General features: G+C 44.4%; 2 protein-coding genes and 2 non-coding genes across 5 annotated transcripts; all 4 read left to right on the top strand.

Moving 5' to 3' along the window:
* The first annotated feature begins 29169 nt into the window (after positions 1-29169).
* Positions 29170-53600, top strand: LOC123161633 (uncharacterized). Its single transcript, XM_044579446.1, has 18 exons — positions 29170-29610; positions 29715-29955; positions 30046-30345; positions 43113-43359; positions 43472-43535; positions 43748-43788; positions 46074-46546; positions 46655-46685; positions 46768-46808; positions 49421-49477; positions 49562-49644; positions 50415-50457; positions 50773-50832; positions 50964-51041; positions 51873-51973; positions 53021-53143; positions 53224-53279; positions 53563-53600. The coding sequence occupies exons 1-15, from the start codon at positions 29170-29172 to the stop codon at positions 51938-51940; spliced, it is 2268 nt and encodes a 755-aa protein (XP_044435381.1). The 3' UTR covers positions 51941-51973; positions 53021-53143; positions 53224-53279; positions 53563-53600.
* Positions 35881-35952, top strand: TRNAT-GGU (transfer RNA threonine (anticodon GGU)). Its single transcript has one exon. It is a non-coding gene; the product is annotated as a tRNA-Thr (tRNA).
* TRNAY-GUA (transfer RNA tyrosine (anticodon GUA)) lies at positions 36460-36541 on the top strand. Its single transcript has one exon. It is a non-coding gene; the product is annotated as a tRNA-Tyr (tRNA).
* On the top strand, positions 53286-58578 carry LOC123183402 (uncharacterized exonuclease domain-containing protein At3g15140-like). 2 transcript variants are annotated; one of them, XM_044596209.1, is made up of 6 exons: positions 53286-53602; positions 54703-54792; positions 54865-54947; positions 56654-56723; positions 57238-57451; positions 57541-58578. In XM_044596209.1, exons 1-6 carry the CDS (start codon positions 53407-53409, stop codon positions 58253-58255), a joined length of 1368 nt encoding a protein of 455 aa, XP_044452144.1. In that variant the 5' UTR covers positions 53286-53406; the 3' UTR covers positions 58256-58578. The 2 variants fall into 2 exon arrangements, with proteins under 2 accessions (XP_044452144.1, XP_044452143.1); XM_044596208.1 differs by having other exon boundaries at positions 53286-53614.
* The last annotated feature ends 13511 nt before the right edge of the window (positions 58579-72089 follow it).

Here is a 72089-nt window from a genome sequence, read left to right as displayed (position 1 = left end):
AATGTGATGATTTACTTTGGAATTCATTCGTTCATTCTTGTTCGAATGTTAAGGCTATATGTTGCAATTTCAATCCTTTGATTCATCTTGAATATTTGTGTTTCAAGATGCTAACGGATGTCACCCTCTTCAGGATGGCTCCGCCAAGGCGTCAGAATCCGCAAAACAATGATGGGAGTCAGGCGAACCCTCCGCCTCCTCCTCCGCCTCTAGAGGCATGGCAAGCTTTGATGACTGCCACCAATGCCAATGCTCAGATACTGATTCAGCTCATGCAAGAACGCAACCAAGGCCAAGGCAATCAAGGGAATGAAGGTCAAGGGCAGTTTAACCATCAGCCTCAGTTTGCTACCCTCAACCAGTTCCTTGCTAATCAGCCAAAGTCTTTCAGCTACTGTGCCGAGGCCACAGACGTCGATGATTGGCTCGTGGACATCAACAAGCATTTTGAATGTAGCAATGTCAGGCCTGAGGACTATGTCAAGTTTGCTTCTTTTCAACTCAAGGACCAAGCTGCGGATTGGTATCAACAATACAAAGATTCCAGAGGAGGTCGTGTGATTACCTGGGCTGATTTCTGTCGGGACTTCAAAGCTCACCACATTCCTCAAAGTGTTGTTGAGAGCAAGCGTGAGGAGTTCCGCAATCTCAAGCAAGGCAACATGTCTGTGTATCAATACAACATCCAGTTTCAGAAACTTGCTCGCTTCGCTAAACAAGACGTCCCTGATGAAAAGAGTATGATCTATCAATTCAGAGGTGGTCTTAGAGAAGATCTGCAGTTAGCTCTCGTTCTTGTTGAGCCTACTCAGTTTGATCAGTTCTATAACATGGCCCTTAAGCAAGAAGCTGCCCAGCTCAAGTGTGAGGCTTCCAAGAAGAGAATCAGGGATGCAGTTCAGTCTACTTCTTCCTCGCAAGTGGCAACTAAGCAACAGAAATTCTGGCTTCCTCCTCCTCCGTTCTGTCAGCCTTACCAGCAGAAGAACAAAGGTGGCCATGGATCTTCCCACCCACCCAACCCTGGCTATCAGAAAAAGTCTCAGAATCAAGCTCCAAGGTCTAATGCTCCTTATCATCGTCCGCTCTCAGAGGTGACTTGCAACAAGTGTCATCAGAAGGGTCACTATGCTAATAAATGCTTCAACCAAAGGCGCCTTCCGCCTCCTCCTCCTGTGAGATCTTCAAGCAATGCAGTGGTCAAGCATAATTCCAAGTCTGCAAAGGTGAATATGATGAATGCAGCTCGAGCGGAGGAATCTACTGAAGTGATAATGGGTAATCTCTCAGTTAATGGTATTCCTGCAAAAGTCTTATTTGATACTGGTGCATCACATTCTTTCATTTCAAGACCTTTTGTGGCTATGCATGATTTGGTTACTCAAGTATTGCCGAGACCATTGTCTAGTGTTTCCCTGGCTCGGCAAATGACTTCTCGAGTATTCGTACGGGATTCCGTTATCAAGATGGGTAACTATAAATTTCTGTCTTCTCCAATTGTTCTTGGTGACTCGGATATTGATCTAATTCTCGGGATGGACTGGCTTTCTAAGCACAAGGATCAGCTTGATTGTGCTGCCAGGGAGATTCAATTGACGCACTCTTCCGAGGATGTGATCATTTATGCCGCTCGTGATGAAACCATTCGGTTGTTTTCTCTCAATGAGAAGGGCGAGTTGGATGCTATTTCTCAAATTCCAGTTGTTTGTGAGTACCAAGATGTTTTTCCAGAAGAGCTTCCGGGTATGCCTCCTCACCGGCCAGTTGAGTTCGTTATCGATCTTGAACCTGGCACTGAACCCGTTTGCAAGTGTCCATACAAGCTTGGACCATTAGAGCTGAAGGAATTGAAGAAACAGCTCGATGAACAAGAGCGTCTGGGTCTGATCAGACCGAGTTCCTCTCCATGGGGTTGTGGAGTTCTTTTTGTCCAGAAGAAGGATGGCACGGACCGACTTTGCGTTGATTACCGTCCATTGAATAAGAAGACAATCAAGAACAAGTACCCACTTCCCAACATCAATGAGCTATTTGAGCAACTTAAAGGTGCAAAGGTGTTCTCCAAGCTTGACCTTCATATGGGTTATCATCAGATTCGCATTCGTGAGCAAGATATTCCCAAGACAGCATTCAGAACTAGCTCCGGTTCCTATGAATACACTGTCATGTCTTTCGGTCTTGTCAATGCTCCTCCAACGTTCTCTCGCATGATGAATTTCATCTTCAACCCCTACACAAATGAATTCGTCCTGGTGTATCTTGATGATATCTTGGTCTTCTCCAAGAATAAGAAGGACCATGCCAAACATTTGCGATTGGTGCTCGACAAGCTCAGAGAGTATCAATTCTATGCGATGTTTTCCAAATGTGATTTCTGGCTTGCTGAAGTTCTTTACCTTGGTCATATCATCTCCGCCAAGGGCATTGCTGTTAATCCAGAGAAGGTTGCTTCAATTGTGAATTGGGAACCTCCTCAGAATGTTAAGCAACACCGCAGTTTCCTTGGACTTGCAAGCTATTGCCGAAGATTCGTTGAGAATTTCTCTAAGATTGCAAAGCCTCTTTCCAACCTCCTCCAGAAGCATGTGAAGTATGTCTGGACTCCTGAGTGTGACGTTGCTTTCAACACTCTCAAAGAGAAACTTGTCACAACTCCTGTCTTAACTCCTCCTGACGAATCCAAGCCATTCGAAGTTTTCTGCGATGCTTCTCTTCAAGGTCTCGGTGCTGTATTAATGCAAGAGAAGAAGGTTGTGGCCAATACCTCTCGTCAGTTGAAGCCCAACGAAAAGAACTACCCCACTCACGATCTTGAGTTGGCGGCATTTGTCCATGCATTAATAACATGGAGACATCTCTTGTTGGGAAGGAAAGTGGACATTTTCACCGATCACAAGAGTCTCCAGTATATCTTCACTCAACCCAACCTCAACCTCAGGCAAACTCGTTGGGTCGAAATGATTCAAGAGTACAATCCAAGTATTGAATATACTCCTGGCAAGGCGAATGTGATTGCAGATGCTTTGAGCAGAAAGGCTTATTGCAACAGCTTAATTCTCAAGCCCTTCCAACCGGATCTTTGTGAAGCTTTCCGCAAGCTGAATCTCCAAGTTGTTCCTCAAGATTTTCTTGCCAACCTCGTAGTCTCTCCAACCTTGAAAGATCAAATTCGTGAGGCACAACTCCTGGATACCATGGTGAAGAAGGTAAAACGTGGTATTGACAAGGGTCTCTCCAAATACAAGTGCTATCGCATTGATGACAGAGACACTTTATTCTTCGAGGACCGGATTGTGGTTCCTAAAGGTGATCTAAGGAAGGTCATAATGAACGAAGCGCACAATTCTCTTCTATCCATTCATCCTGGAAGTACGAAGATGTATCATGACCTCAAGCAGTCGTATTGGTGGACTCGAATGAAGCGAGAAATTGCTCAATTCGTGAATGAATGTGACGTCTGCAGAAGGGTGAAAGCAGAACACCAACAACCAGCTGGTCTCCTCCAACCTCTTGCTATTCTAGAATGGAAGTTTGACCATATCGAAATGGACTTCGTTACTGGTTTTCCCAAGTCCAAGCGTGGGAATGATGCTATCTTCGTTGTCATTGACAAGCTTACAAAAGTGGCTCATTTCCTTCCTATCAAAGAATCTATCTCAGCAGCTCAGTTGGCAGAGCTATACACCTCCAGAATTGTCTCCTTGCACGGTATTCCGCAATTGATTTCTTCAGATCATGGAAGCATCTTCACTTCTAAGTTCTGGGACTCCTTCCAGATGGCCATGGGCACCAACATTCGCTTCAGCACAGCTTTCCATCCTCAAACAAGTGGCCAAGTCGAGCGAGTCAATCAAATCCTTGAAGATATGCTCAGGGCTTGTGTCATCTCTTTCGGTATGAAGTGGGAAGATTGCCTCCCATATGCCGAGTTCTCCTACAACAACAGTTTCCAAGCGAGTTCGGGCAAGGCCCCATTTGAAATTCTCTATGGCAGAAAGTGTGGTACTCCTCTCAATTGGTCTGAGATAGGTGAACACCAACTTCTTGGCAACGACTTGATCATAGAAGCCGAAGAAATGTGCCAAGTCATTCGTGAGAATCTCAAAGCCGCGCAATCGCACCAGAAGAGCTATTATGATGACAAGCACCGTAATGTGGCTTTTGAAATCGGAGACCATGTCTATCTCCGCGTCTCTCCAATGAAAGGCACTCGTCGCTTCGGTATCAAAGGGAAGCTTGCCCCTAGATACGTGGGTCCTTTTAAGATCATTGGCAAAAGAGGCGATCTCGCCTATCAACTTGAGCTTCCGTCCAACTTTGCAAATGTGCACGATGTGTTTCACGTGTCACAGCTTCGCAAGTGCTTCAAAGTGCCCGAGCGCACTATCAACTTCGAAGAGATTGACCTCCAAGAAGATTTGTCTTATCATGAGCATCCCGTTGCTATTCTTGAAGAAACTGAGCGCAAGACTCGCAACAAGTCTATTAAAGTCCTGAAAGTGAAGTGGTCACACCATTCCGACCGAGAAGCTACCTGGGAACGCGAGGATCACCTCTGTTCCGAATATCCGGAGTTCTTTTAGTCCTAGATCTCGGGACGAGATCCTCTCGTAGTGGTGGAGTGTTGTAACACCCCGGATATAACTTCCCATATTTGTAACTCCAACTCTTGCCATTTTCGTCTATGTGCTATGAGATTCCCTTCGTGGTTGGGTTTTGTCTTCGTTTTTGCATTTCGTTCATGTCATGCATTTCATATCATGTCATCATGTGCATCGCATTTGCATACGTGTTCGTTTCATGCATCCGAGCATTTTTCCCGTTATCCGTTTTGCAATCCGGCACTCCTACGTCCTCCGGCATCCTCGTTTGTCTCTTTTCCATGTGCGTGTGTTAAACGTTCTCGGAATGGACCGAGATTTGCCAAGCGGCCTTGGTACACCACCGGTAGACCGCCTGTCAAGTTTCCTGCCATTTGGAGGTCGTTTGATGCTCCAACGGTTAACCGTGTAACCGTAAAGGCCTCTTTTGTGTGCAGCCCAAAACAGCCCAATAACCCATCCAGACCAGATCCATGCTCTTGGTCGTTCGATCACGATCGTGTGGGCGAAAACCGCACCTCATTTGGACTCTCCTAGCTCCTCCTAGCTATAAATATGTGCCTCCCCCCGAAATCCCGCAGTCCAAACCCTAAAAAAAATCCTCTCCGCGCGCCGGACACGTCCGCCCGGCGTGGGACACGTCCGCCCCGCGCCGTCCGCCGCGCCGCCGTCCACCGCAGCCGGCCCGGCGAGGCCCGGATCGGGCCCCCCCGAGCCCATCGCGCCGCCGCCGCCCCGCGCGCCCGCCGCCGCCGCGCTCGCCACCGCGCTCGCCGCCGCCCGCGCCTCCTCACGCCGGCCGCCGCCGCCTCCCGCCGGCCGCCGCACGCCGCTCCGCCGCCTCCGCAGCTCGCCACCGCCACCGTGCCAGCCGCCGTCGGCAGCCTCCCCGCGTCCGCCGGCCCGAGCCCGCCGCCGGCCGAGCCGATCCAGATCTGGACGAACCGCGGTTGACTTTTCCCCCCTCGATTTTCACCGTCCCCGAAATTCTTGCCTTTTATTGCTCTGTTCAACATGCCATAACTCTGCATCCGTAGCTCCGTTTCGTGCGTGTAATATATCGAAATGTTCATCATGAGATGCTCCTTATTTTGTTCCATTGTGCCATGTTTGTTGGAGGCCATTTTGATGCCCAAATAATAGTTGCAAAAGTGCTATATGATGTTAACTGCTGTCTGTTAACAGAACTTGATGATGTCTTTTTTGTTACATTTTGTGTGTGCATCCTACGAGCATGATGTATACATGTGTTTTGTTATATGCCATGCCATATTTACATTGGTGCAATCCTTGTATTTTTATATGCTCTGTAGTGAGTGCATCAATCTTGCAAAGTGGGCTACTTAATGTTGCTGTTTTCAGAGACCGTTCTGCTGTTATTTTTATGCCATGTAAACTTGTTGCTACAGTGAGATCCATGCATATTTAGAGGTAGTTCAGTAAGAGTGTTTTGTAGATATGGTTATGATCTATCCATTCCTGCCTCTGTTTTCAATTATAGAGTAATTTAGCATGTCTTAATCTTGCTCTACTTTTGCTATAAAATGTTCCTGGCAGATTGTTTACATGTTATTCAATTTTGCCACGATTGTTGCTATTGATCCATGCATGCTATGAACTTTCTCTTGCTATGATTGTCTAAATAAACATGTCATCTTGCTGGTAGTATGCTTGTATTGTCATGAAAGGCCTTGTGATGAGTGATTCGAGCTCACAAAGTTGCCATCATGTTGCTGTTTATGCCATGCTCTTTAATGCTGAATCTGTAAAGAAACTTGCTATGTTTACATGGGTGCCATTATATCTTCTGTGCCTTTTTGGCTCATGATCCCTAAAGGACTTTTGTTATATGCTTTTAGTGTATTCATGCCATGCCTTTGTTTTCTATGATATATTCCTGTAGCATGTTGTTTTCTAGCTCTAAACATGGCTTCCTGATGTTAATTTCTGATGTGTTAGTATTTTCACTAAATCTGTGAAGCTGATATCTTTTGCACTTTTGCCATGCTTGTTTGAACCGGTTCTATTGTAATTTAGCCGTAGATCATTTGTCATGTTTTGTCAAGCATCTTGAGTACATCACTGTCATGTTCTTTGTTTTTATGTTGGAGTGCAGTAGCTTAGTTTTTTGTTGCCTTCTAGATTGCATCATGCTGTTAATCGCAGATTCGTGTCATTCTTGTTTTGCTTGCCATTTGCAAACCGTGCGTCCGTTTCCGGTGATCTTTATATCGATTTCAACCGAAATCATCTCATCTTTCCAGCGGCATACTTGGTTTGACAAGTTGATGCCTTGTTCATCCTTTTTTCGTCCGGAGCACGCATATGCATTGCATATTACATCTCGCATATCATGCCAGGTTTTTGCATCATGTTGCTTGAGCATTGCACCGTTTTGATTGTTGTTCTAGTGCTTGTGTTCTTGCTTTCGGTAGAGCCGGGAGACGAGTTCGTGAACAAGGAACCTGTTGAGAACGCTATCGAGGATCAAGCTTTCGACAACGCTGAGAGCTTTGCAGGCAAGATGACCACACCCTCGAAATCACTTCTATCTTTGCTTGCTAGTTGTTCGCTCTATTGCTATGCCGCGCCACCTACCACTTGCTATATCATGCCTCCCAAATTGCCATGAACCTCTAACCTTGTCACCCTTCCTAGCAAACCGTTGTTTGGCTATGTTACCGCTTTGCTCAGCCCCTCTTATAGCGTTGCTAGTTGCACGTGAAGTTGAAGTTGGTTCCATGTTGGAACATGGATATTTTGGGATATCACAAATACCTTTTATTTAAATTAATGCATCTATATACTTGGTAAAGGGTGGAAGGCTCAGCCTTATGCCTGGTGTTTTGTTTCACTCTTGCCGCCCTAGTTTTCCGTCATACCGGTGTTATGTTCCTTGATTATTGCGTCCCTTACACGGTTGGGTGATTTATGGGACCCCCTTGATAGTTCGTCTTGAATAAAACTCCTCCAGCAAGGCCCAACCTTGGTTTTACATTTGCCAGCCTATACCTTTCCCTTGGGTTTTCGCGAGCCCGAGGGTCATCTTTATTTACCCCCCCGGGCCAGTGCTCCTCTGAGTGTTGGTCCGAACTAGAGCCCTTTGCAGCGCCACCTCGGGGAAACTTGATTCATGGTTTTAGTTGTACGGATTGCTCATCCGGATGTGCCCTGAGAACGAGATATGTGCAGCTCCTATCGGGATTTGTCGGCACGTTCGGGCGGCTTTGCTGGTCTTGTTTTAACTTGTCGACATGTCTTGTAACCGGGATTCCGAGACTGATCGGGTCTTCCCGAGAGAAGGAATATCCTTCGTTGACCGTGAGAGCTTATGATGGGCTAAGTTGGGACAGCCCTGCAGGGTATAAACTTTCGAAAGCCGTGCCCGCGGTTATGTGGCAGATGGGAATTTGTTAATGTCCGGTTGTAGAGAACTTGACACTTGACCTCATTAAAATGCACCAACCGAGTGTGTAGCCGTGATGGTCTCTTTTCGGCGGAGTCCGGGAAGAGAACACGGCCTTGTGTTATGCTTGAACGTAAGTAGTTTCAGGATCACTTCTTGGTCACTTCTAGCTTCGCGACCTTGCGCTGCTTCTCTTCTCGCTCTCATTTGCGTATGTTAGCCACCATATATGCTTAGTGCTTGCTGCAGCTCCACCTCATTACCCTATCCTACCCATAAGCTTAAATAGTCTTGATCTCGCGGGTGTGAGATTGCTGAGTCCCCGTGACTCACAGATTCTACCAAAACAGTTTCAGGTGCCGACGATGCCAGTGCAGGTGACGCAACCGAGCTCAAGTGGGAGTTCGATGAAGAACTTGGTCGTTACTATGTTTCGTTTCCTGATGATCAGTAGTGGTGCCCAGTTGGCACGATCGGGGATCTAGCATTTGGGGTTATCTTCTTTTTCTTTTGTATTCGTCCGTAGTCGGACCTATGTGTGTACTCTGGATGATGTATGTTTAATTCATGTATTGTGTGAAGTGGCGATTGTAAGCCAACCCTTTATCCCATTCTTGTTCATTACATGGGATTGTGTGAAGATGACCCTTCTTGTGACAAAACCTACAATGCGGTTATGCCTCTAAGTCGTGCCTCGACACGTGGGAGATATAGCCGCATCGTGGGTGTTACAATCAGGGACTCCCGGGAAGATATCACAACACAACTCTAAAAATAAAATAAGTCATACAAGCATCATATTACAAGCCAGGGGCCTCGAGGGCTCGAATACAAGAGCTCGATCATAAAAGATTCAGCGGAAGCAACAATATCTGAGTACAGACATAAGTTAAACAAATTTGCCTTAAGAAGGCTAGCACAAACTGGGATACAGTTAGAAAGAGGCGTAGGCCTCCTGCCTGGGATCCTCCTAAACTACTCCTGGTCGTCGCCAACGGCCTGCAAGTAGTAGTAGGCACCTCCGGTGTAGTAGGAGTCATCGTCGATGGTGGCGTCTGGCTCCTGGGCTCCCACATCTGGTTGTGACAACCAGGAAGAATGGAAAGGGGGAAAAGAGGAAGAAAGCAACCGTGAGTACTCATCCAAAGTACTCACAAGCAAGGATCTACACTACATATGCATGGGTATATGGGTAAAGGGGCTATATCAGTGGACGGAACTGCAGAATGCCAGAATAAGAGGGGGATAGCTAATCCTGTCGAAGACTACGCTTCTAGCAGCCTCCATCTTGCAGCATGTAGAAGAGAGTAGATTGAAGTCCTCCAAGTAGCATCGTATAGCATGAACCCTACCCGGCGATCCTCCCCTCGTCACCCTGTGGGAAAGCGATCACCAGGTTGTATCTGGCACTTGGAAGGGTGTGTTTTATTAAGTATCCGGTTCTAGTTGTCGTAAGGTCAAGGTACAACTCCAAGTCGTCCTATTACCGAAGATCACGGCTATTCGAATAGATTAACTTCCCTGCAGGGGTGCACCACATTACCCAACACACTCGATCCCCTTTGGCCGGACACACTTTCCTGGGTCATGCCCGGCCTCGGAAGATCAACACGTCGCAGCCCTACCTAGGCACAATAGAGAGGTCAGCACGCCGGTCTAAATCCTATGGCGTAGGGGTCTAGGCCCATCGCCCATTGCACACCTGCACGTTGCGTGGGCGGCCGAAAGCAGACCTAGCCCCCTTAATACAAGGGCAGGCTTACGGTCCAATCCGGCGCGCGCCGCTTAGTCGCTGACGTCAAGAAGGCTTCGGCTGATACCACGATGTCGAGTGCCCATAACTGTTCCCGCGTAGCTGGTTAGAGCGTAAAGGCCAGTGGCCAGACTCAGATCAAATACCAAGGTCTCGTTATGCGTGTTATTTTGAAGCAACCGCGGACGCCGACTAGGGCCAGGCCCACCTCTCTCTTAGGTAGTCTCAACCTGCCCTGTCGCTCCGCCACAAAGATCCACACAGAGGGCCGTCGGGAAAGTATGTCCATTCAGCCCCCCAATCTTTAAATCACTCGCGGGTACTCTTCGAGCCGACCCGTCTTTAGTCACCATATGTATCATGTAATTGTATATAAGTATATACCCGCGATCACCTCCCAAGTGATCACGGCCCGGTAGTATAGCATGGCAGACGGACAAGAATGTACGTCCACAGATGATAAACTAGCATCCTATACTAAGCATTAGGATTGCAGGTAAAGGTAACAACAGATGATAAACTAACATCCTATACTAATGCAAGAAGTAGAGAGAAGAGTAGGAGATATCTGGTGATCAAAGGGGGGGGCTTGCCTGGTTGCTCTGGCAAGGAGGGGTCGTCAACACCGTAGTCGAACGGGGCACCAGCAGCGGCGTCGGTCTCGTAGTCTACCGGAGAGAAGAGGGGGAAGAAACAATGAATACAATGCAAACAGATGCATAACGATGCATGACAAAGCAAACAACGGTGTTAGGTGTGCCCTAACGCGGTAAGAGGTGATACCAGCGAAGGGGGGAAACATCCGGGAAAGTATCCTCGGGCAGAGGTACCGGAGGTGGAATGTTGCACGCTTGTTATGCTAGGGACGTGCGGCAGACGAACGGACTACGTATTCAGATTCGTCTCGTTTTTTGATCATTTTTCATGTATAAATTATTTTCATCCGAGTTACGGATTATTTTATATTAATTTTCAAAATTTTAAATCATTTTCTAAATTGTTTTAATTCAAAAATTAAATGTTAAATTGCTATGGGTACACAGAATTGTACCCAACAGAATGTATGTTTGGCTGGCAGGTGGGGTCAAGGGGGGTCCAGTCAGCATTTGACCAGTCAACTGTTGACTGGTCAACAGGGTCAAACAGGACCCACCTGTCATGGACTGGGTCAACCCAGTCAACAGTCTGACTGGTCAAACTGGACAGGGGGCCCACATGTCATTGACTGACAACTAATTAACCTAGTTAATTGGTTTAATTAATAGATTAATTAGGTTAAGTTAATTAGGTTAATCTAATCAAGATTAATTAAGTTAATTAATTCTTTCATTAATTAATTAATTAATATTTTAATTATTTACTTATTTATTTATTTAATTCTTTTTTAAAAATCGTTCTGGGCGTGGGCCCCGTTTGTCATTGGGCCAGAGCCTTAGCGGGCACGGGGGCGCTAGCCACGACGGCGGATCGAAGCAGGGCGGCGCTGGCTGGAGGGGGGGCTGGCGCGGCCGGGCCGGTGTGGAACCGCACGGCGATGCGGTGGCGGAATGGCGCGGACGCGCGGCGAGCAGCGCCTGCAGCGGAGCAGCAGCAGCAGCAGGGTTGCACGGCGGAGGGTGAGCGGCGGCAAGGCGCGCGGGGCGCCGAGGTGCGCGCCGGCGCACACGCGCGTGTGGCGGGCGGTGGAGCGGGGCCAGGGGAGGCGTCGACCGCGGCGAGCAGCAACGCAGCAGGTAGTAGCGGGCAACAGCGGTTGAGGAAGCGGGCACGCGCGGCCGCGCTGGAGCAGGCAGGCGCGGCCGTGGGCACGAGGGAGCGCGGCCAGGCACGCGCTGGGCGCAGTAGGGAGAGGAAGCGGCGGGCGCGGGCGTTGCAGAGGCAAGGGCCGGGAGCGGCCCCGAGCGGCGAGCGGAGGAGGGGGCGAGCACAGGCGAGGGAGAGAGAGGAGGGTCGCGGCTCACGGCGTGGTGTAGAGTTCAGGGCAGTGGTGGTCGGGGTGGATGGAGAGGCGAGGACGGAGGAGCAAGGCGTCGAGGCGACGATCGACGACGGCGCTCGGGTCGGGGGAGACGGGATTGGGGCGGCGAGCACTGGGGCGCGTCGGGGAGGAGGCGAGGCGGTGAAGCGGCGGGGCGGCGCCAACGGGGACCAGGTCGGCGACGGCGATGGGGAGCACCGATGGGGTTGGGCGGCGGCGGCGATTCCCCCTGATCCAGATTGGGGGAGGCAGAGGAGGGGCGAGGGGTACGTGGGAGAGTGGGGGAAGTGGGGTGACCGGGGGGTAGGGTTTTGGGACGGGGAGGATAAGGTGAGTGGGGGGGCGGCCTGGGCTAGTGGGCTGGCCGGCTGGGCCGTCTGGCCCGGTTGGCCAGGGGGGGGGGGCTTTTTCCTTTTATTTTGTTTTCTGGTTTTCTTTTCTTTTTATTCTTTTTTCCCTTTCTGTTTTATTTTAGTTATACTTTATTTTTAGTTTACTAAAATATGACAATAGCTCCAAAAATAGTGTTTCAAAATGACCTACTACCCTATAAAGTTTTACCTCAAAATAAAATAGTTTATGATTTTATAAAATATCGAAGGCACTTATTTAATCGTTTCAACTACTGTTTTAATCATTTTAGAGTATTAAAAAAATATAAAAGTGGGGTTTCTTCACCACAATTAACTTTGCATTACTTGGCACCACCCGGACATTTCAGTTTGAAAGTTTGACAACTTTTGTTGGTTGCCTTTAATTGAATTTTGAATTTGAATCGGTTTTGAACTAACCCGAGATTAACTACAGTGACAGAGGTGATGTGGCATCATTAGCAGGGAATTACTGTGGTCTAATTATCCAGGCGTCACACCGTTGCTTTGGATGTAAATAATCGTATGCATGAATCTATAGATAATTATGATTCCGATCATTTGATTAAAATATCCCTTGATGAACATGATGCTTGCTATTCTTGTGGCCATGATGCCAATATTTATGAAGACGAATTTGCTATAGTTCCTTATGTTAAAAATGAGATCGTTGCTATTGCACCCATACTTGATAGTTCCTTCGATGAAAAGCATGATTGCAATGATTTTAATATAAATTCTCTTGATGTCAATTGTGCTAATAATATGCAAAACCATAAGCTTGGGGATGCTAGTTTTGCTATGTTTACTATTTGTTGCAATGATCATGATTGGGGTGATTCTTCTTATGGTCTTGAAAATTTATTTAAGCCACATGATGAATATGAGATTGATAATAGTGTTATTATTGAAAGTGGGTTTGGAAGAGTGTCAACTTTAGATCACACATATTTGGAGAATGTTCAATCTTATGAAATTTTTGATAAAAGTGGGTTTGGGGAGGTCACGACTTTAGTTAATATTAATCCCACCATTTTGGAAGAGTGTCAACTTCGCATGCATGTGGATCGTATGGAAACTATTTTATGTGATAGCTATTTTGTTGAATTTGCTTATGATTCCACATGTAATTATTATGGAAGAGGAAAATACGGTTGTGGAAATTTTCATGTTATTAAATTACCCCTCGTTATGTTGAGATTGCTATTGTTTCTTTCCGCTTCCTTGCATATGCTAGTTTTTGCTTGCTATGATAATTTGTTTGCCTATAAGATGCCTATGCATAGGAAGTATGTTAGAATTAGATGTGTTCTTCACATACTAGATGATGCTCTTTTTGTGTTTCAATTATTATCCTTCATGTGAGCATCATTGAAATCTCAATGCCTAGCTAGGGGCGTTAAACAATAGCCCTTGTTGGGAGGCAACCCAATTTGATTTTTGTTCCTGTTTAGTAATAAATAATTCATCTAGCCTCTGGTTAGATGTGGTTTTATGTTTTAATTAGTGTTTGTGCCAAGTAGAACCTTTGGGAAGACTTGGGTGAAATCTTTGCGATCTTGCTGTAAAAAACAGAAACTTTTGCGCTCACGAGATTAGATGTCATGTTTTACTGGAGAGTGCTTATGGGTTGATTATTTTTGCAGATGGTTAATAGAAAAATTCCTCACGTCCACAAATTTATTTCAGAATTGTTGGAGTTACAGAAGTATTCGGAAGTTACAGATTACTACAGACTGTTCTGTTTTTGACAGATTCTGTTAATCGTGTGTTGTTTGCTTATTTTGATGAACCTATGAGTAGTATCGGGGGTATGAATCATAGAAAAGTTGGAATACAGTAAGTTTAACACCAATATAAATAAAGAATGAGTTCAATACAGTACCTTAAAGTGGTGGTTTGCTTTCTTATACTAACGGAGCTCATGAGATTTTCTGTTTGAGTTTTGTGTTGTGAAGTTTTCAAGTTTTGGGTAAAAGATTTGATGGATTTTGGAATAAGGAGTGGCCTAAGCTTGGGGATTCCCAAGGCACCCCAAGGTAAAATTCAAGGACAACCAAAAGCCTAAGCTTGGGGATGCCCCGGAAGGCATCCCCTCTTTCGTCCTCGTCTATCGGTAACTTTACTTGAGGCTATATTTTTATTCACCACATGATATGTGTTTTGCTTGGAGCGTCTTGTATGATTTGAGTCTTTGCATTTTAATTTACCACAATCATTCATGCTGAATACACCTTTTGGAGAGACACACATGAATCGGAATTTACTCGAATACTCTATGTGCTTCACTTATATCTTTTGAGCTAGATAATTTTTGCTCTAGTGCTTCACTTATATCTTTTTAGAGCACGGTGGTGGTTTTATTTTATAGAAATTATTGATCTCTCATCCTTCACTTATATTATTTTGAGAGTCTTTTAGAACAGCATGGTAATTTTCTTTTGGCTATAAACTTAGTCCTAATATGATAGGCATCCAAGATGGGTATAATAAAAACTTTCATATAAAGTGCATTGAATACATTGAGAAGTTTGATACTTGATGATTGTTTTGAGATATGAAGATGGTGATCTTAGAATCATGCTAGTTGAGTAATTATGAAATTGAGAAATACTTGTGTTGAGGTTTGCAAGTCCCGTAGCATGCACGTATGGTAACCGTTGTGTAACAAATTTGAAGCATGAGGTGCTTTTTGATTGTCTTCCTTATGAGTGGCGGTCGGGGACGAGCGATGGTCTTTTCCTACCAATATATCCCCCTAGGAGCATGCGCGTAGTGCTTGGTTTTGATGACTTGTAGATTTTTGCAATAAGTATGTGAGTTCTTTATGACTAATGTTGAGTCCATGGATTATACGCACTTTCACCCTTCCACCATTGCTAGCCTCTCTTGTACCGCGCAACTTTCGCCGGTACCATACAACCATCATTTACCTTCCTCAAAACAGCCACCATACCTACATATTATGGCATTTCCATAGCCATTCCGACATATATTGCCATGCAACTTTCCACCGTTCTGTTTATTATGACACGTTTCATCATTGTCATATTGCTATGCACGATCATGTAGTTGACATCGTATTTGTGGCAAAGCCACCATTCATAATTCTTTCATACATGTCACTCTTGATTCATTGCACATCCCGGTACACCGCCGGAGGCATTCACATAGAGTCATATTTTGTTCTAGCATCGAGTTGTAATTCTTGAGTTGTAAGTAAATAAAAGTGTGATGATTTTCGTTATTAGAGCATTGTCCCATGTGAGGAAAAAAAGAGAAAAAGAAAAAAAGGAGAGGCCAAAGAAGCCAAATAAAAAAAGAGAGAAAAGAAAAAAAGAAAAAAAAGAGCGAGAAAAAGAAAGAAGGGACAATGCTACTATCTTTTTACCACATTTGTGCTTCAAAGTAGCACCCTGATCTTCATGATAGAGAGTCTCTTATTTTGTCACTTTCATATACTAGTGGGAATTTTTCGTTATAGAACTTGGCTTGTATATTCCAACAATGGGCTTCCTCAAATGCCCTAGGTCTTCGTGAGCAAGCAAGTTGGATGCACACCCACTTAGTTCCTTTTGTTGACCTTTCATACATTTATAGCTCTAGTGCATCCGTTGCATGGCAATCCCTACTCACTCACATCGATATCTATTGATGGGCATCTCCATAGACCGTTGATACGCCTAGTTGATGTGAGACTATCTCTGTCAGGACCCCGATTCCAAGTCACATCGATCTAGCCGGTAACACCTCATATCACTTTGCAGCCTCACGCACGGTATTCCCACGGGTGTCGCCTTACCATGGCCTGGGACCGTTTGCGCCTTTTGGCTCACGTATATGACAGTGTCGCTAGCATCCATATGACAGAGAACCCGGGCCGACATGGCTAGTCGTGAACCCAAAGCGGCACTAACCTATGGGGACAGGCATACATGAATCAACTTCGAGCATGTCGGTTAGTAGCGTGTGAATCCTGCCTGTAGCACTGGGCTAACAGGACTCCGGGAACCCGGGCTATAGCAGGCTAGGCAGGACTCCGGATGTCACCGCGTGACATTTCCCCGAAGGGACAGACACAGGAACGAAGTGAAACACATGCCGGCCAGTCAAGTGTTCAGAGCAGTAGTGCTGGGCTAGCAGGACTCCGGTGAACCGGGCTGTAGCGGACTACTATCGCTCTCGGAAGCACTTAGACTACATTTCCCCATAAGAGAGGCTGCCAAGGATAAACAACTAGATTGTCGGATCCCACGCATACCAAGCATTTCAATCATACACACAATATGCTCGATATGCGCAAATACAACATGGCATCACAACAAGACTCTACGACTCAGAGTATTTATTCATTAGGCTCCGAAGAGCCAGATATTACAAACATGGGTCTCATGACCCCAGCATACAGAGCATACAAGCAACAAGCACATGCGGAAGCTTAACTTGTCTGAGTACAGACAACTACAAATGAAAAAGGTTGAGAAGCCTGACTATCTACAAGACCCTGCCGAGGGCACAAGATCGTAGCTGAGGTAACAAGCTAAACATCGAAGTCCACGCGGAACTACTAGTGAGACTGAAGTCTCTCTGCAAAACATAAAATAAGCAAACGTGAGCACAAATGTACTCAGCAAGACTTACATCAGAACTATCTACATATGCATCAGTATCAAAAGGGGGTGGTGCAGTTTGACTGCAGCAAGCCAGCTTTGACTCAGTGGCTAACCTGAACTACGACTGCAAATAACTCTTTTGAGGTGGCGCACACGAGTCCACATATTCACCATACAATACACCACTATGGATTCGCTCCCGTCTCCTCACGAGAACGCCATCCATAGCACTCACGCTTATCTTGCGAGTTTTAGAGTATCCACTTTCACTTGTCTATGAACTGTACAGGCAACCCAGAAGTCCTTCACCGCGGACACGGCTATTCGAATAGATGATGTTAACCCTGCAGGGGTGTACTTCTTCACACACGCTCCGGACACTTACCACCATGTACACGCCGTGTACCTCGGCAACCTTCAAGCGGAAGCCTGGCAAGGGAGTCGGCCACGACCTGACTAACCACACAAGTCTCTAGTCCAGGTTTATCGCCTATTCGGGTTCCATCCGCGAGGAGATCCGGCCGGGGTTTCGCTCACAGCCCCAAACGATGTGTGCAGGGTTCCCGAGACACCAAACGGGCGCTCGGTACACCAGGCCACGGTGTATCTACCGCAACATAGCCCACCCCTAGGGTCAGCGCTACGCACGGCCGCCAACACATATCCTACAAACACCAGAAACTAGTTGCAACTCCTGGACAGAGGACGAGGGCAGTTAATAAGTCGAGAGAGTCAATTAAGGATCCCAATGTGTGGTAGTAGCTGTTCATGGATCACAAACACAAAACTCAGTTCCTAAGGACGGTTTCGATGAGACAACCCACCATGTACTCCTACATGGCCTCTCACCAATACCTTTACCAAATCATGTTCACACACTTAGCTCACACAAAGTAGAACATGTTCATCACCATACCAATTCATCCCCGATGAATCAGACCCGACTCAACTCTAAGCAGTAGCAGGCATGACAACAAGCATGAATGAGTAGGCACATCAGGGCTCAAACAACTCCTACTCATACTAGTGGGTTTCATCTATTTACTGTGGCAATGACAGGTCATGCAGAGGAAAGGGGTTCAACTACCGCAGCATGTAACAGTTGAATCGTTGTTGTCCTAATGCAGTAAAAGAGAGCAGAAGCGAGAGAGTGGGATTGTATCGGAATGAACAAGGGGGTTTGCTTGCCTGTCACTTCTGAAGATAACATTCAGTCTTCATCGGTGTCAACGATCACAACGTCGGAACAACGTCTACCGGGGGGGGACAACAACGGCAAACAGAGAAGAAACACGATCAATGCAATGCACAATATGATGCATGATAATGACGTGGCAATATGCTGTTATTTGACTTAATGCAGCTAGTAACAGAAAGGTTTGGGTTGATTTGAACTCAAGGTTCAAATTCAAATTCAAACTATGAATTTATAAAGTGCATTATCACGTTTTGATGTAAACAGCAAGTTTAGGTTGCTTAAACATACATGGAACTGCCATAAACAGATTCCTTGGATTTTTCTAATCATTTTTCATATATAACTTGTTTCATTTGGAGTTATAGATTATTTTCTATGATTTTTCAAAGTTTTGGATATTTTCTGAAATAAATAAATCATTTCTGATTTATTTAAAATCCCAGAAAATGTTTACTGCGTCAGCACTACGTCATGCTGACCTCAGCAGGTCAACAGGAGCGGTCCAGGTAAAACCTGACCAGTGGGGACCACTGGTCAGTGACCCAGTGCTGTACAGTGTCAATGACAGGTGGGTCTGGTCAACTGCCACGTCAGCGAGGCAACGCCGACGCGTGGGGCCACTGTAATTAGACCAAACTTAATTATTTCTGTTAGCTGGTTAGTTAGGAAGTGGGGCCCGCATGTCAGTGATACTGGAGGGGTTAATTAGTGGGTCATTAGCCACTAATGACGGTGCCACGTCAGCTCGCCGGGGTTTCGCCGGCGACGGCCAGGAACGCGGCGGAGACGCACTGGGGTGGCTCGGGTTTCGCCTACAGGGCACCGTTTAGGGCGCGGTTGGGTTCTAAGGCGAGCTGGAGGTGCGCCGCATCTGTTGGAGCGAACGGGAGGAGCTAAGGGGGCCTAAGCTCGTCGGAATCGAGCTCGAGGCGGCGGCCGGAGTTCGGGCACGGACGGTGTCGATGCTACGGTGCATTAGAGGAAAAACCGAAAAGTGCTAGGTGCTCCTAGGAGTGTGCTGAGCGCGCTGATGGGCTCGTACGCGAGCAACAAGAGTTGTGGCCGCGGCAGCGCCATGTACGGCGGCAACGAGCTTCGGCTTTGGCCAAAACGGCGGCTACGGTGATCGAGAGGCATGTGGAGGAGGGGCAAACGACGGCGGAGCTCGCAGAGGTCTCGCAGAGAAGCCCAGCGTGGTCGGGGAAGCGTCGGAGGCGGCGAATCGACGGGCGGTGATCGTCGGGGCAGAGGATGGTGATGAGCTCAATGGCGACGTTTCCGGCAACCCGTGAGCGCGTGCTTCGTCTTGGGGATCCACGGCGTCGAGGCGGGCTCGTTGCACAAAGCAGAGGGGCGAGGGGAGCTCGGTGGACGTTGTGGCAGTGAATCGGCGGCGACGGGCGCGCTCGGGTGTGGGCGAGAGAGAGAACAGAGGAGGGGGATGAGCTCGAGGGAGTGAGAGAGAGGGACCAGGGGGCTGCGTGGCGACGACCTGGGCGTCGAGGTAGCGGCGGGAAGCAGGAGGTGGCCAGGCATGTGGGCGCGCGCGGCGGCCACACGCTCGGCGTCCGACTGGCGCGGTGGAGACGACAGTGGCGGGCCGCGTGGGTGGGTCGAATCCTCTGGTGGGCTGCACCAGGTGAGCACTCTCTCTCTCTCTCTGTCTTTCCTATTTCCTTTTGTTTTCTAATTTTCTGAAGTTTGTTTTGATCTGATTAAGATATCAAACCATTTTGGTACCTTCTGAAAAGACTTATGTGGCTAGATATAATTATTCAGAGCCACTCACCATTTTTTTCAGAATTATTGGATTCATAAACTAGTTATTATGAATATAAATCCAATTCAAATAATTATTGGATTAATTCAAAGGCCCAAAAATAATTGTTTCTGAGATTCTAAAATATTGGTTTGAATTTTATCCCTTGCCAATATTTCCAGAGATTAACAGGAACATTTTCTTGGACCAATTTGAAGCAATTTTTAATGTTGATCATTTTTAGAAATGATCTCTGAGGCTTTCCACTTTCCCCAATTCACATTCATTTAAAAATTAAACATGATGCACACATGACTAGCTAGTCTAGGTCATACCAGAACTAGGGATGTGACAATCTCCCTCTTTTTGTCCTCTCACAACCACCATTCTATTCCACCTATAGTGTTATGTCCACGACTCGCGCTCATATATTGTGTGAAAGTTGAAAAAGTTTGAGAATACTAAAGCATGAAACAATTGCTTGGCTTGTCATCGGGGTTGTGCGTGATTTGAGCATTTTGTGTGACGGAGATGGAGCATAACCAAACTATATGATTTTGTAGGGATGAGCTTTCTTTGGACATGTTATTTTGAGAGGACATAGTTGCTTTGTTAGTATGCTTGAAGTATTATTATTTTTATGTCAATATTGAACTTTTATCTTGAATCTTACGGATCTGAACATTCATGCCACAATAAAGAGAATTACATTGAAAATTATGTTAGGTAGCATTCCACATCAAAAATTCTGTTTTTATCGTTTACCTACTCAAGGACGAGCAGGAATTAAGCTTGGGGATGCTTGATACGTCTCCAACGTATCTATAATTTTTGATTGTTCCATGCTATTATATTATCTATTTTGGATGGTTAATGGGCTTTAACATGCTCTTTTATATTATTTTTGGGACTAACCTATTAACCGGAGGCCCAGGGACAGTTTCTGTTTTTTTGCCTATTTTATCGTTTTGCAGATAAGGAAATCAAACGGAGTCCAAACGGAATGAAACCTTCGCGATGATCTTTCTTAGACCATAAGCAATCCAGAAGACTTGGAGTTGAAATCTAGAACTCCATGAGGCGACCACAAGGGTAGGAGGGCACGCCCAAGGGGGTAGGCGCGCCCCCCACCCTCGTGGGCCCTACGGAGCTCCACCGACGTACTTCTTCAGCCTATATATACCCTTATGACCTAAAAACCTCAGGGGGAGCCACGAAACCAATTTTCCACCGCCGCAACTCTCTGTACATGTGAGATCCCATCTTGGGGCCTTTTCCGACGCTCCGCCGGAGGGCGAATCGATCACGGAGGGCTTCTACAACACCATAGCCTCTCCGATGAAGCATGAGTAGTTTACCAAAGACCTTCGAGTCCATAGTTATTAGATAGATGGCTTCTTCTCGCTCTTTGATTCTCAATACAAAGTTCTCCTCGATGTTCTTGGAGATCCATTTGATGTAATACTCTTTTGCGATGTATTTGCCGAGATCCGATGAATTGTGGATTTATGAACAAGTTTATCTATGAATATTATTCGGTTCTTCTCTGAATTATTATATGCATGATTTGATATCTTTGCAAGTATCTTCGAATTATCGGTTTAGTTTGGCCTACTAGATTGATCTTTCTTGCAATGGGAGAACTGCTTAGCTTTGGGTTCAATCTTGCGGTGTCCTTTCCCAGTGACAGCAGGGGCAGCGAGGCACGTATTGTATTGTTGCCATCGAGGATAAAAAGATGGGGTTTATAGCATATTGCTTGAGTTTATCCCTCTACATCATGTCATCTTGCTTAATGCGTTACTCCGTTCTTATGAACTTAATACTCTAGATGCATGCTGGATAGCGGTCGATGTGTGGAGTAATAGTAGTAGATGCAGAATCATTTCGGTCCACTTGACACGGATGTGATGCCTATGTTCATGATCATTTCCTTAGATAACTTCATAATTATGCGCTTTTCTATCAATTGCTCGGCAGTAATTTGTTTACCCACCGTAATACATCCTATCTTGAGAGAAGCCACTAGTGAAACCTATGGCCCCCGGGTCTCTTTCTTATTATATTGCATCTCTTTTATTTACATCGCATCTCGTTTACTATTTTGTTATCTTTACTTTCCAATCTATACAACAAAAATACCAAAAATATTTATCTTACTATCTTTATCAGATCTCACTATTGTGATTGGCCGTGAAGGGATTGACAAACCCTTTATCGCATTGGTTGCAAGGTTCTTGATTGTTTGTGCAGGTACTAGGTGACTTGTGCGTAGTCTCCTACTAGATTGATACCTTGGTTCTCAAAATATGAGAGAAATACTTATGCTACTTTGCAGCATCACCCTTTCCTCTTCAAGGGAAAACCAACGCAGCTCAAGAGGTAGCAATACGTAGTTTGCCGAGTGTGTGGCCAGCCACTCGGCAAATAGTTGAGTTGATGCGTCTCACTCATGGACTTCCGTCTTTGCCGAGTACCTATCTCAAGTACTCAGTAAAGTTTCTGCCTATGAGCCACACTTTCAGAGAAGGACACGTGGCTTTTTCGCTAAGTTGTGTTCTTGGCAAACTGCTTTTACCGAGTAGCGTACTCAGCAAAGATGAAGTCATATTTCCTTTGTTATTTGTTTCTGCATCAACGCTGAAACAAAAGACATATAAACAGCCAAATTTTGTCTGCAGACAGTACCACATCATAGGAAATGCATAAGAATCATAAAAAGTCCAATATTCTTCATCAAATTAACTAAAACATCATACCAAGTCTAAACCTCTTCATCAAACTAACTAAAGTGTCATTATAAGTCTCAAAAGACACTAAAACCTCGGTGTGACCCATTTGTCTTACATGGACCACACAAGCATCAAACTAATAAATATCACAAGTAGGACAAACAGATACTTCATCCACTTTCACCAGGTATGATTTCTCCCTACACTAGTAGAAAACAGGGCATTACTCCCGGTTTCAGAGGGCCTTTAGTCCCGGTTCTGAAACTGGGACAAAACAAACGGGACTAATGCCCAAAACCTTTAGTCCCGGTTGTCTTATTAACCGGGACCAATGGAAGTTCACGTGGCCGCTGTGGTGCGCCCAGGGAGGAGGACCTTTGGTCTCGGTTGGTAACACCACCCGGGACTAAAGGGCAGCCACGCGTCAGCAGCTCGCAGGAGCTGGGGTTTTTGTTTTGTTTTTGGAAAGGGGGGGGGTTATTGGGGTTTTGGATGGTTCAATTAGGGATTTCATATATATATAGAGAAGTGACCTCTCTTTCTCCGTGCTTGGTCGACGCTAGCTACTACATATAGAGAGAACTTAACGCTAGTAAGCAAATGAAGGAACCATTAATTACACAAGATCGTCATGAACATATACAGAGAGAAGTGACCTCTCTTTCTCTGAGATTGGTTGAACAACAAGTTTTCGTATTTCTATCTGACGCTACTACATATATACAATATAACATCTCTTACGATCCCTGACATCATCTACCGAAAATCAACTTGAATTTCCACATGGCATTCTCCGTCTTTATGTATGACATGGTCAAGAAAGAATCCCGCCAATTGCTCTTGAATTGCTCGTATGCGATTATGTGGTAGGAGTTCTTCCCGCATCTCTCACGTCTAATTTAAAGAAGGGGGTCAATACATATACATGAATGAAACTCAACACAATTGATGGTAATAAAATAAAATTGTGAATATTGTTTATGTACTTCAAATTGTTTGTCAGAGTAGCCCCGCTCAGAGGTCGACTGGCGCATCAACTCGCAAACGTAATATCCACATAAATGATTTCCGGGTGCCTGCCACAAGCACTTTACGAGAAATAGAGTTAAATCAAACTGATAATCAAGCATGATAAATGGTATTGATGAAACTAGAATAATCAATGAGAGATGCGCGGAACTAGCTAGTACTACTTACTTTGGGGTGTGTAAATCGCAGCTCGTTCTGCAGACCCGGAACCATTCCGGTGAAGTTTTTCCAAACCCTGCCAGGCAAAGAAAATGATTAATTGATATCAGGAAATTAATGAACGGAAGTTGCCAATATGCATGGTGCGATAATGATTAAACTTACTTCTGGAGCATTGCAGTCATGTCCGCATACTCCTGGGGATATTTGCGTCTCGAGTCCAAGACAATTACTACTCCCCCGTCAAGCTTAATGGATAGCAGAATAAAGTGGAACCTGCGCACGCATAACTCATCAATTACATTACTTAACCTCGAGTAAGCGAAACCGAATATACACAAGATAGTAACACTCACTTGAAGTTGTAAGGAAACAGTATTGTCCCTTTGTTTTGATGTCGAAGGGACGATTTTAGCAAGTTTTCCTCAGTATCTTCGGCTCTCTCTTGTTCCGACCATTCATTTATGGTATTTGGGCTAATGAACCCAATGCCATAGACTTGTCCTTTTTTGCATTCGACCATATTCAATCTGCATAATATAGTGAGGATAATTATATATACATGCAAGGAACGAGCTGAGCTAGAGACTTAATTACAGAAGTAATACTTACAGACAGTAGCAAGTCATGAGTTGTTTGTCGAGGGCCTCTTGATTGAATAACTGAAATAATCCCACAAATTCAACATGCATCAGGTCAACTCCAATGAGGTCGTGCTCTTCTTTAATTCTTAGCATCAAACTATCGGTCCCAGACTTCCTGCAGGTATCCATGTACCATTCATGCAATCTTCGCATCATCATTGTTACAGGAGGATGATCAGGTTTGACAAGAGGCTTTCCGTGCTCGTATCTGAAGATCTCTACTACCTCTAACATTTCGAACTATACATCATCGCCCACATAATCACCAAGATTTGTACCGGGTTGTAGCCCCGGATGATTAGCGACGATATCGCTAGACACCTTGAGCGGGGGGCACGATTGCTTGGCCTGTTCGCTGAGCTGGAGAATTCTTTTCCCACTTCTTCGTTTTGCTAATCTTGCATCACTAGAAGTACTTTCCGACCGCTCTGCTTCATCATATGTGTTTTTAATACATCGCTCATAGTTGGATTGCAGCGGAGGCGGCGGTGGTCGCTTAAGGGCATGCAGAGTGCGCTTCGCTTTCACCGGATCTATTATTTCCTTCGGAGGTGGAGGTTTCCGTGCAAAATGGGCCTGCACTTCGGCATCACTGATGTCCGCGTTTTCCTCGTCGATCCTCTCATATGGTAACTATTCCGGAGCCCTGAGGCTTGGACCGTATTTGAATTTCTTCCTGCCTCTGCTTGTACTGCTAGCCGCCAGAGCGGCAGCGTCTCTCTTCCGCCCTTGCTGAGGCGTCGGAGTCCGCTGACACGCCGGAGGAGGCGGAGGAGGAGGCGGAGTGCCCTCACGCACCAGAGGAGGCGGAGGAGGAGGCGGAGTGCCCTGATGCGTCGGAGGAGGCGGAGTGCCCTGACTCGCCGGAGGAGGCGGAGGAGGAGGCTGGTGTCCTCACGCGCCGGAGGAGGAGGAGGAGGAGGAGGAGGCGTCCAGTTTGGAAGCTTGATGTACTCCTTTCTCCATAGATAGGTACTCTTCAAAGCATTTTCCAGATGAATCTCCCCTTCACCTGTAGGGTAGTCAAGCTCCAGCTCCTCAAATCCCTCCATTATTTCATCCACCGTCACAATAGCTTAACCATGTGGAATCATACGGCAATGAAAAGCTCCCTCAGCTTGAGAAGGTACAACAGAGCTGACCGCTGCCTTCAAGGTCAGGTTCTGGCATTTCGTCATTAGAAAACAATGTTCAGCCTCCGTGATATTATCCACAGGGTAGCGAGGAGCCATGAAATCAGGTTGAACGAGCTCCGTGGAAGCCATGCTACTTCTTCGCTGAGATGGTGGGGTAGCTTCTCGGGCAGCGTCGAAGCAAGGATCTTCGTGCCGTTGAGATGGTTGGCCGGTAGCTCGCTGGCTCTCAAGTTCCTCTAGTTTTGCTAATCTTGTACTGAGCCTCTGCATTTCGATTGCTTCCTCTTTCCTCTTTCTCTCTCGGCTTCTATAACCACCGCTGTCGGGAAACCCATACACCCACGGAACGGAGCCTGATGTGTCTCGTGTTCGTCCAGGGTGTTCAGGATCCCCGAGGGCCTCTGTCAGCTCATCCTTCTCTCTGTCGGGAATGAACGTCCCTTCCTGCGCTGCCTTTATTGCTTTCTGAAGCTTCCGGATGGGTATTGCAAGTTGCTCAACCAAGCATGGAGAAAGAGAGGTCACTTCTCTCTATAGATGTTCATGACGATCTTGTGTAATGGTTCCTTCATTGCTATATGTAGTAGCTAGCGTCAAGTTAAATGGAAAACATTAAATAAAAATGAAACCCTAAATGTAGAAGAATTGAAGGGTAAACACAAAAATAAAAGGGGGAAACACAATATGAGAACCCCTAAACCCTCCAAAACCCCAAAACCCCTCCTTTCAAGACAAAAACAAAAACCCCAACGCCTGGCAGCTGCTAACGCGTGGCTGCCTTTTAGTCCCGGTCGTGTTACCAACAAGGACTAAAGGTCCTCCTGCCTGGGCGCCCCACAGCGGCTACATGGAGCTCCTTTAGTCCCGATTCGTAAGCCAACTGGGACTAAAAGTAATCGGCATTAGTCCCGATTGTTTTGTCCCGGTTGCAGAACCGGGACTAAAGGCCCTCTGGCACCGGGACTAATGCCCTGTTTTCTACTAGTGACAATTTGAAGTACGTAAACAATATTCATAATTTTTTTTTATTACCATCAATTATGTTGAGTTTCATTCATATATATGTATTGACCCCCATCTTTAAATTAGATCTGGGAGAAGCGGAACGAACTCCTACCAAATGATCGCATAAGAGCAATTCAAAAGGAATTGGCCAGATTCTTTGTTGAGCACGTCATACCTGGAGATGGAGAATACCATCGGAAATTGCAATGTGATTTTGGTAGATGTTATGGATCTTAAGAGATATTATATTGTTCGACCAAGCACGTAAATATAGTAGCGTCGGATAGATATACGAAAACTTGTTGTTCGACCAAGCACGTAGAAAGAGAGATCACTTCTCTCTATATATGTTCATGACAATGTTGTGTAATGGTTCCTTCATTTGCTATACGTAGTAGCTAGCGTCGAGTTGAATGGAAAAACATAAAATAAAAATGAAACCCTAAATGTAAAAAAACTGAAGGGTTAACACAAAAATAAAAGAGGAAAACACAATATGAAAACCCCTAAACCCTCCAAAACCTAAACCTCTCCTTAGAAAAACAAAAAGCCCATCGCGTGCAGCTGCTAACACGTGGCTGCCTTTTTAGTCCCGATCGGTGTTACAAATCGGGACTAAAGGTCCTCATGCCTGGGCATCCCACGGTGGCGACGTGGAGCCCCTTTAGTCCCGCTTCGTAACACGACCGGAACTAAAAGTGTGGGCATTAGTCCCGGTTGCAGAACCAGGACTAAAGGCCCGCTGAAACCGAGACTGATGCCCTGTTTTCTACTAGTGTTATGTAGAGATCTGCAAGTGTGATTATCAGACCATCTTAATTAGGCTTAACCAGTACAGAGCTAGTAGTAGGTAGGAGAAGTAGATTGAAAGGAGCTAGAGCGGTGCGAAGTTACTTGGAAGGAAGGAAGGATGCTGCTCTTGAGCGGGCGCCGGTGCATGCAGCAATGAGAACAACGAGCTCGAGTTGGAGTCCGATGTTATTGAGATGATACTGTACTACAAGTAGCCAGTACTATACCACATTAAATTATACAAAGTGGTGTAGTACTCGTACACACTTGTCTTGTAAAGGCGCGGTGCCGTGGATACCGTCCTAGATTACACAAAGTAATCAACTTTTGAACTCACATGAGCCCATGAACCTTTATCACTAAACAAGTAGAGCAGTAGTACGGTTTTGCAATGGATCTCGTGAAACCACGTGCCAGCTGCTAGTGATGCGTTTGGTTGTCTTGGGACACTTTACATACTTGTCCGAGTAATGCATGTCTGAGCAGGCAAAAAGTTAACATGTGCATGTAATTTGGTTGCCTGCCTTTAGGCTAGCTGCTTCATGAAAGCAATTTTTAGCACAGTGTTTGGTTGTCTGGGTCATGCTTGTTAGACAAACTACACGTCGTTTGGTTATGAGCGACATAAGGTGTGACCATCACTTCTCACTAGTGGTGACCTTACCGCACACGGTTTCAACATCATCTTGGTCCTAGTTAGGGAAAAATGACAGTTCAACCTAACTACTAACAAATGACAGTACTAATTAAGAGTCATATAGCTAAATATTAGACAATTCATAGATGCTAACTAGGTGGAAGTCTCTTGGTCCTCTTCTTCTTCTGTTCTTGTGTTGTAGCCTCTTCTTCTTATCCTTCTCCTTCTTCTCCAGAACCTTGTCTAACCTCTATTATACCATATCACTTAAGCACATTCCATCTTTCTGTTATTCCAGGCTTCGTTGTCAAATGCCTTCACACCATAGCCGGAGCTGACAACTTCATCAGACGTCACATCTTTCTTCTCCGGGACAAGTTCATCACAACCCCATTGTAGGATCCAGTTATGGAGGATGCAACATGCAAGAACAAGCTTAACCTTGGTAGGGTAAGGGTGGAATGGTTTCTGATCCATGATCTTAAACCTATTCTTCAGAGTTCCAAATGCCCTCTCAACCATAACTCTAAGGTTGTGTTAACTTGTGATGTATGTATGTATCTGTCCTGTACATGTAGTCCTTGTATTTAGGATCTGAGCCACGCCCTGGCCTGCGTGCCACTTCTATCGGGCCTCTTGTAACGGCTCCACTTGTATATTTTGTACCGTTGTGGATGGAATCAATACACAGAGAGCAATTCCATCCTTCTGCTTGGTATCAGACTCCAGGCACTACCATGGCAGAGAACTCCACCTCCTCCACCACCTCCCCGGCCACCAGCTCGGCTACCTCGCTGGCCATTCTTTCTTCCTCGGCCACCAGCGGCGGCACCACCGCCGCCATGAGCACCTCCCCCCCCTTCGTCTTTGGGACATCTTCCTCCTCCCACAACGGCTCTTCCCCATTCACCGGAACCCAATTCGCCCCCTGTTCTCTTCTCCGGCGCTGCCGCTCTCCTTCGCTGCCGCCCTCTCCCCACATCCTTTTTTTCGCGACAGCATGCAGAACCACATCAAGTTCCTTCTCAACCCCGAAGACCACAACTACCACAAGTGGAAGTCGTTCTTCCTCCTCGTCCTCATCCGCTACGGCATCACCCAGTTCATCGAACACCCACTCCCTCCCAATGCCACTGCCCTTCAGCGCGAGCTCGACGCCCACCTTGTGCTCTGGATCTACTCCACTCTCGCCGACAACCTCGCGACCACGTCGTCGGGGCCACCACCACCTTCGACCTCTGGAACCGCATCCGCGACTACTTCCTGGCGCACCATGCGGCTCGCTACATGATGCTGAATCGGCAATACCGCAATCTCAAACAAGGTGACCTCTTCGTTGCCGAATATGCCCGCTGCATGAAGCTTCTGACCGCTGGGTTGGCTGACATCGACCACGCCGTCACCGAGGTGGACCTCACCACCCAGTTTCTCCACGGCATCGACAAACGGCTCGACACGATTCGCGTTGTCTTGGGTGACACCGTGCCTCTACTGCCGTTCGAGACGGTCTTCTCGCGCTTGAAGCTCGCGGAGGAAAACCTCGCCCAGCGCGTGGCCGACAAGCCCGTTCCCATCCTCACCATCACCGGGAGTGGCGGCCCTTCCGGCACCTCCTCCGCCCCCGGTGGCTCCTCCAGCGCTCGCCAGGGTGACCGCGTCGACCGCAACAACGATCGCGGCAACAGCTTCCCGCAGGGCCGCGGATCTGGCAATCGCGGCGGCTGCGGGCACGGGCATGGTGCGGCGATCAGGGCGGCCGTGGCACCGCACCTCCCATGTCGTACAACCCATATATGGGTTTCTTCGCGCCCTACGGCATGGGCCTGCCCAACCCACGGCCCGGCTGGGTCCCTCCGAACTCTGCCGGTGTGCTCGGTCCTCGGCCTGGCTCCCATGCCCAGGCTTACCAGATGCAGTTCTCCGGCTACCCCGCGCCCACTCCTCCACAGCAGCCGTCGTGGGACCACCTCGCCATGCTCCAAGCCGCCTACAGCGCTTCCGGCTTCCCCAACAGCAGCTCCGCTCCGTCCGAGTGGTACCTTGACAGCGGCGCCGCCTCCCACATCACCGGCAACCCTGGTAACCTCACCTTCTCGAATTCTTCTTTAACGCATCCTTTCTCTAGCATTGTTGTTGGCAATGGTACCCATATTCCCATTCATGCAACCGGTTCCACCACCCTCCATCCCCACAACTTTCACCTTTACGATGTTTTATTTTCCCCTAATGTAGTCACGGGTCTCATCTCTGTCCGTCAGTTCACCAAAGATAACTCATGTTCTATTGAATTTTATCCCTTTGGCCTTCTTGTGAAGGATCTTCGCACCAGGAGGGTACTCATGATCTCCGCTAGCTCCAGCGACCTCTATCCATTCTTCGGGAATAACAAGACGTGGTGCACTGCCCTTTCTGCCACTATCTCCAATGCCGACGTGTGGCACCGCCGGCTCGACCACCCCAGTCCTCAGACTATGCCTTCTTTAGCTGCCAATGAATTTCTACCTTCATGTAATAAATCTGCGCACATCCCATGTACTGCGTGCCAACTTGGACACCAGCCGCGCCTTCCCTTTCCATCTTCTAGTAGCCGCACTTATGCTCCCTTTGAGCTTCTTCATTGTGATTAATGGACAAGCCCTGTTGTAAGCTTCTCTGGTTATCAATATTATTTGGTTATACTTGATGATTACTCACACTTCTTGTGGACATTTCCCCTCCATCACAAGTCGGACACCTCTACCACTCTTCTTCGCTTTTTCTCTTTTGTTCGTACTCAGTATAATGTAATCATCAAGGCACTCCAATGCGACAACGGCGGCAAGTTCATCAACTCCACTTTGCGCTCCTTCTTCTCCATCAACGACATCACCTACCGCTTCTCCTGCCCCCACACCTCGCCACAAAATGGGAAAGCTGAACGCTTAATCCACACCACTAATGACATTGTCTGTACTCTCCTTCTACAAGCTCATTTACCTTCGCCCTTTTGGGTCGAAGCCCTTCACACAGCCACCTACCTCTTAAACTGCCGACCATCTCGTGGCATTCATGGCCAAACTCCTTACTACATGCTTCATGGCATTCACCCCACTTACGACCACCTCCGTGTGTTTGGGTGTCTTTGCTTTCCTAATCTCTATGCCACCTCCTCTCACAAGCTTTCTCCATGCTCCACGCACTGCGTTTTTCTAGGTTACCCACTTGAGCACAAAGGCTACAGATGCTATGACCTAACCACACGTCGAGTCATCGTCTCCCGTCACATAGTTTTTGACAAGAGCGTTTTTCCTTACGCACCCACCACACCGTCGCTCCCCTCTTCCCCAACCGCAGAAAATCCAGCCCGGATCCCCTCGCCTGCCATCCTAGATTCGCTGCCCGGATCGCTACCTACCTCGTACTAGGTCCCACCGCGTCCGTCTGATGCGACCTCTCCATGCACGCCAATCCCGGATTGCCAGCCGCCGGACAGCCCGGCCCACCCCTCCACGTGCCGCAAGCCCACTCGCTTGCCAGACTCCACCGCATCCACCCCCCACCAACTCCGCTCCCATGCGCTTCCTCGGGTCGCACGCCAGCCGCACCCACCTCGCCCGCTCCCTCGGATCACGCGCCCGTCCCGTCCGTTCCCTCGGATCACGCTCCCACTGCCTTTGCTCGCGGATCTTCCTCGGATCTCACACCCGCCAGTCCCCCCGGACCCCACGCCATCTTCCTCCACTTCCGTGCCAACCACCCCCATTCAGCCACGTCTTCCAGCTCATGCCCAACCAATTAAACTATCGCACAACTCGCACAAAATGCAAACTCGAGCCAAATCTGGCTACTGTCAGCCCAAACCACTTTTCCTTTCCACCACATCGACTCCTATCTCCCCTATTCCACCAACGTGCCGCTCCGCTCTCAAAGACCCAAATTGGCAACATGCAATGTTAGATGAATATGATGCTTTAATCAAAAAATCGACTTGGTCTTTGGTTCCCAAGCCTGCAGGTGTCAATGTGGTGACCGGCAAGTGGATATTTCGCCACAGTTCAATCCCGATGGCTCTCTGGCGCGGTACAAGGCATGGTGGGTGGTCCGTGGTTTCACCCAAAAGGAGGGCATTGACTATGATGAGACATTCAATCCGGCTGTTGAACCAGCCACTATTCGGGTTGTGCTCAGTCTTGCCACTTCCAGCTCATGGCCTATCCACCAACTCGATGTCAAGAATGATTTTCTTCATGGTGACCTCAAGGAGACCGTGTATTGTGCTCAACCCGCCGGTTTTGTGGACTCCTCTCGGTCGGATCATGTGTGTCTCCTTCGCAAGTCCCTCTATGGGTTGAAGCAAGCTCCCCGCACATGGTTCCATCGCTTTCGGTATTTTCTCTTGTCCCTTGGTTTTCATGCATCCAAGAGTGACTCTTCCCTCTTCATACTCCACAATGGTGCTTTCGTTGCCTATCTACTAGTCTATGTCGATGATATCATTCTCACCGCCAGCACCACACATGCCCTCAACCACATAATCTACTCTCTCAAACAAGAGTTCTCCATGACCAATCTAGGTGAGCTTCATCATTTCCTAGGCATCAATGTCACACCCAACCACCCCGGCTTGTTCTTGTGTGAACAACAATATGCCCTCGAAATCCTTGACCGGGCCAAAATGCTCAACTGCAAACCAGTCTCTACACCCATCGACACCCACTCTAAGCTCTCAGCTCATGATGGCCGCCTCTTGGACAATCCTACCACCTACCGAAGTCTTGCCGGGGCTCTCCAATATCTCACACTCACTCGACCAGATATATCTTATGCGGTTCAACAAGTGTGTCTCTTCATGCATGCCCCCCGCGACTCCCACATGCAGCTTACCAAGTGCATTCTTCGGTACTTGCGTGGCACTACACACTATGGCTTGCAACTATACAAGTCCACCTCTCATGATCTTGTGGCCTACACCGATGCAGATTGGGCAGGGTGCCCGGACACCCGCAAGTATACATCCGGTTTTTGTGTCTTCCTTGGTCGCAACTTGTTGTCCTGGTCATCCAAGCGACAAGCTACCGTGTCCCGTTCGAATGCGGAGGCCGAATACCGTGGCGTCGCTAACTGTGTCGCCGAGTCATGTTGGTTGCGCCAACTCCTGCATGAACTCCGTCGCCCACCTACTTGTGCCACCATTGTCTATTGTGACAACATTAGCGCCTCCTATATCGCTTCCAACCCCGTCCAACATCAACGCACGAAGCATATAGAGATTGATCTCCACTTTGTCCGTGACCGCGTGGCGCTTGGTGAAGCTCGTATACTGCATGTACCGTCCAGCTCTCAGTTTGCCGACTTGTTCACCAAGGGACTACCATCACAGGTTTTTCATGAATTCAGAGCCAGCCTCAACGTCCATCCAAATGGAGTTCCGGCTAAGGGGAGGTGTTAACTTGTGATGTATGTATGTATGTATCTGTCCTGTACATGTAGTCCTTGTATTTGCCGAAAAGGGTTTCCCTCCACTTTGTATACAAAGCAATCAACCGAGACAACCAACGATAGGTGCTGGGGCAGAAGCATCACAGTCACGCCCAAAAGAAAAGAAAGAGAAAATACAAGAGAAACAAATGCCGACAACGGCGGATCGACAAAAAAAGAAGAAGCCCCGTGGCCGCTGCATCCACCGGAGATCGCCCACAAAGCTCCGAGCCTCCGAAGTTACCGGTACCAATCAACACCTCCAAGAAGGGACGCGACGATGACGACGCTGCTGCCAAGGGTTTCCCCCGGTACGCGGTGAGTAGAGAGGAAGGGTAGCCCTGACGCCCTCCAGGAAGGTCCGGCGGCACCTGCATGCGCCACCGCGTCGGTGTCGGCCAAGCCAACAGGGATTTCTCCCGGTCCCAACCTTCACCTCAGGCACTCCGGAGCTCGCCACCAAACAGACCCCCACCCTGCGCCCCCGATCACGAAGCTTCCCACACTGTCTCAACACGGCACCATGAAGCAAGGCCTGCACAATGAAGAAGAGGAGACGGGACTAGGGAAGCAGCACCGTCGGCACGCGGGAGGGCCCCACCTCCACCGTCGAAGACGGTAGCTGACCGGATGCAATAGCAGGAACATACCAGGCCCGTGGCCGCACAGGCCCGGCCGGGATCTCCGAGACCCGTAGAGTTCCCGCCTTCGCGCTGCAGCCGGCACGCCGTCGGCGCCGCCGCCCCTGTCCAAGCCGCACCTCTGCCTCACCACGCAGAAGATAACGAAGCCACGCCGGGGACCGACCCGCTAAGACCCAGATGGGGCCCGTAAGGCCCAGATCTGAGTCGTGGACGCACCGCCGGCCACCCCGCGCCACCAAGTTGCCCTGCCGCCAAGGAGCAGCGCCGCCACCACGTCCGCCGCCGGCCACCCCGCTGGGTCACCGGACCACCGCCAAGCCGAGCAACACCGCCGCCGCCCCCTGCCCCGGGCCAGGAGGACGCACACGCGGGGAGAGGAGATCCTACCGCCACCGGCACCCCCCGGCCGGAGCCGAGGGCGCCCGCCAGCGACGGTAGGAGAGAGGATGAGGGGGCGAAGCCGAGAGCAGAGGCGCGGGGGCCGCCCCGGCCGCCTCCCGGGGAGGCGGCACGAGGGCGGAAGGAGGGGCGGGGAAGGAAGGGCGGGGGAAGGGCGGCCGGATCCGGGCCGCGCGCCGGCGAGGGCGGCCGTATCCGGGCCGCGCGCCGGCGAGGGCGGCCGGATCCCGCCGGAGGCGGGCAGGGGAAGGCGGCGGCGGCGAGGGTTTCGGGGGCGGGAGCGGGTCGCGGGAGTCCTTGTATTTAGGATTTGAGCCACGCCCTGGCCTACCTGCCACTTCTATCGGGCCTCTTGTAACGGCTCCACTTGTATACCTTGTACCGTTGTGGATGGAATCAATACACAGAGAGCAATTCCATCCTTGTGCTGGCTGGAGTGTCTGAAATTGAAGTGTTGGGGATGTGTCTAACGTGCTCCACGGAATCTTAGGCTGTTGAGGTCCTTGATTATTTGCTGATGCCGTGTAAAGTGCAGTTCTTTGTACCCACTCCGTCCCACGATAGATGGCCTACACAACTTTTTGCGAATACCAAGGAGAGCAAACGTCGATGGTGAGATGGACGACTATACTATGCTATGCTCTGATTAGACATCAGTGCAACTATTCCCACTGCTCTACACTACAACAACTAGTTTGGGGGTTCTACGGCTTGCTCCGAGAGCTACGTACTCCACCACTGCTAAATGCTAAAGCCCGCTGCAGTACGAACGCATGCGCTATTTTTTGATGGGACAAAACTATTCAAAAACTTTTCGCCCCTCTTTACGGGACGCGGGAAGTATTCTTAGTTAGACCCCACACCTTTGATCTTTCACCGACCCTTTGCATCTAGTTAGTGTGCGTAGAGTGAGGACAGATAGGATAGATCTGTGTTAGCAGCCCACGCCAACGACGCTGACCGAAGAAGGCGCGTGTGATGAAGTCATCCTAGACGTAAGATGGTCATACCAAGCTACACGGCCATGCCTATGTCGTGAACCATAGATCTAGCCGAACCAACCTGTAGTTGGATGGTTTGAGGGACTGTGGTATCCCCAGCCTATCAGGGTTCAAATCCTGCTGTTCGCATTTATTTCTGGATTTATTACAGAATTTCCGGCGGAACGCATAAAAAATAGCATAGAGGATCAAGGCCATTACCAAAAGTTCCTCCCAAGGATCCTATATCCTATTGGGTATCTGTTCCCCGCCTTTTCCCGCTAGGATCGGAAATCTTATATTTTCCATATCCATATACCGTTGAATCCTTGGGGTTCCAGAATCCGCCTATTTTACTAGTCTTCGGAAACGGAAAACCCTGAACCAAGAAGAGTTGGATATGTTATGTAGGGTATGTTTTTTTTTTATTAATTTTATTTTGAGCTCTCAAGATATCGATATATACATATACAATCTCTACATAATGTCTCTCTCTCTATCTCTATATATTATATATATAATATGTACATTATGCAGTGGACCCATAATGGGAAATCCAAGTGGCTAATTTTTGAATTAAATAAAAAGCCCTTTTAACTCAGTGGTAGAGTAATGCCATGGTAAGGCATAAGTCATCGGTTCAAATCCGATAAAGGGCTTTTTAAATTAGTGGTAGAGTAATCTCGTGCTAAGACGTAAGTCGTTGGTTCGAATCTGATAGAGTACTTTTCTACTAAATTGATTCACTTTTTTTCTTTGTTTTTGAAACTTTCTCTATATTTTTAGAGAATTTTATGACTTAGTGCGGGATGGATGCATTTTTGGTCTGAACACTAAATGAAGCACGGAGAATTAATCTATAACGATCAACTAAAAAAAATCCTAGATGAAAACATAACAGAAAAGTTGGAAAAACTCTTTGCTTTGGATCTATTTATACTTTTCGAGTATATTGACAATTCCAAAAAACTGCTCATACTATGATTATAGTATAATCACGAGCGGTTGTATATGGCCCTATCGTCTAGTGATGCCCCTATCGTCTAGTGGTTCAGGACATCTCTCTTTCAAGGAGGCAGCGGGGATTCGACTTCCCCTGGGGGTAGGGAGTATTATGAAAGGAGGTTAATCATAGATTAGCAAAAACCCTAGAATAAATTCTTCCTGGGTCGATGCCCGAGTGGTTAATGGGGACGGACTGTAAATTCGTTGACAATGTCTACGCTGGTTCAAATCCAGCTCGGCCCAAACCAAAAATCTAGGGCTTCATGAATATGAACTAATTCTTCCATAAAATAAAATGTCTGATCTATAGAAATAAAAGATAAAGAAAAAAGGGAAATTTTTTTTCTAATCCATATCTCTCTCATTCCTTTCTTACAAACAAAAGAGTTTTTCTTATTGAAGGCTGGATTATTATCCATTTTTAGTGATAAAAAATCACGACATACTAGTTATGTCACTCTCACTATACCCACGTATAATATGTGGGTATGTAGTATATGATTCGTCTATTTCTTAGAGTACGAAAGACGAATCGAATCTTCTTATGGTTCTATTTAAGAATGGGTATGCCATACACCCCGCGGGGATTGTAGTTCAATTGGTCAGAGCACCGCCCTGTCAAGGCGGAAGCTGCGGGTTCGAGCCCCGTCAGTCCCGAACTAGGGTTCAATGAATGGAGAAATTGATATTTCCTTTTTCCATGAAAAAAAGGGGCAGGGAGCAAGATCAAATACCCACAGGGCACCCTTACTTCACTTTTTTATTTTGCATCTCTCATTAAAGAGGAAGGGAAGGCATATAGGAATTTTTTTTCACTACTCCCGATCGATAAAGATAAAGAAAGACACACATACGATATGTGGATTAGTAGAATTTAGGATATTATATTACTCTATCTTTCTTTATGATGATACCATCCTCATCTTAATTTCCTATTCCACTCTTATGGAATAGATTCAGTGGGGGAGATGTTTCCGTTAACGATGAGGTGCCTACGGTGACTTCGTAAATTTCAAGATGATATGCCGGCTCAGTTTTTCGGAGGTGCTCATAGAAGTAAGGTATGAGTGTGTTTCATAGGGGTAAGTGTATGCGCGTGTATATGAGCGCTTGTGTCTGTACTGTGTTAAGAAAAACATAGATCTAGCCAACTCGTATCGGACCAAACAGTTAGGTCCTAAGAGCATCTTTAGCTGATCTCTTAAGGCATCTCCAACGCCGACTCTTAAAACACTCGCAAACATTCGGACCGATGTATGCAAATATAGTTTGTCATCTAATGCGGACCTCCATATGTACATACAAATATTATTGCGGTAAGAAAATGCTTGATTCATCCAGATATTATTGTACATACATGACGCGAGTACCGGCCGGATCAGCTTGCTGCTGCATGATCCAGATGCTCTTGAACCATGCTCTTTAACCGATAAATTTTGTGGCATTCCTTCCACAAGTTCTCGGAAGGAAGCACACCCTAACGTTTTATTCATACATTGTACTTCCTCGGCTCCTTCTTCTCCTATCGTGGCGACGGAGCCGAAGTTGGCGGCTGAGCTTAGAGGAGGGGGCCCGGGGCAGATGGCCTCAGCGTCCTCTTCCCTTGTGGCGCCTAGGGTGGCCGCACCTCTTGTGGCGCCGGCGAGTCCCTCTAGCCAGAGGGCCGGGGTGGGTGGGGAGTACGGGCAGGCGGCCCACGCACTTCCCTCCCCCGGCACGCCTGCGCCTCAGGGCCGCGGTTCGCGGCTGACGTCGGTGGTGCCGTGGAGTTCCCCGCCGCTGCTTTCGCCTACTCCTGCTGTTTCTTCGATGGGTGCAGCCCTGCTGGGTGTTGGGGGTGAGGCCGGAGGCCCTACTCCGAGCAGGGTCACTCGGGAGGAGGTTATTGCTTTTGAAGGGATTTCGGATCCGGTCTCTGCGGGGCGACGGATGAGTTGCCGTCTCCAGGATCATCCGGAGGTTGATGACATGCAGCAGCGGTGCGCCATGAGGGCGGCCAAGCTTCGTGACATTGAGGTCACTACTGGTATGTCGGTCAACACCTCTAATTCCATTCTGCATTTTTCTAATAATGAGATTATTAATAATGCAAACCAATTAGGAGTTTAGCAATGATAGTGAAATTTCAAACTCCGTTAATGATATCCTGGATTTGGAAGCAGAACGCGCTTTAGAAATGATTCGAAACTTAGCAGCGGTTAAACTTAGCAGCGGTTAAACCCATGCGTTGGGGGTCAGGGTGCTCGATAATTTTTGTGCGGATCTTGCACCATTCCTTCCTGAGTCTGAGGAAGAGGATGACACTTTTGCGGCTGCCGTAGTTAGGTCCCCAGAGCCTGGTTGTGAGGACCGGCTGGAGGATCAGAACAAACCTAAACGCAAGTGGAAGCGGAAGATTTACCCGGCTTCGGAGGTGCGTAGGAGCGCTAGGATCCGTACTACTAAAAAATTTCATGACGAAATATGAAAGGAATCTTTTGGAATAGCAGAGGTCTGAAAGATTTGGCTAAAAGAAGGTTTCTTGCAGATGCGTCTATCGAGCATAGGCTGGATTTTATTGCTCTGTCGGAAACTGGTAGAGATAATTTTTCGCCCCAGTTTCTCAGTACTTTATCGGGAGGTGTCGATTTTGATTGGCACTGTCTGCCTTCGAGAGGAAGATCGGGTGGGATCTTACTTGGAGTTATATATGATTCGCTCGAAGTCCGAAGTGTGGTGATGGGAGATTTCGCAGTTAAGTTTCGGGTGAGGTTGAAGGCCGATGGGTTTAATTGGGCTCTGGTAGCGGTTTATGGTGCCGCGTAGCCCGAACTCAAACCAGAGTTCTTGGCAGATCTTGTTCGGATTTGTGGCTCTGAGCAGCTCCCAATCCTGATTGGGGGTGATTTCAACATTATTAGAAGGCGAGAGGAAAAGAACAATGATAATTTCGATGGGAGGTGGTCGTTCATGTTTAATACCATTATTGAAAGCTTGGATCTGAGAGAGATAGAGCTTTCGGGTAGAAAATTCACCTGGGCTAATCCGCTGCCAAATCCGACGTTTGAAAAGCTGGATCAAGTCCTAGCGAGTGTCGAATGGGAACAGAAATTTCCCTTCGTAACGGTCCAGGCACTCACGCGTGGTATTTTAGACCACACGCCTTTATTTGTGGACTCTGATGAGGCAACCCACATGGGGAACAAAAATCTTTTTCGTTCAAACTGGCCTGGTTTGAACGAGAAGGCTTCTTGGATCTGGTAGCCAGGGAATGGGCTAAGGATGCAGGAGGTAGGACTGTGGTTGAGCGATGGCAGAATAAGATAAGGCACTTGAGAAGTTTCTTGCGTGGGTGGGCTAAGCATCTTAGTGGGATTTATAAGGTCGAAAAGGAAAGGCTCCTTACACTTATTCAGTCCCTAGATTTAAAAGCCAAATCCACAATTCTGCCAACCTCGGAGCTTCATGCTAAGGTTGAGGCGCGGATGAGATTGAAAGAGCTTCTCCGTGGAGAGGAATTAAAGTGGGCGCTGCGGGCTAAGGTTCGCAAAGTTGTCCAGGGGGACGCGAACACTCAATTCTTTCGCATGATCGCTAATGGCAAGCACAGAAAGAAAAGGATCTTTCAGCTTGAACGAGATGAAGGAACGATTTTAGGATAGGAAAACCTAAAATTATACATAACTGAATACTACAAGCAGTTGTTTGGGCCTCCAAAGGATAATTGTGTATGCCTGGATGAGTCTAGGATTGAGGATGTTCCTCAACTTGTTGCTGATGAGAAGGATATTTTGACTGCCCCTTTTTCCGAGAAAGAGGTGTTTGAGGCCATTTCATAGATGAAAAACAATAAGTCTCCAGGACCGGATGGATTTCCGGCGGAGTTTTATAAAAAATGCTGGCATATTATTAAGGGGGATTTGCTACCGATGTTCCATGATTTGTTCTCGGGACAGCTTCAGTCATTTCACCTGAATTTTGGAACGATAACCCTACTTCCTAAGAAAACAGAGGCTGTGAGAATTGAACAGTTCAGGCCCATCTGTCTTCTTAATGTTAGTTTCAAAAAATTTACCAAGGTTGGGACTAATAGGCTCATGCAGATTGCGCATTCTATGGTGCAGCATTCTCAAACTGCTTTCATGCCGGACAGAAACATCCTAGAAGGGGTTGTGGTCCTTCATGAAACGCTCCATGAGATTCACACGAAAAAACTAGATGGAGTTGTTTTCAAGGTGGATTTCGAGAAAGCGTACGATAAAGTCAAATGGCCTTTCCTTCAACAGGCCTTATGTATGAAAGGTTTTGATGAAGCCTGACGACGCCAGGTAGAATCTTTCACGCAAAAAGGGAGTGTTGGAATTAAAGTGAATGACGACATAGGTCATTATTTTCAGACACATAAGGGCCTGAGACAAGGTGATCCGATGTCTCCTATTTTGTTTAACATTGTGGTTGATATGTTGGCAATTCTAATAGGAAGGGCTAAGGAGGCTGGTCAGGTGGGTGGCTTGGTGCCTCATCTAGTTGATGGAGGTGTGTCTATCCTACAGTACGCTGGTGATACGATCATCTTTATGGAGCATGACTTGGCAAAAGCGAGAAATATGAAGTTGGTGTTATGCTTATTTGAACAATTGACCGGGTTAAAGATTAACTTTCATAAAAGCGAATTGTTCTGTTTTGGAAGAGCCAATGAGGAACAAGAGGCTTATAGGAAATTGTTTGGGTGCAAATTGGGGACTTTACCTTTTACGTATCTAGGTATACCCATTCACCATCGTAAGCTGACAAACAGAGAATGGAAGTGCATCGAGGATCGCTTTGAGAAGAAACTGAGTTGCTGGAAGGGCAAGCTCATGTCATACGGAGGCCGATTAATTCTTATTAATTCGGTGCTCACGAGTATGCCTATGTTTCTCTTGTCTTTCTTCGAAGTCCCAGTTGGAGTTCGGAAAGGGCTGCACTTCTATCGATCCCGATTTTTCTGGCAGAGCAATGAACTAAAAAGAAAATACAGACTCGCCAAATGGGATATTATTTGTCGACCGAAAGACCAAGGGGGTCTTGGCATTGAAAATCTTAAAGTCAAGAACAGATGTCTTCTTAGCAAGTGGTTGTCTAAGTTATCTGTTGAGACCGAGGCCACATGGGCGCAGATTCTCCGTAGTAATTATCTTCAGTCCAAAACTTTGTCCCAGGTGACAGTGAGACCGACGGACTCGCCTTTTTGGAAGGGGCTCATGAGAGTCAAATCAGCCTTTTTCAATAGGACAAAGTTTATAATCGGTAATGGCACTACCACGCGATTCTGGGAGGATACTTGGCTAGGAGAGACGATACTCGCGCTTCAGTACCCGTCCCTTTATAGTATTGTTCAACGACGTGATGCTTATGTTGCAACGATACTTCAGTCCATCCCCCTTAATATTCATTTTATGAGGACGCTTGCCGGCAATCGTTGGGAAGCGTGGCTTCATTTAGTGAGTAGACTGATGGAGGTTCATCTATCTCAACAGCCCGATCAGTTGCGCTGGAAGCTTACTAGGTCTGGAGAGTTCACAGTTAAATCGATGTATCTCTATGTTATCAACTTTAGCGCCATTCCTAGTTCCAAATATGTTTGGAAAGTCAAAGTTACTTTGAAAATCAAAGTTTTTATGTGGTTTGTTCATAAACAAGTCATATTAACTAAGGATAACTTGGCAAAGCGTAACTGGACAGGACCTACTAGGGGTAGTTTTTGTGATCGGGATGAAATTATCAAACACCTTTTTCTTGAGTGCTCGTTGGCAAAAGTTTTATGGCGGACGGTGCACATAGCCTTTAACATTACTCCTCCGAATTATGTCAGCACGTTATTTGAAACGTGGCTTAATGGGATAGAGTCCGAAACACGAGACACATTCGCGTAGGAGTATGTACTTTATTGTGGGCAGTATGGAACTGCAGAAATGATTTGGTTTTTAACAGAACAACAAATATTCATTTTTTGCAGGTTATCTTTCGATCCCTTTCGATCCACTGCGTTGATCCGTATGCGGTCGCTACTCACTCCGACGGAGGCCAGGGAGCGTTTGGTTAGTGGATCTATCTGGTGGGAGATGGTAGTACGGGATATTTTCAACCGGTTTGGATGGCGGTCATGTAATAGAATAGGCAATTAGTTTTTCTATCTTTCTTATGTCAGCCGGTCGTGGCCTTTTGGCTAGTGTGTTTTTGGCCCTTTGGCTCTTTGTGAGCTTGCCTTTACTTTTGTTTCAGACTTTAAGACCTTGTTGAACCTATTTGCTTATTTATAAAGTTGGCCGTATGCATCGTTCTGATGCAGAGGCCGGGGAGTCCTTCCTTTTCAAGAAAAATACATTGTACTTTCTATGTTTTCAAATATAAGTCTTTTTTAGAGATTTCAATAAAAAATACATACAAATGTACGTAAACCTATTTTAGATTGCAGATTCACTCATTTTGGTTTGTATGTAGTCTATATCAAAACCTTTAAAAAGACATATTTAGAGATGGAGAGAGTAGAAGCCGAAGTTAATTGTTCAATGTACGTTCTGCCATCTAAACATAGTACTCCCTCCGTTCCTAAATATAAGTCTTTTTAGACATTTCAAATGGATTACAACATATGGATGTATGTAGACATATTTTAGAGTGTAGATTTACTTATTTTGTTTTGTATGTAGTCACTTGTTGGAATCTCTAAAAAGACTTATATTTGAAAACGGAGGGAGTATCATGCATGCACGCCGAGGGCAACTTTAATCATCACTTTATAGCTTTGCTGGATGGAATATGAAAATTTTCATTGACCATTCCATTAGGACAGTGGGTAGTGTCGTCGCAGCTGCTGCTGAGAGGGAGAGTAGTTGGGAACCTCGCCCCGAAGCAAGGAACGCGGTTTGTTCAACGCGGGAGCTCTCCATTAAAAGCCTTCAGCCCGGCCGACCACCCATCGCCACTACACCACTCCTAAACGAGAACAAAGCTAACGGCCTCGCAGGGAAGAACGACGGCAAGCTCGCGAGGCGGATCCCCATGGTGAGGAAGAAGGATGAAATATCCGACATGGAGAGGTACACGTCTTCCGAGATCCGTTGGTGTCGTCTTAAGGCTTCTTGCCTATCTCAGTTCATTCTTGGTGTGGTCCTTTTATTTTGCTACGTTGCCTCTTTCTGGGGATACAAGGAGGATCTTGGCGGCTATTCAGGAGTTAAAGAAGGAGGTGAAAGAATTGAAGGACAAAATGCAGGTAATTCGGAGTGCTTTTTTTTTCTTTGACAATATGTGCTGCGAACCTAGATGTTCAACCCTTGGAGTTTTTTTTTTTAAGTTTATATAGTTGGGCGGTTTTGCTGAGAAGAGCAACAGAACCCCGGTGAACATTTGTTATGCAACGAGGGGTCTTTATTTGGTATGATACTAACCAGTTTGAATTTGTTTATTTTTCTTTGAGAAAAGCAGCAACACGTCCAGGAACCTCCAATTGTGCTTCCACCTCGAAGGTATATATGAACTTTCTCTAAACGTAGTTTAGTTAGGTGCTAAAATGTTGGCTTTGATACAGCATGTTTTTCTCTTTTGGGGATATATATAGATGTTATATTAATTTGTATACAAGCTGAATACAGATAGTAAACAAATATACAAACTCAAATGATCTTTTTCTGAAATTCAAAGAATAATGCAGTACCGGAACATACATCTCGTGGATGGATCAAACATATATACAAACCCAAATGATTTTTTTGAATATGGTGTTTCCGCCAAAAAATAGAGATTTCAATAATATGGTGGTGTCTAACTTACTGAGAAAAATATATAATGGGACATGCTTCCTCCCCCTCCCCCCTCAAAAGATTCAAAATGGTAGTTTGATCCATCCACGTAAAACAAAACAGTTGAGAAATTAATCTTCTAATAGGTGTGATGATTAATTAAGGTGGCTGGGTGAGTAGTGGAGTGGCGCCTTGGGCAGTTTTTTTTTCAGAAAAACTTTGGAGCTATTCATCTTCAATCATGACAGTACAACGAACACCAAAAATAATAATAAATTACATCCATATCCGTAGACCACCTAGCGACGACTACAAGCACTGAAGTGAGCCGATGACGCGCCGCCATCATTGCCCATCCCTCGTTGGAGCCGGGCAAAACATTTTGTAGTAGCAGTTGGAAAGTCGTCATGTTAAGTAGGATCAACGCAGATTAGAAGGATCCAACCTGAAAACACATGAACGTAAATGAACTACGATCAGATCCTAGCAAATCAAGAACAGATCCGCGAAGACACACCTTCACACGCCCATCGATGATGCTAGACACACAATCAAGATGGGGGCTAGACGGGAAGAGCCTTATTCCATCTTCGAAGGACCGCCACCGTCTCGTCTTTATAAGCAGGACAGAAAACATAACAAAACGCAAAGAAATAACTAAAAACAAAGTCCTCCCGCCGGCAAGGACCGAGATCCACTACACCCTCATGGCTCTAAGGCCATCGGAGACGAGGCGAACCGACGGCAACGCCCACAGGAGGTAGGGAATGAACGCATGCCCAGCGTGGCGGCGGACGTAGCACTCCCGACGAAGATCGCCTTGCATGACCGATGTGCCGGTGCTTTTGGCCAGAACACTACAAACCATCAACCTCATTAATTCCGCCGAGATACGCAAGTGCGAGACAGCACGGACGCTGATTGAATCCCCCGTCTTGGTGCATGAGGCCTTGTATAATGGGAAATATTTAGGAAGGTGCTTAGAAAAATAAACCGGGTTTTTCTGAAGCATCGGTGCCTATTTCTACAGGTAAGACGCTTAACAAAACGTCTCTTTAATAAAAATAGGCACCGGTGCTTAAGAAAATCCTGATTTATTTCTCTAAACACCTCCCCTAAACACCCTTCATTGTACAAGGCAAAGTTACACACATAAGCTACGCACGCACACAAATCAATTTTATTGCAGTTGGCCTTGTGGTGGCAAGGCAGAGTGCAGTGAGTGCCTCGCTGAGCGCCGGCCCAAGCCTTAGCGAGGAGGAAGGACAAGAACGTGCACGGCGTCCGTGCCAGGGGCGGCTGCTGACGCGGCCCCACGGTAGGGAGCATCACCATTCACCGGTGCTCTGCGGGCCGAGCGGACAGTGGGAGATGGCCCTTCGGCACGCTGCCGTCTATGATGAAAATACAAGGATGTTTTTTTTCTGACTTTCCGTTGGGTTGCGTTGCGGTGGCGTCTGCTGTCTTGTGCGGGTGGGATGGATATTTTCAACATGTGATTTGACAATACTGCCCTTTTTAGGTGAAGGGTTAGTTTTAATCTACACCATAGATCATGGGCCCTCTTATCTGGCGCTTGTTCGCTCAGAGGGGATGACATTTGCTAACTATTTTGTGTGCTGTGATAATTTCTTCAGAATGACATGTCATTTTCTAAGACCGCGATAGAATTAAAAATCTCATGAAAACGTTCGTAAATGTCACCTCTCCAAGCGACTGGTCGACATATAGCATCCATAGATCATTCATCACCACCATACTTTTGTTGTACACTAGACTAAATGGCTCATGGTACAGACGTGCGCCAGCACATGTCCGTGGCCAGGATGAGACGTACGTTTGCAATTAAGACTTTACCTTTACATGAGACGTAAGTTCAAGTGTTCAACTAAGCACGGGAATATGTATTTTTTAGGTTGCTTACCACATACACCATGTGGTAAGCACGACTGCACGAGAATATCTATCGTTGCCATATTTTGAACTTACCATATCTTCTGTATATGTGACAGGAAACCGATATATAAGCTAGTATTCAAAAGTGACCTGACTGGTCCTCTCCTAACAACAAAAAAAGATGGCATGAGCGGGCCAATTTGTTATACAAACCAGCCTATACCCACGAAGGACGGGAACGTCATAACGGTGGTTCTCCAGGATTTGGACGGAAATCAAGTTACAACTGGCGACGTTGCTTCACTGATGGTTGAGCTAGTTTTCCTGAACCCAGATTTCTATGATGGCAAAGAAGACACGGACTGGCCCGAGGCACATTTTACGAAACACATAATAATGCTGCTAAATGAGACAATCAAAAAGCCCAGATTTCGTCTGATTGGTGGGAAAGGTACTGTTCATAAGGACACCAAATTTGATCGGTCCACTAATAAACACTGGGTCAAGCTTGGGGTAAAGTTTTGTGAGCATTCCGATGAAAGTGTTCTCGAAGGTGTATCAAATGTATTCACAGTGCAGAATTTCTCAGGTAATATACAAGAAAAGAAAACGTAGGTGATTGCCTTTTTTCTGAAGATGTTATATAACAATAAGTTGATACTGAAGTGCCAGTTTTATTTACTTTTGATATTTCCAGGGAAGAAAAGTGATGACGAGTCACCGTCAAAGTTGGTGCTATAGAAAAGATATAAATTACATTTCGATATTGTCCTGATACAATGTACTGACTAATTGTTATTTAACGTGCAGTCAAGTAGGAGAACAAAACGACCAGGAGGAGGAGGAAAGAGGTATTTGCAAGATTCAAATCCATTGATTCCCCATATAGATAACATATGCACGAACAATATTGATTTTTTAATTATTTTTTTGAGAAATCATTTTCATTGCCAGGAAAAGCCTGTAAGAAAATGACTTCAAAATTCAAACCAAATAGTAAAGGTCCTTTATCTTCTTTGCCTTCCTTTGCCACGGTGCCATTCTTGTACTTAGTTGACATGCCTCTGATATTTCAAACATAGAGCTTACTTATCAGCTTGTCCGCATCAAATAATGGCAAGTTCGCCCTATCATTTTTGGCGAAGTAGCATAGAGCATGAACTTAGACGGTTTGTTCTAGGGTTTCCTCAAATCAGCAGCTCATGTTAGGGATCCATTGGGCCTAATAACTACATTAGCCTTTACTTAAGAAATTATCACTTTTATTTAATTCCTGCTATTATCGATGGCAAATTAGAGGCTCACCGTGAATTGCCTAGCTTGAACAACATGTGCGTGTACGAGTCTACCACACTGATCTGGCTAGACGGTTCAGGCTCTTCTAAAGTAAGCCAAGTCGAGCAGCTGAACTCGTATGGAGAAACATCAAGAGATGGCGAGAGAAGTGGATGGTAGAGGGAGTTTGGTAACAGTGTAACAAAAACAAAAACAACTAGCAGGATGACCCTCGCAAATATGAGGGCATCATCTTCATTTTACCATCAGTCTATACAATCAATTAGTTAGAGTATCGGTTCATATTTAAATATTATTATGATCAAATTAATGAACTAAAATATACTAAAATTATGGACTCCCGTGGAACTTTTTCATATATGGTTCTCTTCTAACAATCTTAGATATAACATTTTTTCCCCTAGATTAAGCACAAGCATGTGTATCATAGTCATAGAAGAGAGGGTAAAAAAACGGTTGACGTACTCACAGAAGAGATGATATAGTATATAAATATATTTAAAATCACAAGTGTGTGTATATATACTACTTTATCATTATAAGTATGTTCATATATTATATATAAGATAATTCAAAGTGGGTAACATGAAAAATTGCAAGTTGACCCATGGTTTTTATTATATTTGTAAAATACGTATATATTTGTACGTAAAATGGAGCATATTGAAAATACGATGCATACTACCTAAAAAGTAATATATATATTCCCTCCGTCCGGAAATACTTGTTATCAAGATGAATAAAAGGGGATGTATCTAGATGTATTTTAGTTTTAGATACATTCCTTTTTATCCATTTTGATGACAAGTATTTTCGGACGGAGGGAGTACTACCTAAACATTCTTATATACTACATACTACACGTACATACTCTCCGATTTTGTATATACTACATACAACATACAAATCTCAAGTGGTGGTAACTAACACTAAGTCTTTGGAGAGATTTCACTATGGACCAAGTAGAGAGCAAACTGAGTGAATCTACACTCTAAAATGCATCTATATACATCTGTATGTAGTCCATAGTGAAATCTCTACAAAGACTTATATTTAGAAGCGAAGGGAGTATAAATTAAGCATAACTAGGGAAAAGAATGTAATAAGGGAAGGCTCATAAATGCAGCCATTAACCAATTAAAATATGCTCAAATTACATGATAAGGTTGGGGAGAAGAAGGCATCGGTTGGGATTAAAGCAGGAGCTTAGGACGTCTGTGTTCCCTCTTTCCAGTTTTCATATATTAGATTAAGTAGATCGATACATTCATCCATGAACGATAAATTAATTATAAGGGGTTGAGATAAGTCCATATTACAACCTCGAACTACCACTGAAGTCTAAAACACAAGCCTGAACGACAAAACCGTCTAATTTACAACCCTAAACTTCCAAAACATGACAAAAATAACCCTGGGTTGGTTTTTGACTGACTTTGACCGGTTTTGACCAGTCAACTGCCTAGTCAGCACCAAGCCATTTTTGGGTCAAATTTTGCCAAAAAAAAGTTCCCAAAAAAAATGAAAAAATTCTCAGAATCTGGGAAAGTATTAAATTTTTTGCCAAGTATAAAAAAAGCTAGAGCGAAAATTCAAATTCAAAGCCTTTTTGTTTCAAATTTTGGCCAAAGGATAATTTCTAGAAAAAAATAAAAAAATGTCAAAAATCCACACAATGCTTAGATTCAATATGTGAAAGTTTCAAGAAGTTTTGCCCACTAGATAAAAAAATAGAAGCAAATTTCAGATTCAAGAGATGGTAACATGGCGTACGACTTGGCGCTAACTAGGCTGTTGACTGGTCAAAACCAGTCAAAAACTAACCCAAGGTTGTTTTTCATCTGCTTTTGAAAGTTGAGGGTTGTATATTAGACGGTTTCGTAGTTCAGGGTTGTGTTTTAGGCTTCGGTGGTAGTTCGAGGTTGTAATGTGGACTTATCTCTAAGGGGTTCACCTGATGAAATGCCAGTTGTTTTCTGATTAGTGTGAGATTTTCTAGCCTAATCTTTAAAATTTTCATCGTATTGTGCTTCTAGTATATAGATAGATAGATAAAAGTGAGTTGGGGCAAAAAGTGAATACAAAGAGTGGGTTGGGTCTAGAAGTTCTATGGTCATCCCTATTCTGTTATGAACTACGAGGAGTTATGTTTCATGTTCAATTTCAGCGAGAAAAAGGAAAGCAATAGAAATTGGTAATGAAGCATACACATCACTACCGGCAGGTAGGAGCTTCCTTCCTCTTGTCTAGTTTGTGAGCAATTGATGTTCTTTGTACATTGAATTGATGCATAAGATTTACTATTCAGCTACAGCAATGAGCTTGGAACAAAATCAAACTGCTGGTACTGCCAATGCCTATAGAGGAATGGATACAGCAATGGGCCAGCAGGTAAGTACGATTTAATCAGTTAATTTCAGAAAATGAGTTGTAAAGAATCTAGTCTGCATGTAGGCACATAAATTAAAATTGACTCGATCCGAGAGAGCACCCATCCTTCCACCCCGTTCAGAATTCGAAAATGATCAGTTGTTACTGGCCGAGGCACATTAGCTGAGTAGATTGAATTTTCGGCCCAATAAGATCCAAGTTTGGAATCCAATGAGTTTTCTTGTCTTTGGAAGAAGAGGTTAAACCTCCGGCCTTTGGATATACTGATTGCAGAATGAGTTATTAGCCTACGTGACTACATCATGTGGCGTTACGTCTAGTAATAACGAATCATATGCTCACATGGGACCTTGGCGCAGAGATTTGATTTTTTTTAGATCAGTGCAGAGGCACAAATGACAACATAGAAGGTAGATACTATGGCACGTCGTGTCCTCGGCAATGGCTGAGGGATACCCTGTTTGAAAGTTCAGGGAATCAACCGGTTCAGTAATCTAGATAGCAATGCCTAGGGAGCTATGAAGATATTTTCCTTGTTTGCCTGGTCATATCCGTTATTGATATTTCTATTCCTATAGATATTTATTTGCAGGCACTTTAAGGATATTAAGGTGTTTATATAAAAATTAAATACAACTATCTTACGGAATCTATGAAGGATGAACCATATGACATTAACTGCCAATGAATTCAAGAAACTCGTCGCTTAGTTAGTTCTGAACACAGACAGTGTGAAATTTCTTACGTTATCTTCTTTTTGTTCTATTCAGGACGAGTGTGCTCACTTGGGTGATTTTTTTGCCGACGCCAAAGGTAATCATTGTATAGTGCCGTTGAGGTGGACAAAAAAAATCAGTTGGCTCCGAGTTCAAAATTGAGGGCAATGCTAGTAGTCTTTAACAGAGCAGAAGTTGAAGTGTCGTGCCTAATGATAGCAGCCGAGAGAGCTAGAAGTTTCCACAGAAACTTTGGAAATTCTTCCTAGCACTAATATTGTCTATTTACCGTGTCAATTTGGATTGTTAATTTTAGTCATTTATAAGTGTACCCGATACATTTCTTCCCTTATTTGCAAATAACTGACGTTCCTTTCATGTTCGGGGCATGACTCAAACACGAACAATCCAGAGGTGCTGGCAATCGAGATCACAGAACAGATACCTTCAGTTTTGGAAATTGCACTAGAAGGTAAAGGCTAGAAACTATTCTCACTAACCACACCTAAAGCTATGAATGTGATAGCTAACATCGAAGGAAACCAGAAGTATTCCTTTATTGTCCTGCTTTTGTGCAATTATTGATTTCCATTCCACGTTCAGGTCGACATAAGCAATTACTGCACGAGAAATTACAACAACTGTCAGCAAGTTTAAAATGCAACTTTGTGCAGCTACCAGGTGAATAATATATGATACCAGCATTTCTAATTAGTGCTTACTGTTCTTAGATTTTCTTAAAACTCAGCTGCCCAAGCTTATCTGCCTGATACGCCTTAAGATTCATTTTCACTTTTTGCCTAGGTCAGTATTTATTTTGTGTCTTCTTGGCTGATGGATTGAGATCCCAGGGCTCAGGAACAAAACTCAGCTGACACAGCTTGAGCCATATCTGTTAACGTTGTTAACTGTTTTCACCTTAACGGCCAAGTTCAAATTACTTGTCGAGAGCTCTCCCCTAGGATAGCTGTATAGTTTCCCTTTCTTCCTAGGTTAATTGTTGGGTAATCTTTCCCTAGTCATAGCAAAATTTAGTGTCTTGTGTAGGATTGTTAATTAGTACGTACATACAATTACTTGGTTTAGTTGTGTCGGATAGTAGTATGCGTGGGAAAGCTTGTGATTCCAATAAACAATGATACGCACTTGAAACAAAAAGGTGTAGGCTATCCATGTTTCGACGTCTTAAAAAAATTATCAAGAAGAAGGTCGCCTCTGCATCAATTGATGTATATAAACATATCTTCTTATATTCTTTTCATTTAAATTCCATATGGATGTGCCTCAAAAAAACTCCATACTGTTAAATAAAGAATTTTTATGCACAGGTCAGAGGAAGGTTTTGTTTACTATTACAGTTGCAACACAAATCCTAGCTTTCAATCGGATAATATGCAAAACTCGTTCCATCTGATGACAATAAATTTAGGGAAATTGTGGTAGTTTGCATTACTGCAGCTTTTCTTGTTCATGTTTGTGGTGTACTGCTAATTGATTTCGTCTCACATCCAGTGGAATTGCGGACATCGATGGGCTACGTCAGTGCGTACAGGTTATCTGCGAAGCCATGGGGCAACTAATTACGGCTCCGACAAAAACTCCACGTCATAAAGGCAAGAAGCTATCTTCTATAGTATACACAATTTTGTATGTAATACTGCCCCCGTCCAGAATTACTTGTCGCACAAATGGGTAAAAATGGATATATCTAGAACTAAAATATTTCTACATACATCCATTTCTCCGACAAGTATTTCCGGACGGAGAGAGCAGTAATTATTTTTGTCTCTCGTAATACACAAAATGTCTTCTTACTTTTGATGAACTGGAGTGCAGAAAAATCGTAAGCCCACCCATTATTTCATAATTTCAATTTTAATATACAATTTTGGAGTGTCTGGCTTAATGATTAAAGCCCCATTGGGCAGACTTCAGAAAAGGTAGCAAACCCACATTTTTGAACGAGAACAAACCTGGTGCCACATACCCGCACAAAGTAAATACTCCCATCATTTCATAATGTAGTGCATATAGATTTTTTGAAAAGTCAAACCTCATAAATTTTGACCAAGTTTTTGAAGAAAAACATGTACATCTAGAATACCAAGCATATGTCATTAGATTAATTATAAAAAGTAGTTTCCTATTTTATATATTTACTATTATAGATATAAATAGTTTTCTCTATAAAATTGATTAAATTTTGCATAGTTTGACTTAAAAAAAATCTATAAGCAATATATTATGGAATAGGAGTAAATAGCAAAGCAACTAGCATCCATGATGGCGTCCGCAGCAGTTGGTGTCCAGTTTAAATAATACTCCCTTCGATCCATATTAAATGTGTTATTTAATACGATACTAAATCAGCGAAAATTAATATGAATAGGAGAAAATAGAACAAATAACAGTTCCTTTACTGTGGTCAAACATCCAGGGTGGCATTGATCGCCACTTAGCCGGTTTGATTTGATATATAATTTTTTGATGACCCCATGGAAGGTCATATAATCCTGTTAACTGTATAGACAGTTGGTTTTTCTACCAACTAGGATCCAGAACTTATTACAGCCGAGTAACATAAGATTAATTGATGGAAACTGCCAATGTCTGTGGCATTCTAATTTTTATTTTGAACAACTAATGGATTTTTTTTTCAGAACAAGTGAAAAGTTTGATCAATGATCTACAAAGTTTACAACGAGCTCTAGTGGACATCATTGGCGAAATGACCACGCCGACCAACGCTGAGACAGCGCAACCGGGCTTTGGCGGAAACGGAGGCAAACATTAGTGATTGATCTCTGTTCTCAACAAATATATGAATGATGCAGATATGACGAGATTTATCGTTTACTTGCAGGAAGTGGTACAGGCGATCAAAATCACTTCGGTACTGCACAGACGGAAGCCATGCAGGTGATTATTCTACGCGTTGAATTGAAGAGAGCTCATCGTTCCAATAAACAAAGGGAGAATATACCACATCATTACTAGCTCCAAAACTTTTCCAGTGTGTGTTACGATCTTTTTGTGGCCACATACCATGCATCCGTCTACAGTTTGGGAAGTTTGCTTATTCGGCCAGATTGCCATTTATCTAAATCAGTTTTTTTTTGTTCAGAAATTCACAATTATATTTTTGATATATGTGTGCTCGTTAATACTGTCCATAAAGTCATGTTTTATTTTATATGTCCAGGTGATTCCAAGTACCGACGCACAACATTCACAAACACAAGGTCAGACGACGGGTATGTTCAAGTTAGAGTGCTATATGCCGTTCCTATTCAACTTACATATAACCACATCATATGCGTGGATGTTGTACCTTTACTTTTGTAAATATCTTCTTTTCTTTTTTGATATATGGTTCATTTCTTTTGTAAAAATCTGCATTTTGACCCCAAAAATGAATGCAATTCATCTGTAACCAGTAATATATTTGTCTAACATGTTGAACTAACGTTTCTTATTTATTTTTCGTGCAGAGCTATTACCGGTTTCTTTGTCATTTATCCCATTGCATTTTTTTTCAAAATTCAAAAGGACCTTGCCAAGTTAATTCAATTACTATATTCAAGTCATGCACACATGCCTCTGCTCCTTTTCTCCTCATCTAACTGTGTTACTTCCTCCGGTCCTTTTTACTCTGGACATAACATTTTTTTAAAGTCAAACTTAGTAAAGTTTCACCAACTTTATAAAAAAATATTAACATTCATAATACAAAACCAAAATCATGAGATGCATTATACATTTAATTTTCATATTGAATAACTTTAATATTGTAGATGTCTGTATTTTTTATATAAATAGGATCAAACTTTACTTTAGAAAAATAATTATATGCAGAGTAAAAAGTAACGGAGGGTGTACAACACAAAGGGACGGGAAGGATAGTTTGTTGCCGGAAGCATTGAAAGAAAACGAATTAGAAGAGGCTAAACTGCTCCGAATTTGCCATGTAGCTTTATTCCTTCCCAAACTGTTTGCCGTTCTTTACGTGTTAGTGGTTCAATTACGGATCTAATAAGCTTGTAGACGAGTTTGACTAAGAGATACAAAAACTAACTGCCACATACATATTAAGTAAGGAAAAAGTATAGAAAATTGAACATACCCAGCTGTGCCAAAGGTACAAGAACATTGTAACGTTTGTTAAAAAAAACTACATATAATTTAATAAACTATTACATGCTCACTTCAGGCCAAGATACTATGCTAAACTCAGCACAGCTGGTCACTCCGATTCTAGGACATGATGAAGTCCTGTCATTTCGTTTATCATGCTTGCACACGTTTGCGTGCAATTGATACTTATTTTTGTTCTCACATCTAGGAGGTGGCAGCTCAGAAAACATTCCGACGAGCGAGCAACTGGGCGATCCACATTGGCCACGTTTGATGCTTGCACCGGAATCTCCAAACTGTTAGCTTCCGAATCTCACTACTCCTACCAAACGAAATGATGCAGATAATAAGATTGCCTGTTCAATTGCAGCACAACGGACAGCCGGTATATCTCCAACCTATCAGGGACAGCCACACTACCATAATCAGAGGCTTCTGGACCAGTCATACCATGTAAGTAGTATTTCACAAAAACACAAAGTAGCCAGTTAATTATCTGTGCAGTAGGGTCGAAGATTTTTGTCCGCTCTATTCCAAAAGCCATATTTCAGAAATCTAGAGTTTATTGGCTGCTAATGACGATTTGAGAATCTTAACAATTCAATTTGGCCAAAATCACTCAGTATTCTATGAAGACAATGTCAATGGTGTACTCTAGGCAAATTATCTACTGGCTTGCTTGGTTACGCAAAAAAAAAAGGAAGGAAAAGTGGCTATCTAGGAGGCACTTTTTCTCCTTAATTACCATGTTTACCCGACCCAAACATAACTTCAGCACTTGTGCCTAATAAGTACCTGACAGTTTCAATAGTTAGCAAACTCTACACATTATGTTATGGTGATATAGAATTTTGTCGGAATGGGTTGATTATTTGGTGAGTGAATTCCAGTTTCTACCCCCTACTTTGACATTCTTGATGCAAATTACCAAATTTAATAGTTTTTCATCCGTATTACATTATTTATCAAAAGTATTACTTCCTCCGATCCAAATTACTTGACGCAATTTTAGTACAATTTTATACTAGAGTTGCGTCAATTAATTTTGATTAGAGGGAGTACCACTTTTCACACTCTTTAGCAAAATGTTTATCGGTCGTTGCCCCATTTAGCAATCTATAAGGTGGGTCTCGGTCGTCAGGTATACGTGGTGTGCCACGTTGTAATTTTCCACATGCACATGAACAGGCCGAATTAATGGCTTAGCCATACACAGTTTTGTTTCTCACGGCTGCCAGTTGTACATACGCACCGCTTTGCCTTGATAAGTTCCTTCTTCATGTCACACAATTCATTGTTGCTTCCACCTCATTCTGATACACCGCATATGCTTCCCGGCTGCATTGCAGTAGACATAACTCCATCGACACTTTGTCCAGCGAAAGAACCACACTAGAGGAGCTTTCTGCAACCTAAAATACTTTTAAAAGGGTAAAAAGAATATAAAAAAACCTATCGTTAAATGGGGTAATACAGATGAAAAATTGTTAAATTAGGTAATTTATGAAAAATATTATGAAGTTGTTAAATTAGGCAAGAAACGCTTATACTGGTATTGATGTCTCTTGCCAGTCTAATTCTTGTGGATATTATGAAGATTATAAGCTGGTCAAGGAACCATTATGCACAATAGCCATGATGTTAAGATAACGAGAGATAATAGGGAAAATACACAGGAGCTCCTGCGTGCTCCACACCCCTATACGAAAAAAATCGTAAAAAATACCAAAAAAAATCAGAAAAATCTGAAATTTGGGGATATCAAACCTGGGTTCCCAATCTACTCCCGTGTGAAATTTCGTGAAACAATTTCCAAAAATGTATCCGTAGCGAAGGAAATATTGTCCGAACAAAAATCTACCCAAACAGTTTTTACTATACATAGGAATTTTTTGTCTTTTTTGCCGTGAATACGTTTCCTGGTATTTTTTCACGAAATTTCACATGGGAGTAGATTGGAAACCCACGTTCGATATCCCAAAATCCCTTTTTTTTTAATTTCTCAGTAATTTTTTAAATGAATTGTTCGTATAGGGGTGCGGAGCACCTGAGTGCTCCAAATCCTTGTCCGAGATAATAGAACATATATTCTTTTATTTAAGTTTGCCTTGTCGGAGACCATAAATTCTCTGTTAATATATTTCCCTTGTCATATCCAGCACGGCTCTTCTTTCCCCATTGAAGGTCACAATGCATCCGCTGCCGTGGTACAGCTATACCCAGTTACATGTAAGTTCGAATTAGATGGTAATGTCATTTGTCTTCAGATTAATAAGCATCATGATAGCACTTGCCTGTGTTAATCTTCTAATTTTGCGGAATATCTCTCATTGTTTTAGTCAGCTCCTGATTTTAAATTCTCTGGAAGCCCCTTTTGTTTTATTTACGACACTACTTTCATTGAGTACCAAGTTAATTTTAATTCACCAACATGAGTGCATTTTTTCCTAATCCAACTCCACTAGAACGTGGTCAAGGAATGCAAGGGAAGAAATATGAATGAAATAATAGGCTAACCAGGTCAACTGTTGTGCTCTATAATACACCTGTCAGTGTATTGGTTACACTTTCACAGATACCAAAAGAAACATGCGTTTGAAAAATACAGAAGTTCTTTACCAACTACTACGTTCCATTGGTTCTGGAGGAGCACTAATTGTTATTCAACCACTAGTTGTCCTTGAGTCATGAGCTGCAGGTACCCAAGCCTAAGTGTGACTATTTGGTGGAATTCCTTTTGTAGATGGGTCACCAGGAGTTCTATTGGCTTTTCCTAGTTCTGCGTCCCCGTTCAGGCAACCACGTTTGAAGTATACCGGAACTGTACCGGTCCATTCTCTTGAGGACATGATGGGACGTCTCACTATCAATAATCCTTTTGCGAGGATGATGATGCGGACAAGTTGTCAAGCCATACATAAAGCTCCACCAAAGGAAATTGTTCTCCTTGAGGCTGAGTGCGTCTTCCCCTAACTCAACACTTTTATGAAAACCTGATGCAGTGCTGTACTTTTAAAACTAATTTTGCAGGGTTTGTCATTTCCAGGCCATCAGTTAAGCAGAAAAGCTATGCTCTGGGTGGACACAATAACAAGGACGTCACCGAGTCGTCCAGCCACTTTGTGGTTGTCGACTTCAAGGCGACCTGCGAGGCGACATGCGCGGCGACCTGCCAGGCGGGCGTAAATAGCAACCGGCAGGAGATCATCGAGTTCTCATCCATCCTCGTCGACGCCGTTACCGGCCAATCAGTGTCCGCCTTCCACACTTACGTCTGCCCGATAATACACCCCGAACTGAGCGAGTTTTGCAAGAAATACAACGGCATTCTGCAGACAGAAGTAGAGGCCGGGGTGATGCTGTCGGAGGCGCTGCAGATGCACCAAGCATGGCTGAAGGAGGTAGAGACAAAAAATGGAGGTCACCTTAGCTTCACTGTCGTGACGTGGGGCACCTGGGACTGCCGTACCATGCTGAGACAGGAGTGCTTGTTCAAGAAGGTCCACATTCCTCACTACTTCTACCAGTGGATCAACCTCAAGAAACCATTTACGGAGAAGTTTGGTAACAAATATTGGTCGGCTCCAGTGAAGACGGCGGTCGATGATGTGGGGCTTAACTGGAGGGGCCGTCTAACAGGCGGGAAGAGCCACGCGGACAACAAGGCACGGCTTCTTGAGTTTCTAATCCGGCAGGGCGCCAAGCTCTACATCACGGGCGACCTGGAGGGATGTGACCTTCTACTACTAGGCCCGACGTAGGTTTGTTCCCATATCATTTCCCTTTTCAAATCATGTTTAGGCGCCATGCTCCGTTGTTTGTACTCCATAATAAGTTACTGCCATATGGATTGGACTCCCAAGTCTAATCCCGCCGCAGCATAATTAGATCCGTGCAGCTTCAGATTTGGTAACGGAAATGGTTTCGCCCCGCAGAAGGTTTTCCCTGCTGTTTCCAAATCTGTTAGGAGTTTTATTGTTTTTCGTTTCTTTTGAGAGTCCGGTTTAGTCTCACCTTGTAATTGGGCTACTTATATATGGAGTTATGGTCAGCTGATGTACTTGAACATATTTATGATTCTAAATACGCGCATAACAGAGCTTGTTACGCAAACCAGTGACATGCAATATCTAGAAATGTTAGATATGGGATATGTAGAAGATTAGCAAAGCTGACTGAAACAATAACTCAGCTAAAATGACAGCCTCAGTTGTGTGTCCACGCAAGAGTACAAAAGTACCTGATAGGAATGGAAACTTTGTGAGATTGCAACAGCGGAAGTAAGCACTTTTGCTTTGGTACACCCTCCCCCCCCCCCCCCCCCCCCCCCCCCCTTTTAAACACTTCGACGACTGAGATTACCCGATACCTCTTCATAATCAAAGGGCAAGATGGTCTTTTTCAAAACTACGTCCTGAGACCTCCTGACTGTGCTTCCCATTAAGCCATGCCCCTCCTACCACGTTCAATATAAGCAGCGTAAAAATACCGAGAAAAGAAAAAGTACGCGCTGCTAGCAACTTCACCCCACCGGCGCTTGTGTTATTTTATAGAGTGAATATATAAGAAAACTCAACAAATTTCATATATATGAACTATTTCCTTCAAAAAATCGAAACTTTTATTGAAAAAGAAATGAACAATTTTGGAATCTCGAATAGTCTTTATATTGATGAACAAAATTTGAGCATCCATTTTTTGAAATTTGAACAAAATTTCAAGACATGAACAATTTCCGAACATCTTTTTAAAAATGTGGTTTTACTTTTTTCAGTATTTGTTTGTCCTGTTTTCCTTCTGTTTCTAATTTTTCTCTTTTTTTCTTTTTTTTCTTTTTAAAATTCATGGACCTTTTCTTAAATCAGTGTTTCAAATTGGTTAATATTTTCTTAAATTCATGAATTTTTTTTTCAAATCTGTAAACTCTTTTCCAAATCCATGAACTCTTTTCAACTTTTATGAACTTTTGTCGAAGTAAGCGAATATTTTTCAAATTCATGAATATTTACTTTCAAAATTAGTAAACTTTTTTCAAACCAGGAACTTTGGTCAGCCAATAGGCACCCAATGGTAGCGATGTCGTCGCCTAGTTGAACCAAGGCCTAAGCGTATTTTTTTCAAGTCTATTTTTACGTTTTCCTTTCCTTTTTTGTTAATTATTTTTTTCCTTTTTGAACTTTATTATTTTTTGAAACCTTTTTAAAATTTTGAAATATTTCTGGAATATTAAAAAATGTTATTTTTTTCAAGTATTGTTTACGATTATAAAATGTTCTAGAATTTTAGGAAATGTTTCCAGTTCTTATTCACAAATTTAAGAAATATTTGTGTTTCAAAAAAGTTGATAATTTTTTTTAAAGTTTGTTTTGCAATTTGTGTACATCGTCAATTGTTGAGAATTTGTTCACAATTTTAGAAGAAGTGTTCGTACACAATTTGAAATTCCAAAATTGTTGATGAATGTTGATTGATAAATGACGGAAATTGCCAATAACAGAGAAAAAAAACTACATGCCCGCGGATGCACCCGCCTGCCCTAATCTAGCACACTCCTCTCAACTGATGTTTTTTGGAACTATGGATAAATGACCCCAACTTCTTGCAGCTGTCTGACATGGACATACAAGGAACCCATGCCAGGTTTGAATGATTTCCGACATGGTATGCAAGTTGCGGCACGTCTGACCATTTATTCGTCGTGTTTGTCCGAGAAAACTTCAGAAAATGCATAATTTGTCGAAAACCAAAACAACTTGACATGGTGCCTTGAATTTGTCATACAAAGCCATGGGAATTTTTTTGAACTATTTCAAGGATGCCAGGAAACAGCGTGCTCTTCGACAAAGTGTCGGGGTTACAAATACGGGGTAGGCCCAAGTATACGATTGGCCCACTGGAGGCCCTAGACTCATATAAAATATGGCCCATAAGGTAATGGGCCAAGGGGCTCTATTGACAACCCACCAGGAATAAGGAAGGTGGCATGAGACAACACTGAGTCCTATCAGTCGGATATCAGGCCACATGACTGACGATCACCAAAGCACTCGGCCGAAGACCTGGCTGATGAGCGTTGAGGTACTTGGTGGAGACACTGGCGAATTCGACCGTGAACGCGAAAGAATTCTTCAGCTATTTCCACGGCACCGACGATAACGACAACGACGACAATGTGGACGACGACGCAGAAGATGGTGACGGCAGAGTCATTAACCTCTGCGGGAGCGGGAGCGATGGGGAGAGTAGTTAGTTAGGGTTTATGTTTTTGAATTAGTTTCGTTCACATTGTCCAAATCCTAAGATTTGAATGAAACTTGCTTGTTATGTTTAACTGAAATTTTGAATGAAACCTGCTTGTGATCCTTAGCTCTATCTACACCACTAAAATTTAAAATATAATGCATTTTAAATTTTAGACACTACGACAAATTTGGATTTTCCAAATCTAGTTCTAGGTGGTTCATATTAAATTTTAGACACAACCACATATTAATTTGGCTTTTCAAAGTTTGTCAACAAAACTTAATTCATAGAACAATTCATTTCACATCACGTCGAAACATGATATAGATAGAACAATTTGGCTCTTGCATCATAGAACATCAGATCTAAACATGAACTTGTAGCATCTCTTACTACTACCAAGATCAGTTTGTAGGTTCTTCCACTTCTCCAATCGATCTTGCACTTATTTCTACTTCTATATGTAAAACAATGCATGTATCACATGTGTTCAATAATGCAACAGAGTTCTAATAAAAGTTTTTTCATGGTATAAATAATAAAACATAATTCAAACTAAATTTCTTTACGTGTTTAATAATACAGCAGAATTCAAACTAAGAACGACTTATTCTATTGTTTGTACTCCATAATAAGTTACTTTCATGTGGGTTGGACTCCCAAGTGCAATCCCACTGCAGCGGAGTTAGATCCGTGTAGCTTTAGATTTGGTAATAGAAATGGTTTTGCCCCGCAGAAGGTTTTCCCTGCTGTTTCCAAATCTGTTGGGAGTTTGATTTTTTTTTCGTTTCTTTTGAGAGTCAAGTTTAGTCTCACCTTGTAATTGTGCTACTTATGGAGTTATGGTCAGCTAATGTACTCACTACTGGAATTTCCTCATACGCCGAGTGCCAGGATCTTCGCCGAGTGCCAAATCACGGGCTCTCGGCAAAGAAAAGTAAGCCGAGAGGTATACTCAGCAACAACTGCCGCATGGTAAACCCTATCGTTTGGTGATACAAAGTGAAAAAGCACACTCGGCAAACGATATATTTGCCGAGAGCCAACCGAGACCACACGGGAAAGGGTAGCCACATGGCAAGTCCGACAGTGGTTGACGTCGCTTTGACGGTGGCGCCGCTTTGCCAATCGCTCATGAATTAGCCCTCGGCAAAGCCTTGTTTACTTGCCTTATTAATTTTCTCTTTTTCATCTATGTGGGAGCTAAGTTTAGTCCCACCTCACTTAACCACAACCATCAGGACCGGTTTAAATAGTTGGATAGTCCAGAACAAGCAATGTTCGGTCTTCATTAGACTCTTGTTAAGGATATAGACTCTTACTATGAATCTTCACTTGTTCTGGACGGAGAAGGTCGATAGTGACAGTCCATATTCCTAATGATGGATGCCGGCGCTTTTTATTAATTTAATTAAATATATTATTTCGTCTGTATAAGAGCTAATTTTCAGCAGCAGCCACGATGAGCTCTCGCAGGTCTCAACGACGCAGCCCGCATCATGGCACTGGTCTAGTACATCGCGTCGTGCAGCAACTACTAGTTGCTAGCCTATAGCCCGCCACAACCCCTGAGGCCGCTTGTAAACCGCACCATCTCTGAGCTAGTCTCTCGGTATTGTGAGGGAACGTATCCGGTTTGTGAAGGAAGTGCGGATCCTATTGCTCGATTCGCCTCCAAACTTCTAGACCTCCTCAGCCGAAGACACGTGTCAGGCCCCTGCATTTTTCGGACCATCTTGATATATTTGAGACATTTATTGCACTGCTAGGGTTGCAGCGCCGGAAATTGTAAATCAGCAAGTGATACGTCTCCAACGTATCTATAATTTTTGATTATTCCATGCTATTATATGATCAATCTTGGATGTTTTATATGCACTAATATGCTATTTTATATCATTTTTGGGACTAACCTATTAAGCTAGTGCCAAATGCCAGTTGCCTTTTTTTTGCTTGCTTTTGGCTTTTCAGAAAATCAATACCAAACCGAGTCCAAATGTCATGAAACTTTTTGAAGATTTTTTCTGGACCATAAAAGACCCTAGAACCTTTAGGATAAGTCCAGGGGAGCCACGAGGTGGCGACAAGCTCGGGAGGCGCGCCCCAGGGGTGGCGCCCCAGGGGTGGCGCCCCTAGGCTTGTGGGCCCCACTATGGCACCTCCAACCCTAATTCCACTTCTATAAATTCTCAAATATTCCTCGTATACCAGAGAGCCACACAATACACTTTTTTCGCCACCACAAGTTTTTATTCCAACAAGATCCCATCTGAAGGCCTTTTCCAGTTCTCTGCCGGAGGGGGATTCGATCACGGAGGGCTTCTACATCAACCTTGCTGCCATTCCGATGATGTGTGAGTAGTTGACCACAGACCTACGAGCCCATAGCTAGTAGTTAGATGACTTCTTCTCTCTCTCCGATCTTCAATACAATGTTCTCCTCGATGTTGTTGGAGATCTATTCGACGTAATCTTATTTCGCGGTGTGTTCGTCGGGATCCGATGAATTGTGGGCCTATTGAAGGAAATATGCCCTAGAGGCAATAATAAAGTTGTTATTTATATTTCCTTATATCATGATAAATGTTTATTATTCATGCTAGAATCGTATTATCCGGAAACTTAGTACATGTGTGAATACATAGACAAAACTGAGTGTCCCTAGTATGCCTCTACTTGACTAGCTCATTCATCAAAGATGGTTAAGTTTCCATACCATAGACATGTGTTGTCATTTGATGAACGGGATCACATCATTAGAGAATGATGTGATGGACAAGACCCATCCGTTAGCTTAGCATTATGATCGTTAAGCTTTATTTCTATTGCTTTCTCCATGACATACATATTCCTTTGAATATGAGATTATGCAACTCCCGAATACCGGAGGAACACCTTGTGTGCTATCAAACATCACAACGTAACTGGGTGATTATAAAGATGCTCTACAGGTGTTTCCTAAGGTGTTTGTTGGGTTGGCATAGATCGAGATTAGGATTTGTCACTCCAAGTATCGGAGAGGTATCTCTGGGCCCTCTCGGTAATGCACATCACTATAAGCCTTGCAAGCAATGTGACTAATGAGTTAGTTATGGGATGATGCATTACGGAACGAGTAAAGAGACTTGCTAGTAACAAAATTGAACTAGGTATGCTGATACCGACGATCGAATCTCGGGCAAGTAACATACCGATGACAAAGGGAATGACGTATGTTGTTATGCGGTTTGACCGATAAAGATCTTCGTAGAATATGTAGGAACCAATATGAGCATCCAGGTTCCGCTATTGGTTATTGACCGGAGACGTGTCTCGGTCATGTCTACATAGTTCTCGAACCCGTAGGGTCCGCACGCTTAACGTTTGATGACGATTTGTATTATGAGTTATGTGTTTTGGTGACCGAAGTTTGTTCGGAGTCCCGGATGAGATCACGGACATGACGAGGAGTCTCGAAATGGTCGAGAGGTAAAGATTGATATATTGGAAGGTTATATTCGGACACCGGAATGGTTCCGGAGTGATTCAGATATTTTTCGGAGTATCGAGGGGTTACCGGAACCCCCCTGGGAAGTAATGGGCCTTATTGGGCCATAGGGGAGAAGAGGAGGCAGGGCAACGGAGGTGGCGCGCGCCCCCATGGATTCCTAATTGGACTAGGGGAGGGGGCGGCGCCCCCCTTGCCCTTTCCTACTCCCTCTCCCTTTCCCTCTTTCCTACTCCGAAAAGGAAAGGGGAATCCTACTAGGACTTTGGAGTCCTAGTAGGACTCCCCACACTTGGCGTGCCCCTAAGGGGCCGGCCTCCTCCTCCCCTCCTTTATATACGGGGGCAGGGGGCACCCCATAGCACATCAATTGTTCTCAGCTTTGTGCCGTGCCCCCCTCCACAGTTTCCTCCTCCTGTCATAGCGTCGTAGTGCTTAGGCGAAGCCCTACGCGGATCACATCATCAACACCGTCACCATGCCGTTGTGCTGATGGAACAATCCCTCGACCCTCTGCTGGATCAAGAGTTTGTGGGACGTCATCGAGCTGAACGTGTGCTGAACACGGAGGTGCCGTACGTTCGGTACTTGGATCGTGAAGACGTTCGACTACATCAACCGCGTTAACCTAACGCTTCTGCTTTCGGTCTACGAGTGTACATGGACACACTCTCCCCTCTCGTTTCTATGCATCAACCGCGTAGGAATTTTTTTGAAATTGCATGGTACGTTCCCCAACAGTGGCATCCGAGCCAGGTCTATGCGTAGATGATATGCACGAGTAGAACACAAAGAGTTGTGGGTGATAATAGTCATACTGCTTACCACCAACGTCTTACTTTGATTCGGCGTTATTTTTGGATGAAGCAGCCCAGACCAACATTACATGACCACGTTCATGAGACCGGTTCTACCGACGTGCTTCGCACACAGGTGGCTGGCGGGTGTCTGTTTCTCCAACTTTAGTTGAATTGAGTTTGACTACGGCCGGTCCTTGTTGAAGGTTAAAACAACACACGTGATGAAAAATCGTTGTGGTTTTGATGTGTAGGCAAGAACGGTTCTTGCTAGAAGCCCGTAGCAGCCACGTAAAACTTGCAACAACAAAGTAGAGGATGTCTAACTTGTTTTTGCAGGGCATGTTGTGATGTGATATGGTCAAGACATGATGTGATATAATTTATTGTATGAGATGATCATGTTTTGTAGAAGTTATCGGCAACTGGCAGGAGCCTGATGGTTGTCGCTTTATTATATGAAATGCAATCGCCATGTAATTGCTTTACTTTATCACTAAGCGGTCGCGATAGTCATAGAAGCAATAGTTGGCGAGACGACAACGATGCTATGATGGAGATCAAGGTGTCAAGCCGATGATGATGGAGATCATGACGATGCTTTGGGGATGGAGACCAAAGGCACAAGATGATGATGGCCATATCATGTCACATATTTTGATTGCATGTGATGTTTATCTTTTATGCATCTTATTTTGCTTAGTACGACGGTAGCATTATAAGATGATCCCTCACTAAATTTCAAGGTATAAGTGTTCTCCCTGAGTATGCATTGTTGCTATAGTTCGTCGTGCTGAGACACCACGTGATGATCGAGTGTGATAAGCTCTACGTTCACATACAACGGGTGCAAGCCAGTTTTGCACGTGCAGAATACTTGGGTTAAACTTGACAAGCCTAGAAAATGCAAATATGGCCTCGGAACACTGAGACCGAAAGGTCGAACGTGAATCATATAGTAGATATGGTCAACATAGAGATGTTCACCATTGAAAACTACCCCATCTCACGTGATGATCGGACATAGTTTAGTTGATCTGGATCACATGATCATTTAGATGACTAGAGGGATGTCTATCTAAGTGGGATTTCTTAAGTAATATGATTAATTGAACTTTAATTTATCATGAACTTAGTACCTGATAGTTTTTGCATATCTATGTTGTTGTAGATCAATGGCCCGTGCTACCGTTCCCTTGAATTTTAATGCATTCCTAGAGAAAGCTAAGTTGAAAGATGATGGTAGCAACTACACGGACTGGGTTCGTAACTTGAGGATTATCCTCATTGTTGCACAAAAGAATTACGTCCTGAAAGCACCGCTAGGTGCAAGGCCCGCTGCAAAGGAAACTCCGGACGTTATGAACGTCTGGCAGACTAAAGCTGATGACTACTCGATAGTTCAGTGTGCCATGCTTTACGGCTTAGAATTGGGACTTCAAGGACGTTTTGAACGTCATGGAGCATATGAGATGTTCCAAGAGTTGAAGTTAATATTTCAAGCAAATGCCCGAGTTGGGAGATATGAAATCTCCAACAAGTTCTATAGCTGCAAGATGGAGGAGAACAGTTCTGTCAGTGAACACATACTCAGAATGTCTGGGTACCATAACCACTTGACTCAGTTGGGAGTTAATCTTGTTGATAGTTAATCTTCCTGATTGACAGAGTTCTTCAATCACTGCCACCAAGCTATAAAGGCTTTGTGATGAACTATAATATGCAAGGGATGGAAAAGACAATTCCCGAGCTCTTCGCAATGCTAAAGGCTGCAGAGGTAGAAATCAAGAAGGAGCATCAAGTATTGATGGTTAACAAGACCAGTAGTTTCAAGAAAAAGGGCAAAGGGAAGAAGGGGAACTTCAAGAAGAACGGGAAGCAAGTTGCTGCTCCCGGGAAGAAGCCCAAGTCTGGACCTAAGCCTGAAATTGAGTGCTTCTACTGCAAAGGGACTGGTCACTGGAAGCGGAACTGCCCCAAGTATTTGGCGGATAAGAAGGATGGCAAAGTGAAAGGTATATTTGATATACATGTTATTGATGTGTACCTTACTAATGCTCGTAGTAGCGCCTGGGTATTTGATAGTGGTTCTGTTGCTCATATTTGCAACTCGAAACAGGGGCTACGAATTAAACGAAGATTGGCTAAGGATGAGGTGACGATGCGCGTGGGAAATGGTTCCAAAGTCGTTGTGATCACCGTCGGCACGCTACCTCTACATCTACCTTTGGGATTAGTTTTAGACCTCAATAATTTTTCTTTGGTGCCAGCGTTGAGCATGAACATTATATCTGGATCTTATTTGATGCGAGACGGTTATTCATTTAAATCAGAGAATAATGGTTGTTCTATTTATATGAGTAATATCTTTTATGGTCATGCACCCTTGATGAGTGGTCTATTTTTTGTTGAATCTCGATAGTAGTGATACACATATTCATAATATTGAAGCCAAAGGATACAAAGTTAATAATGATAGTGCAACTTATCTATGGCACTGGCGTTTAGCTCACATTGGTGTAAAACACATGAAGAAACTCCATGTTGATGGACTTTTGGAATCACTTGGTTATGAATCATTTGATGCTTGCGAACCATGCCTCATGGGCAAGATGACTAAGACTCCGTTCTCCGGAACAATGGAGCGAGCAACAAACTTATTGGAAATAATACATACTGATGTATGCGGTCCGACGAGTGTTGAGACTCGCGGTGGGTATCGTTATTTTTTGACCTTCACAGATGATTTGAGCAGATATGGGTATATCTACTTGATGAAACATAAGTCTAAAACATTTGAAAAGTTCAAAGAATTTTAGAGTGAAGTGGAAAATCATCGTAACAAGAAAATAAAGTTTCTACGATCTGATCGTGGATGTGAATATTTGAGTTATGAGTTTCGTCTTCATTTGAAACAATGTGGAATAGTTTCGCAACTCACGCCACGTGGAACACCACAGCGTAATGGTGTGTCTGAATGTCGTAACCGTACTTTATTAGATATGGTGCGATCTATGATGTCTATGACCGATTTACCGCTATCGTTTGGGGTTATGCTTTAGAGACGGTTGCATTCACGTTAAATAGGGCACCATCTAAATCCATTGAGATGACACCATATGAACTGTGGTTTGGCAAGAAACCTAAGTTGTCATTTCTTAAAGTTTGGGGCTGCGATGCTTATGTGAAAAAGCTTCAACCTGATAAGCTCGAACCCAAATCGGAGAAATGTGTCTTCATAGGATACCCAAAGGAAACTATTGGATACACCTTCTATCACAGATCCGAAGGCAAGATATTCGTTGCTAAGAATTGATCCTTTCTAGAGAAGGAGTTTCTCTCGAAAGAAGTGAGTGGGAGGAAAGTAGAACTTGATGAGGTAGTTGTACCTTCTCTCGAATTGGAAAATGGTTCATCATAGAAATCAGTTCTAGTGATGCCTACACCAATTATTAGGAAGTTAATGATGATGATCATGAAACTTCAGATCAAGTTACTACCGAACCTCATAGGTCAACCAGAGTACGGTCCGCACCAGAGTGGTAAGGTAATCCTGTTCTGGAAGTCATGTTACTAGACCATGACGAACCTATGAACTATGAGGAAGCGATGATGAGCCCAGATTCCACCAAATGGCTTGAGGCCATGAAATCTTAGAGTGGTCATGTATGAGAACAAAGTATGGACTTTGGTTGACTTGCCCGATGATCGGCTAGCCATAGAGAATAAATGGATCTTCAAGAAGAAGACTGACGTTGACGGTAATGTTACTATCTACAAAGCTCGACTTGTTGCGAAAGGTTTTAGACAAGTTCAAGGAGTTGACTACGATGAGACCTTCTCACCCGTAGCGATGCTTAAGTTTTTCTGAATCATGTTAGCAATTGCCGCATTTTATGATTATGAAATTTGGGAAATGGATGTCAAAACTGCATTCCTTAATGGATTCATAAAGAAGAGTTGTATATGATGCAACTAGAAGGTTTTGTCGATCCTAAAGGTGCTAATAAAGTATGCAAGCTCCAGCGATCCATTTATGGAATGTTGCAAGCCTCTCGGAGTTGGAATATACGCTTTGATAGTGTGATCAAAGCATATGGTTTTATACAGACTTTTGGAGAAGCCTGTATTTAAAAGAAAGTGAGTGGGAGCTCTGTAGCATTTATAATATTATATGTGGATGACATATTGTTGATTGGAAATAATATATAATTTCTAGATAGCATAAAAGGATACTTGAATAAGAATTTTTCATGAAAGACCTTGGTGAAGCTGCTTATTTATTGGGCAACAAGATCTATAGAGATAGATCAAGACGCTTAATTGGACTTTCACAAAACACATACCTTGATAAAGTTTTGAAGAAGTTAAAAATGAATCAGTCAAAGAAAGGGTTCTTGCCTGTGTTACAAGGTTGAAGTTGAATCAGACTCAATGCCCAACCAGTGCAGAAGATAGAGAGAAAATGAAAGTCATTCCCTATGCCTCAGCCATAGGTTCTATCATGTATGCAATGCTATATTCTAGACCTGATGTGTGCCTTCCTATAAGTTTAGCAGGGAGGTACCAAAGTAATCCAGGAGTGGATCACTGGACCGCGGTCCTGAAATACCCGAAAAGGACTAAGGATATGTTTCTCGTTTATGGAGGTGACAAAGAGCTTGTCATAAATGGTTGTGTCGATGCAAGCTTTAGCACTGATCCGGATGACTCTAAGTCACAAACCAGATACGTATTATATTGAATGGTAGAGCTTTTAGTTGGTGCAGTTCCAAGCTGAGCGTCATGGCAGGATCTACGTGTGAAGCGGAGTACATAGCTGCTTCGGAAGCAGCAAATGAAGTAGTCTAGGTGTAATACCTATTGCATTGGGTCCAATGAAAATCTTTTGTGACAATACTGGAGAAATTGCCTTGACGAAGGAATCCAGATTTCACAAGAGAACCAAACACATAAAGAGATGCTTCAATTCCATCCGCGATCAAGTCAAGGAGGGAGACATAGAGATTTGCAAAATACGTACGGATCTGAATGTTGCAGATCCATTGACTAAGCCTCTTCCACGAGCAAAACATGATCAGCACCAAGACTCCATGGGTGTTAGAATCATTACTTTGGAATCTAGATTATTAACTCTAGTGCGAGTGGGCGACTGAAGGAAATATGCCCTAGAGGCAATAATAAAGTTGTTATTTATATTTCCTTATATCATTATAAATGTTTATTATTCATGCTAGAAGTGTATTAACCGGAAACTTAGTACATGTGTGAATACATAGACAAAACTGAGTGTCCCTAGTATGCCTCTACTTGACTAGCTCATTCATCAAACATGGTTAAGTTTCCTGACCATAGACATGTGTTGTTATTTGATGAACGAGATCACATCATTAGAGAATGATGTGACGGACAAGACCCATCCGTTAGCTTAGCATTATGATCATTAAATTTTATTGCTATTGCTTTCTCCATGACTTATACATGTTCCTTTGACTATGAGATTATGCAACTCCCGAATACCGGAGGAACACCTTGTGTGCTATCAAACGTCACAACGTAACTAGGTGATTATATAGATGCTCTGCAGGTGTTTCCAAAGGTGTTTGTTGGGTTGGCATAGATTGAGATTAGGATTTTTCACTCCAAGTATCGGAGAGGTATCTCTGGGCCCTCTTGGTAATGCACATCACTATAAGCCTTGCAAGCAATGTGACTAATTAGTAGCTACGGATGATGCATTACGAAACGAGTAAAGAGACTTGCCAGTAACGAGTTTGAAATAGGTATGATACCGACGATCGAATCTCGGGCAAGTAACATAGCGATGACAAAACGAATGACGTATGTTGTTATGCGCTTTGACCGATAAAGATCTTCGTAGAATATGTAGGAACCAATATGAGCATCCAGGTTCTGCTATTGGTTATTGACCGGAGATGTGTCTCGGTCATGTCTACATAGTTCTCGAACCCGTAGGGTCCGCACACTTAACGTTCGATGACGATTTGTCTTATGAGTTTTGTGTTTTGGTGACCGAAGTTTGTTCGGAGTACCGGATGAGATCACAGACATGACGAGGAGTCTTGAAATGCTTGAGAGGTAAATATTGATATTTTGGAAGGTTATATTCGGACACCGGAATGGTTTCGGAGTGATTCAGATATTTTTCGGAGTACCGAGGGGTTACCGGAACCCCTCGGGGAAGTAATGAGCCTTATTGGGCCATAGGGGAGAAGAGGAGGCACGCCAAGGGAGGTGGCGCCCCCCATTGAGTCTGAATTGGACTAGGGGTGGGGGCGGCTCCCCCCTTGCCCTTTTCTACTCCCTCTCCCTTTCCCTCTTTCCTACTCCGGAAAGGAAAGGGGAATCCTACTAGGACTTGGGAGAACTAGTAGGACTCCCCACAGTTGGCGCGCCCCTAGGGCGCCGGCCTCCTCCTCCCCTCCTTTATATGCGGGGGCAGGGGGCACCCCATAGTACATCAATTGTTCTTAGCCGTGTGCGGTGCCCCCCTCCACAGTTTACTCCTCCGGTCATAACGTCGTAGTGCTTAGGCGAAGCCCTGAGCGGATCACATCACCAACACCGTCACCACACCGTCGTGCTGACAGAATTCTCCCTCGACCCTCTGCTGGATCAAGAGTTCGAGGGACGTCATCGAGCTGAACGTGTGCTGAACACAGATGTGCCGTACATTCGGTACTTGGATCGGTAGGATCATGAAGACGTTCGACTACATCAACCGCGTTAACCTAACACTTCTGTTTTCGGTCTTCGAGGGTACGTGGACACACTCTCCCTTCTCGTTGCTATGCATCTCCTAGATAGATCTTGCGTGAGCGTAGGATTTTTTTTGAAATTGCATGCTACGTTCCCCAACACTTATGATCAGATTATCTATGAATATTATTTGAGTCTTCTTTGAACTCTTTTATGCACGATTCTTATATCTTTGTATTTCTCTCTGATCTATTGATTTGGTTTGGCCAACTAGATTGATTTTTCTTGCAATGTGAGAGGTGCTTTGTGATGGGTTCAATCTTGCCGTGCTCAATCCATGTGACTGGA

Source organism: Triticum aestivum, chromosome 1D, assembly GCF_018294505.1.
Source record: "Triticum aestivum cultivar Chinese Spring chromosome 1D, IWGSC CS RefSeq v2.1, whole genome shotgun sequence".
Classification (NCBI taxonomy): domain Eukaryota; kingdom Viridiplantae; phylum Streptophyta; class Magnoliopsida; order Poales; family Poaceae; genus Triticum; species Triticum aestivum.
Note: the sequence above shows the minus strand (reverse complement) of the source record. Positions and strands in the feature narration are given on the sequence as shown.

Excerpts from the sequence above, each read along its gene's own strand:
- LOC123161633 (XM_044579446.1), top strand. The coding sequence starts at position 29,170 with ATGAAGCTTCTGACCGCTGGGTTGGCTGACATCGACCACGCCGTCACC. Across the intron at positions 43,536-43,747 it reads AATTGAAGGACAAAATGCAG|CAACACGTCCAGGAACCTCC; the intron begins GTAATTCGGAGT and ends TGAGAAAAGCAG. Across the intron at positions 49,645-50,414 it reads ATACAGCAATGGGCCAGCAG|GACGAGTGTGCTCACTTGGG; the intron begins GTAAGTACGATT and ends TGTTCTATTCAG.
- LOC123183402 (XM_044596208.1), top strand. The coding sequence starts at position 53,407 with ATGCATCCGTCTACAGTTTGGGAAGTTTGCTTATTCGGCCAGATTGCC. Across the intron at positions 53,615-54,702 it reads AACACAAGGTCAGACGACGG|GAGGTGGCAGCTCAGAAAAC; the intron begins GTATGTTCAAGT and ends TCTCACATCTAG. Across the intron at positions 54,948-56,653 it reads TTCTGGACCAGTCATACCAT|CACGGCTCTTCTTTCCCCAT; the intron begins GTAAGTAGTATT and ends TGTCATATCCAG.